This window comes from Enoplosus armatus, chromosome 2, assembly GCF_043641665.1.
Source record: "Enoplosus armatus isolate fEnoArm2 chromosome 2, fEnoArm2.hap1, whole genome shotgun sequence".
Taxonomy (NCBI): domain Eukaryota; kingdom Metazoa; phylum Chordata; class Actinopteri; order Centrarchiformes; family Enoplosidae; genus Enoplosus; species Enoplosus armatus.
In genome coordinates this window covers 9,801,217-9,873,305 of record NC_092181.1, presented here as the reverse complement: position 1 = coordinate 9,873,305, position 72,089 = coordinate 9,801,217, and positions in this window count along the sequence as shown.

Genomic DNA, 72,089 nt, shown 5'->3' with positions numbered 1-72,089 from the left:
GATTAAGCACAGCGGTCCTGCGCAACCGGCCGGGATAATTACAGGTGGTGACGGCAAGTGACTCTTATGTCCTGGATGAAAAGCGGAAGGCCGTCATTCTGAAGAACCACACATCAGGAATACGCGCTAGAGTTAAGCGTTTATGAAAAGTGCCCCTAGTTGTGGCTTCGTGAAAAGAAGAAGGTTCTCCCCTAGTTATGCAAGCATAACTTATATAGGCTGTTGGGATGAATGGGGATGAGCCATTGTTTTTTAAATTGGTAAACCAACTTTGTGTAAAACGTTGGTGTTTGAGCTGACCCTAACCCTAACCCTAACCCATAAAAAAGTAGATTCAGTAGTTCTTCCGGTTTCCTTGACTGCACCTGATGTACCTGTCCAGGTGACTCCAATTTTACCTTTCATTGAAAAAATTGAACAAGTCTTTCCTGATTGTCCTGCAAACCAGGACTCAAGGACGACGCGAATGGAAAGTTGTGTTTTGAAGTACTTCTACTTTACTTCAGTTTGTCTGTGTCGTGCTACTTTATACTTCTACTCCACTACACTTAATCAACTGAGTAAGACTGTAAATAACATATCATCCGTTCATAAAATATGATGCTGTTCTACAGATTAAAAACTACCCAGCAGCATACGAAGTAGTTAGAATTACACACTTCGACCAACTACAACATTAAAGTGCCACTTACATGTTGGTTACATTTGAATGCCTCTTGCCCCCCTACTGCATTGCACATGCCACGCATTTATTGCTGATAGTGTGGGACACACCAGTGGTTAATTCACATGGACGCACGGGAGGGAGTAAACCATAATAAACAAACATGAAGTGAAGTCCGGAAAACTGTGGCGGTGAGTGAATCCCCCTTCGTGATGTGATTGTATTTGAGTGTTTCTCCCGCGATCCTCTAGAGGACTGCAAAATGAAGGCACTACTAAGTGTTGTTCTCAGCTTTTATGATTGATTCTGATCTTGTGCTTTGCAATTACACTCGACAACATGCCGAAATGTGTCAGCGCGTGTTGCTCTTTTTGACACAACCTCTGCTTACAGTGTTGCGAATTAACAATTTTCCTCGGCTCTTACCTTTTTTTTTTGGTGATCTGACAGCTGGATTGCAGTATCTTGCCCTTCTGCAGTAGTTTATATTTAGAACAAGTTATTTTGTGGAAGTCTCTTTTTTTCCCAAAAATCATTTTCTTGTGTTTTTCTTGTCATTGTCCTCTTGTTGTTGTTTTTTTTTTTTTTTTGTATAGAGTAAAATGATATTTCTATCATGTGACATTCTTTAAGTTGATGAGACTGCCTACAGAGCAAAACAAAGGGAGCTGATTGTGGACAACAGGAAGCAACAGGGAGAAGGACACGACCCCCATCACCATCAACGGGAGAGAGCCAGCAGCTTCAGGTTCCTCTGTGTCCCACATCAGCGAGGAACCTGACCTGGACTCGACCACACTGGCACCGTCGCAAAAAACCCCCGCAAGATATTACCACCTGGTATGGCAGTTGCACCGGCCTCAACCTTAAGTCTCCACAGAGGACATCCACTAGGATGGAGCTGCCATCCATGGAGCACCTCTTCACCCAGCGGTGTAGGAAGAAGGCCAACAGGATCATCCAAGATCCCCCCCATTCTCCCCAGCCACAAACTCTTCAGGCGCACAGGATCGCAGCATCCACACCACCGTGCTCTGTGACAGCTTCATTCCTCAGGCCACAGGAATGTTCCACTCTTGAGCTTCACTTTACTTTATACGACTATCACTTAGCTACACCTCCGTTTATTTACATTTATTACTACCGTTTATACCTGTATACATCACAGTATATGTATATATTCATTTTTACAAGCTGTGTAACCATCAAAGAATGAATATACACATTACTATACACCTGCCTAGCACAGTATTTTATTTTATTGTGTTATATTTTATTCTATATACAGTATAATATATTGCATTCCTATATCTTAACTTCTGCATTATTCTATGTCTTAGAGTCTCTTTTACTTGTATGATTTTCTTGTTACACATATTGTTTGAGCATTGTTGGCGAGAGCCTGAGAATTAAGAATGACATTGCCAATGACGGCTTCACTGTAACTGCTGTGCATAGGACAATAAAGAACCCGGGATAGTTTGAAGAATGCGTAGGCTATTATAGGTCTGTGAAGTGCTTGGAAACAAGCTGCAATTGAAATGAATTAATTGAACTGTCAAAATGCTATTGAAAAAATGACTGGGATACATTTAATAACATAATAATTGCAGAGGCCCTTGATTATTTTAATCCTTAGTTAATTCTACATTAAAGGTTCAAGTTCAACTCACCTGCTATGCTGTGGTGAGGTCAGAGCTCCTATGACGGTTAAAGGATGGTTCAGGGAAACCACTAAATTTGCTAAATGTTGAGAAAGGATCGCAGTCACGGCTGTATGTGGGACGCCATTGTTTGTCAGTGCTTTGAAATTGAAATATGAAATGATGAGGTCTTCTGTTTGGTTAGATTTTAGGCACAAAAACTACTTGGTTGAGGTTGGGGCGAGATAGTGGTCATGGTTAAAAGAAACCAAGGTTCACTCTGAGAAACAGAAATCGAAAAGCAAGTGTGCTTTTTCCCCTGAGTGGCACTTAATCAGTCTCACATGACACCTGCCTGTATCTTCTGTTACTGGAGTCGTAATTCCCACTACTATTAGAGGTCCTTGTTACTAATCCAACCCAAAGGCCCTATTCTGCAAATGACGAAAGACATGCTACACGCCTGTACTGTAACTACTGTAAGTCCTTTACCTACTTTGGTTTCTCTCATATTGTCAAACTTTTAGACAAAAGTCAGATCTGTAGAGGAAAGAAAATCACATTTTCAGGGTTTTTTATATTTCCTGCGTGAACGTACTTCAATAAATGCATTTGCTTGCGGATCTTTGAAGTGTTTCTGTGTATGTGGTCCCTATCTAATGCTAAACTAGTGTTAGCTGGCCCTTAAAAACATATTAGCTCAGTAATCTGGTCATTTGGGACCAAAACTGGGTATACGTAGATTGTCACCCTGGGAGCCAGGGCTGGGAAAACTTACCAGTCATGCTGGGAGCCACTACAAACAAGCCCATGACCCATTTTTTTTTTTTTTTGGTCCTGACCCATCATTAAAGGCCTGCAGCAATGAGGACAGTGAGAAAAGGATAGAATTGCCTTGAATATTTAAGTGGAATAGAGGGCTATCCTCTGTGTGATACTGTATATTGAATCCCAAGCCAAGCCATTTGACGGTTGCAGTATTTGAAGAATCACAGGAGGGGGCTGCTTGAAAATCCCCTACTGTGGTGGCTCTTTAAACTTTCTCAGCCTGGGACAGAAATGGAATAAATTTTGCTTCTCCCATGGACTCAAGCTCATTAGGACGCTCTCTTGTTATGGTGGGAGCCACCCAAACAGGGACCATGACCCACTTTTGGGGTCTCCACTCATAATAAGACGAAACATCTTACTTTGACAAAAATTCCAATTTACTGTACACAGAGTACATCTGTTGGCTGTACGTTTTTCTACTCCTGCTTTTAAGGCAATGCATTTGATGATCAACCTTTTCAAACATGCAAAGATGGCTTTAAAGATTTTCCAGAAGTTAAAAAAAGGCACTGGAAAAGATACTGGAAACATATTATTTTAACTAATCCGTGTTAATTACTAGGCATTAAAAACATGACAAATAAATGATGAAAAAGCATCACTACTGATCACTGCCCATGTTGGTGGAAAGCTAAGTATAGTTTAAAAACTAAGCCTAAATGAACCATCATTCAATTGAGGTGGGGGTGTGATCCTGTCTGCACTCTGAGCTCACCAAAGTTAAGTTTTGTTGTCATGGCAACAAAGTTAACTTCACTCAATGCACCGCATTGTTCCCGTTGGTATGCGTGGTGGAATATTTGCTGGGCGTCATCATGCTAAATTTTCGAAATTCCCTTAAAACTGGAATAGAATCCCTTTGGTTTTGTATAAAGTCAAAGATGTCACATAATAACGCTGGTAAGGGTGAAAACGTATTTGTCCAGCATGAATAAAGGCTTGATGGTACTGTTAATTTATTTGCTTGGTTTATTTGCATATATAGATATGAAAAAGAACGGCGACGTGACATACGAGAGACTGGTTCACAGTGATTTACAATCGTATTTGGAATAACGTTGCCATCTGCAATGTTCCTATATTCTATTTGGACCAGCTAGCTTACCGTTTGCAAGAAACTTCATCGGCTAACATCACCAAGCAACCGACGTGAGATCCATGCAGCGTGGCTAAGTTACAGCTGACTGGCTAAACTTAACGAGTTGTCCGCCCCTGCCTTGCATCGTTCTTGGCTAGTAGAAAGTTAGTTCGTTCCCCCGGGCTCCCCCCATCGGTGTGTGAATGTGAGACCTGCTCCGTAAAACGCTTTGGGAACTGTTAAGGCGTTATATAAGTGAAGCCCATTTACATATGGTACTTTTAAACAAAACAACCACACCATTAACACTAATACCTCATGAAAAGGTGATGCATTCGCCATCTTTAAATCAGCTGACGAAATCCAAAATCAGAGCCCCCCCCGTAGCTCTATCCTTGCCAAAGCACAAAAGCGTAAGCGAGTATTAAGGAGTGCTGATTTGTAATATTGTCTTGATAAATCCTGAAGCGTTAAAAGCTCTTCTGTCAGCACACTGCAGGAAAACATTTATTTGGATAAAAGCGGGTGAACTTTTCCGCTTTGCCCTCCTCAGCTCGCCTTCAAGCTGAGTAAATCACAGAGCAATTTGCATTGGGATTTGCAGGTGGCATATTAGATCTGAATAAGTTGCTATGGGATTGGCAGTTAACTATGTCTGATTTATTAGAAACAGCAGTGACACCGCACATCTGACAGTCTCCAACTCCATGTGTGATTTGTGTGCGGGCTAATGCAGACTACCTGAGTCCTCTGTACTTGCTATATACTTTTATGTTGTCTCGGACACGCTGTATTTGTGCGAAAGATGGACGACGCGTCTCCACTTCCTCCCACGGTACAAAAATGAAGCCAAAATAGAGTGTCGCAGGGAAGTTAGTGTCGCCCTGGTTCCCCTCCACAAAAAAGCCAATGGGATTGCTCCATGGGATTTTGGATCATTGCAGAGAATAAGCTCTGTGGCAAAACAAGAGTTGATATGATACTCACACGTTTTGTTCAGCAAAATAATCTTCACTAATGGACACCACTTTTATGATTTTTTAAGCGTAAATGGAATTGCCAGAAGTAAAAAGCTAACGTTAGGCTATAAAGGAACTACAGCACGGTCGCATTACTTCAATGTCCCCACCGCTGAGCTTCACTTTTAAAGAGAATATAGATAGATATAGATATACAGACAGATAGATATAGAGTATAAACACAAGGAGGCTGTAAAGGCGGACTAGTGAGTAGATTACTTTCCGTGTTCGACATGAAGTTCGCAGTAGTAATTGGGGGTGGAGCCGCGGTAACAAGATACCGCCATATACCTGTCCGACCCAATAGCGAGCATAGCATCAGATAACTAATTAACTAAAATGACAGAAACCTTCTTTAATTTGTCGTGTACTTTGATTTTTCTTAGTTCGGCCCATGTGCCATCCGCTAACATGGAGGGGGCGGGGCTTATGACCAGCCACCAGGGGGCGATCGAGATGCTCTGCCTTCACTTTTGGGGGTCTGTCATGTCGTCCATCTTTATATACAGTCTTTGGTCTGTACTCCCTACACTGTGTGTGTGTGATTATGCAAGTGTAAGTCCACGTTTAGGTGTATAGGTTTATCAGGTGTGTGTGTCTTTCTGACTAACCATACGTAAGTACGTACACGTGTGTCCGTGAGTGCCAGTATGTGCACGAGTGTGTGCATTAGTGTGTATATTTGCAGACTACCTCTGTGATCAGGCAGGAGGTGGAGGAATTCTGACATATGACGCAGGGAAGGGAACATTGAGATTGACAGGCCAGACTGTATTGTGACTGCTGTGTCCTTGGGGTCCTTCAGAAAAGGCCACGTCTCCAGCACACTGGTGTGATTTCCATAGCTATTGGACCAGTCATAATATTTGAGACACTTTTGGGAACCAATTCTCTGATTAAAAGAACAGTTTGAGAGAGAAAGGGAGACGGAAAGACAGGGAAGAAGACGGCTTCTCTGTGAGTGATCGAACTGAGAAGAAGACGTCAAGCTGACCTTTTTCGGTCAACGCCAACTTTCAGACAGATTCCATAAGGCCTCTGTAAAAAATGTTTATAAGAGCTGGAGATGGAGCTATAGACTGTTTGGGTCTGCCAGTTCGCAACCTCTACTTCTTCTGCTGTGTTTGCAGGTGGATTACAGCCATGCGTAAGCGCAGACTATGCCACCAATTTATGACGAAACAAGCCTAGTTCATTCCCACCAAACCAGTTGATGGAACATTCCCATGACAATTGAATTTATGTTTCTGCACATTTAATAGCCAAGTTCCGGGGTCCAAAACCTGGTAAAGCCTTCTCCTGGTTTTGAGAAACCATACATGCTGGCTAGAGTTAGCAACCGGGATACTGTGGCTGCCGCACGGGAGGTAGTTGTGGTTTGGGGTTGGATAGCATCTACCGAATATACATCCAGTATTGAATCTGCTCATCAAATCCAAATCCTCTCAGAAAAACTCTGTTAATTTAATGTTAACTTCCTCGCTACATGAAATTGATGTTTGAAACCTAGCCGATGATGGTGATGTCATCTATATATCTTATATATATATATACATCTTCGCCATTCTGTGCAGAGGTCGCTACTGTTAGACTGAGGTTTAAAGTCAAGACGGGCTCCAAAGAGACAACAAGTCCTCCGTCAAATAGGCTTTACTGACATCACTATGCGGCACACAAACGACAACACATAATTCAAATTGTACGGCATATTATGGAGCAGCCTGAATTCAAAACTTTGGTAATTAAAATAAATAAATGAAAGGACTTGTCTTCCATGTAACGTCACAATTGCCTTCTCTTATAATTGCTCCCAAAAGCAAAGCTCTTGTTGCCTCCTCTTTTTCCGAGGGACGGAGTTAACACTTCTTTGTGGCGACATCGTTAGGACTTGCAATTTCAACCGATGCCCGCGCTTTTACTTTATATAAGTGCTTTCAAGCTCTCAGACAAATGACAGGAACAGCAATTTCCACAAATCATTCCAATTTCCCTGCAATACACGTTATAATGAAAGCACTCAACAACAAGCAATTCACCGTAACACTTCCCTTTGACTTTTGGCTTTGGTGTGTTTGAAGAAAAAAAGAATTGAGATAAAATAAAAATTGACATTGATGCCACTGTGTTTCATCAGTTTTTACACTGTGGCATCAAAGTTGGAATTTTTACTGTACATTTAAATGCTACAGGTGCTACAATTAGGTCTACAAAGCGGTGTTTGCTGATAGACATAAAATCTGACAATTTACACATCCAAGCAGGGGGAAAAAGAGGGAAATTCTATGAGATAGCACTTAGATAAGGAATGCAGAGGAACGTTTCATAAGGCTGGAATGTCGCAGGATGTCTTGGGCGCCTAGGGGATATCTCGGGAACATATTTTCAATTTGCAGCACGACCTATTCTTCCAGTGCCACTTAGCAGAGATGATGTTATATTCCCCAAGACAAAAAAAAAAACAACAACTATAACTATAATTAAGTACTTATGTATTTATGCCACTTCTGTGACCCTCCACCGGAAGCACCTTGGCCAACGGGGGCTTAACAACGCGTCTGTTGAAAACGGCAAAAACGAAATCAACTGAATTACGTAAAATAATGAACCCATTAAAACATATGACCCCATTTGTTACAGTTTCCAAGCAATTTCGCATTGGATTAAACAGATTTTACAGAGTGGATGCAGTTGCACCACTTCCCTCGTCAATGTGTAAACGATGGATTTATGCAGACAATGTGATTTACATATACAGTCGTCGTCACATGTATAGTAGTCAAAGGATTAAAAGCCCAGGTGTTACTAATAACTTTAAAGGGGACCTTATATACTAATCTCCAGACAACAACAGAGTACAAGCTGTTTGAGCTCCTCTCTCTTTAGGACCCCCCCCCCTAAAAGCCCACTTTCTTCTGATTGGCCAGCTCCTCTTGCCGGTGTGTGCTCAACCAGCATGTGACAGCGAACTGAGCTTGGAAAATAGCAACGCGAGGCACAGAATTTGATGAATTTACTGTTCCTCTGACCACGACTGAGACAAGAATTAGGTTAGAAAAAAACGACAGACCCCAGAGTGTTTCTCACTAATTACCGTACAAAAACACACACCTCTTACAAACGAATCGTGTAAATCTCTTACAGCTTGTGTTGACCACCGACCTTATTTTAGGCATTTAACGAGAAACCCATTCAAAAAAAACCATTGACTTTGCAGACGAGGGAACCGGAGGTGTAAAAATGCGAACTCATTTCCAGGTTTTAGGACTCGTTCCTGCAGCGCTCTATAGGTCCCCTTTAACAATAGCTCCATTCTAAGTGTCCCACCCAGTAAGCTGTGACATTGAGTCAGTATGCACAATAGCAGGACCCTGAAACTGGTGTGGAATTCAGCCGCCATTAACATCACTAGCTAATCGTGCGACATTTAATTCATCAATTGTTCTTTTCATTTCAAATTCTAACCATTTTTTTTTTTACAAAAAACAAAGTGATGTCTCTGAAGATATAAGTCTTTAAAAACAGGTCACAAATATATTGTTTCATTTAAAAAAAAAAGAAAAAAAAAAGAAGCTAAAAGCTAAATGTTACTCAAACAAGAGAACACTCTCAGCTTCTGGCAGCAGGGCGGTGTATGTGGGATTAGGACAAAATAAACTACAGTGTGTGTGTGTGTGTGTGTTCATGGTAATGAAGGAACATGTCACCCAGTGCAATGATGTGGCTCATAGCTGTGTTTTTAATAGTTTTTGGACAACAATGGAGCTCTATGGCACAGGGGGATAAAGATATAGCAGGCTTCGGATTCACACACACACACACACACAATACTTGTTTGGTCATTGCATGCGATTTGTTTGTAACGATAAAAATATAGAATATCTTCATCGGACATGTCCTTTAACTGACTCACCACGAAGAAAATGAAGTAAATGTGATTATTATAAAACAAAAAAAAATTTGATTATTGTGGCCCGAAGTGAATTTGGAGAGGCAGGCTCTGCAGTGCCTCCTGCAAGCTTCCTGCACACAGTGGTTGATTTTAGGCATTATAGGTCAGGGCTGTTTCTGTCGTTCAGGCCGAAAGGGAAGAAATGGCTTGCTGAGATTTTGAATTGGTGGGGCTTGCTGGGGGTGACACACAGCCTGGATGTAAGTGCTGCCTGAGATGACGACTTCTGAGGATAGACAGGCAGTAATAAATTTGGAAAGGAAGTTAATTCTGGAGGTCTGGTCTTGATTTTACCCCGGCTTCAGGCAGGAATTTGTAACTGGATTTTTTTTTTTTTATGAAAAAAACATTCAGGGTTCTACATGGAAACGTTTCAAGGTTCGGGACAGCATTGCAGTGTTTTGCAAATGATGTACAAATGTTCGCAATTCAAGGGATCATCAGTTCTTTTGGGGGGGGGGGGGGGGGGGCTTGATCATTTCATCAAAGAAAATTCAAGTTCTACTGTAAGCTATTCTCGATTAGATTGACACTGTAGCAGCAGAACCAGAAGAAAGTAACAGAAGGTCAAAGCAAGGGTTTGACATTTACAACTGTGGGGAATCCACTCATTCTCCCTCTCCGTCTTTCTTACAGCAATACAGACCTTATGAAAGTTGTGGCCCTTATCCACCAGATAATTATCTTTTAATTGCTGTTCTCTTCTTCTTCTTCTTCTTGTTTTTTCTCCCCAACATTGGCCTTTTTCTTCTTCTTTCACACTTTGTTAAATCTCTCTGTAACAAAAGGTCAGAGTGCACCGAGTGTGATGCCGCGGGGTGAGACGGACAGATCCGCAGTCGGCGCGGCTCTTGCTCTTTGTGCTGCAGTCAGACTTGCCATGGTAACTGGTAGTCAAATGGATATCGCCGTGCCGTCGGACAAAAGCCAGAAGAGGGGAGAGAGAGAGCGGAGACAGATGAAGGGAAATGGAGAGGGTGGACGGACGAAAAAAAAAAAGAAAAAAGGAGGAAAGACCAGGACAGCTGATAAATCTGTCTCCTTGTAAGGGGTCAAAGGAGGGTTGTGGAACTGGAAGAGAGAGAGAGAGAGAGAGAGAGAGAGAGAGAGAAGGTGCCTTCTTGTTTGTGTGTGTTTGTCTGTGTGCGTGCATTTGTCTGCAGCACAACAAGTGAAGCTATGCACCTTTGTGTGAGCATATCTCTCTCTCTCTCTCTCTCTCTCTCTCTCTCTCTCTCTCTCTCTCCGGGTCCAGAGTCCTCTCTCTCTTCTCTCTCAGCGTGCAGTCTCGACGCCGCGCCCCGCTCCCCATCCATAATCCGTTTCTCCCCAGGTGCCTCACTCTCCCACAACTCGCCCCCACGCTGGGATGAAGTTATCACACTACGCACACTACCACTTGCTTGTCCACCCCTGTGTGTGTGTGTGTGTGTCAGTGTGAGGTGGCGTGTTTTTTTTTTTTCTTCAAAAAAACCTCACCCATTATTACTTGCTCTCCCCTTTCTGTGCAGAGGTTCTGCAATCGGACACGCCTGTTTAGTGCATATTGAGGCAAAGCTGCCACAAACACCGGCCTATTCACAGGAACTTATAGGAAATGTGAGTCTGTGAGCACTCTCTCTGTTTCGAACAGGGTTGGTGTGAAAGTGTTCATCCTCTGGGGAAATTGCACGCTTCTTTTAAATTCCGGTCTGATGTGGCCAAGGTGAGGTCAGGGGATCATCAAGACTTTCAGGATCTATCCTCTGGGGACCGTGGATATCCATAACGGATTCAGTGGGAATCTAGCTGTGGCTGCTAACAAATCTTCGGTCCAAAGACTGTTGGCTCATCAGACCAGTGGACCGCCCGTCACTGTAGTTCTTAGTCCCCGTTGCTACATGACAATGGAACTTAATGTGGGCCAGAGAAATGGAAAATATCAAAGGTAAGATGTACAGACAAAGAAAGGTAGAACGGACGCAAATTCTTCACAAGTTCAATTCTTCAGAGGCTTGCCGGCAAGGAAGAAAGTCAGCAAGGTAGACAGAAAGAAAGCGGGGGGGGGACAAACATACCTAAGGAAACAAAGATAAGAATAGAATTTCTGAGAGGAACTCTGTGGAGATTTGCTGTGAATGCCAAATGTCACCTCCGCATCTCCAAAGCGTTGGTTTGTCCTAGTTTGGTTTGAGATGCAAAATACAGCACTTAAAAAGCTGCATCAGGCTCATTTTTATGTGATAAAAAAAACAAAACACAAAAACACCCGTCCTCTAAGACTAAACCACAAAGTAGGGCTGCAACAGTGACGAGCGGCCCATCCTGATGCCACAGATTCAATCATTCAGGTGTTGGGTATGGATACTGGTGGGCAATTTCAAAGAGACAAGTCATAACTTCAAAATAAAGAGCCAAAAAAGATGTCTCCTAAACAGCAGCGAGTGCGTGCCCCATCCAAAGACAGTTGGACTCACCAACGTCAGATCTTTATTGGCTCTCTTTTGGCCCTCTTTGGTATAAATCATCACAGACGCACCAGGCACGTGGAGCTTGTACTGCCCGAAGCTTACAGGGTAGCGATGTTCAAAAGGTTGTCCTGCTCTTAGCTTTACAATTTGGGCTGGCCAGCATGTGACGTTTGCCAAGACCAGCATTAAAGTTCAGCGGGAAATCAAGCGAGACACGATTTTAGAGATTCCAGTCTCATGAGAGCGCACATGACATTGGCTATCAGTTACAGTAATTCAATTTATACCGTATTTGTAGTTTAGCAAATTTGTTATATGACTCTTCAAACACTGTCTGGGCAGTGACACAACAGCCCAACAGTATATTGCAACAGGGCTAGGGCTACCCACATTGGCCACGTTGCAGCACACTGCGCCAAAACAGGTCACGACATACAGATAGAAGTGGTCAAGGTATTGTGGCCTGAAGTTGCCTATCCGGATCCAGATGATTGATGCCCATCAACCATGCTGTAAGGACAGGTCAGTTGCTTAGTTAGCTTTAGCAGTTTGGACGGCCTAAATGATGTAATCTGTTTTCAGATGGGATGGATGGCAGGATAGGTCTGCCCCATTTGGTACCAGTCAGTATGTGTGAGTGCAGGTTGTACTTAAACTCCTCCCCGCCAACATACAGTACACGCAATAGACCATATTCACACTGCGGCCATTTTGCTCCTACGTCACGCTCAGGGTGGGATGCTCAAATGCTGTTATCATGTCGTACTGCTGTGTTCCAGCTTGCATTCCACTGCTTTTCCATTTATCAGGATTTGAAAAGACAACAGACAGTGAAAATCCAGAGGGACACCGTCCATATTTCAACGTGAAACAACACATTTGATAACCCACTAGCTACCGCTTGACGCTAACGCTAGCTTTCAACCACTTCCTAACGTTCCTAACGTACACAATACGATAGGGAAGGCGTGTATATTAGTTCTGAAATATCAACGCAATATCTTGGACACTATATGCAAGCCTGTAATCAAGCTTGCAATGTAACGTTAACTGTCCTGCTGTCTCTTCACCCGACCTCAGAAATGTTCTGGTTAAGTCGGTGACGTTACGTGACATTATGCTCGCTGGAACACATATTTCTGTGTAATGTTTTCACAGATTACATGAAGACAGTTAACGTGACGTTTTCAAGCTCGATTGCATCCAGCGCGCAATCAAACGGCAACGTTAACGTTAGCTAGGAAGCGGTCGAACGCTAACGTTAGCTGTCAAACGGCAGCTAACGGGTTATCAAATTGTGTTGTTTTACCTTGGAATATGGCCCAATGTCCCCTCTGTCTATAGTCTTTTCATTCGCTGATCAATCAGGAAAGTGGTGAAATGATGACGATTTGTCAGATTCCTCACGTTCATACAACTTACGCAAGCCAAAACAAAAGCAGTACGACGCGATGACAGCATTTGAGCTTCCCAACCTGAGCGTGGCGTCAGAGGAAAATGGCCGCCGTGTGAATATGGTCTATGGATACATATATCTACGCTGTCGGAGAGGCCAGAAGTCAGTATCAGAGTCAGCAATAACTGTATCGGTAATCTTCAGCATCGGCTTTAACATTCAGACATGTTGCCCACCCTCATCGCCCGCCGTAAAATGTGCAAGTGAAATAGGAGCTGTTATATGTGCCGCCCACGTTTGGCGTGGAAGGAAACAAGTAGAGAAGGAAGGACAAAGAAACCCAGGACAGGATGGAAGGCACATAGAGAGTTCTTCACACCTGAGAGTTTCTGATATAACAAAGTCTTCAGAGGTTTGGAGAACAGGTGCCAAATGTCAGCAGCTCCATCTCCACATAGCTGCTGTTGGCCTAGTTTGCCTTGAGATGCAGCTGTATGCTCTGTCATAGACGTGGCAAATAAGCACCAGAGGGGGTTCTGACACACACACACACACACACACACGGAGAAAGATATATACATTCCCCCAAAACAGGTGCTGTGCACACCTACGGCGGACCTGTGTGCAGCGACACCTACAATTTTTTTCCAGGATACACGAGGAAAATGTAATTTCAAGTCAAACACAGCCATATGTGTAAGCACGCGCACGAACACACACACACACACACACACACACAAGTACGCAGTGTGATGCCGCAACCCAGAGTGAGTAGTGAAAAATAGGACAGGCAGGGTGGATCCATGCCACCCTTGGTTGTTGGTGGGGATGACTGTCAAAAACCTCTATCCTCTCTCTCTCTCTCTCTTGCTTTCTGTCTCACTTCTTATCCCCTATCTAGATTCCATGCACCTTTTTAGAACTCGTGTTGATCATTTGGAATACACAGCAGAACCCCCCCCCCCACACACACATTTATATAAAGCAAACGCGAGTTAAATAGGCTTGCTTTAAATCAATATGTACGAGTACAATATATACATATAAAAAAAACTATAAACAACATCAGAAACAAATGTAGGTCCAGATTCCAGATGTATGTGTCAGATTCTAGAGTGCGTGTATGCAGAAGTATATATGAATACTTCTACGTGTATGTGTGTGTCATGCAGGTGTGCCAGCGTCGGATTTCCGCGTTCGCATACGCTATCGGCCTTGCTTGTTCGTCGGCAGCACATGAGTTACACTGATGTCCTGACAACCTTTGGTCCCTTTTCCCCCGTGCATTAGCATTGTGGAAAAACTGCATCCCTTCTCACCCCCCAAGCACAAACCGAACAACTGAAATGTGCATCGCTCAAGTTGAGGTCGAGCCAGAGCCGACTCAAACGCCACCGTTATTCGTGTTTGCGTGTATGTCCCGGCGTTTATGTTGTTGTCCCGCTTTCAGTTTCAGTGTTTTCGAGGCGTAAACAAAGGTTTCTCTCGTAGTCCGTTGACCTTCAATTAATTGGCTAAATAATGGCATCATAGGTGGTTGCACCATTTAACTGACCAGAAACTTGCTGGATATAATAATTGTGATACATTTTACGATATTACTTCTACATATATTTAAATACACAATAATATCAGTGAACTGGAATTCTTGTTTGTTACTTCAAACTAACATTAAAGTCAAATTTTGCTTTTGTCTTTGTACTTTTTTATTAATTGAGCAAAAATTGTTCAACTATGTATTTTCAGACAGATTTACAACCAAAGAATAATTAGTTCTACAAAAGGCTGCCCCCCCCCACCTCCTGTGTATTCTGTCTCATGTGGATTTTACAGATCTTTTAAAAAAAAAAAAAAAATTACAAATAGAGTTCATTTACAAAGTAAGTGCATTTGAATGGACTTAAAAAGCTTTGCATTCCAACATGACAACTCCACACTTGCATGCACCATGAACTGTTTTTGAACCGCGTCTTCTTGAATGATTGGCCCCCTTATTTTATCTACCACGGGGGAGCCAGACCTATAATCTAATCTCTCACCCGTCAAGTGTGGTCTGTTGTCAGTAGGGTGTGAGGCGTTTTCCACTGTTCCCTGCTCTGCCATGTTAACCAGCATGCCTACCCCCCCCCACCCCCCACACCCCCGCCTGTTTAGCATAACTGCCAGTCCAGTCAGCTGAAACCAAATGTGGCTCACATGAACGCCAAAACCAAACCATTCACCGTAATCTGTTTATGGACTCTTTTTACGTGGCACACATGTGGCCATGTAAAACCCTGCATTGTGATTGGGCGAGCTATCCAAACTGCCGTAGCGTCGATTGGCTGACCTCCTTTGCAGGCAGCATTTTAATTGGCTACTCACCTAGTGTCGTTTGCGAGGAGGTCATGTGTTTTTAGCACGAGCTTCTCGAAGACAAATCCATCCAAAGCAACTGTGGGGCTTTCCCATGGCAACATTCGACAGCCAATGAACATGCATAAATGCACCGAGGTTACATTCCTGTCTACTGACATCACTTCCTATTATACGCAGAAGTGCTTGGGAGGACGAACCGAGCGTCGCCATCGCCGCACCCGGTCAAACCTCCGGTCTGGCGAGACCACCGGCCTTGCATCAGCAGCTGCAAGCGATTCACACATTTGCAGTGCGACTGACGTTTTAACAGAAGTCATGATGAAAGGACAAATGGTTTAAGTAATAGCAGGAAACTCAAGCAAAGTGACACTCAAGTCCTCAACATGTAAAGATACAGGTCAGAGCTGCCGATGACTGTAATTGTCACAATTATCCACCTCCTTTCCCTCAAGACATTACTTGTGAGTCATGACCTTTAAAGTTTTCATTGACGCTGCTTGGAGACTCCCTGTGTGTGTGTGTGTGTGTGTGCCGGGATGACGCACTGCCCTTTTTTTTAATGCCGCGTGGGAGAGTATTGTTGCTTGGTTTTACCTGTGTAATTTAATCAACCACTAGAACCGCACTGAACTCTGCCTGTGAACTCGGCTGCATGTTGTGGCTCCAGATCGACCCCTGATGCAGCTAATTGGAGGCCAAACAACTCCACGTAGTTAGAATCTGAAACATTCGTATGTATAGCTAAGAGCGAGAATCAAAGCATCCAAAAAAAAAAGTAAATCTTACCGGGAACGTTGTGACTTTGACAAGCCAGCCAGCGTCTTTGTCCGAGATGTGAATAGGTCCAAGCACCGAACACCTGGAGGACGGGGAAAAGGGACGGAGAGAGAAAGAGATTCAATCAAATTTGAGCTGAAGGATCAGAAAAGGGGCGGCGATAATAAAATCGCGACCCCCTTTAAAACAATCAGAAGACGTAATGACGGGCAAAGCCGAAGCGCTAAACAGGAAGTTCCCTTCATTTCTTTTCAAATGAGCTGGATTGGTCCGAACGATACAGGCCTTCCTAGCCGGTGAAAAACAATTTCTTTGGAGACGGAGGAGTGGAGGTGGACTGGAGAGAGGGAGAAGAAAAGCTCCCCGTCCGCGGGTTATGAAAGGATGAGTGTGTCAACAAAGGGCAGTGAGGCACGTGAAGTGTGAGGCGAAGGTAGCTCTGAAAGCAGGGCTTCATTCCACCGTCTTCTCCTCGCGTGCTTTTGTCATGTGTATTGTGCCTCGGCCTTCGTGAGCCGTCATGTTTTCCGAGCCCTTTGCAAAATGAACGGTCATGGGAAACTCAGTAGGCAGCGCACAGGCTCCGCGGGGAAACCCGGCTCAGCGAGACCCCCCATTGACGAGGTAGTGTCTCTCTGTCTGATTCTGTTCCATGGCAGAGTGTCACTGCCTACCACCCCACCCCACCCACCCACCCCCACCCTGGGGGCAGCCAGTTCATGTACCCCTGAAAGAAAGGTAGGCACTGTTAAGGTAGTGCGCAGTTTGTAACGAGCATGTTAACGTCAGATCCTCCACAACTCCCAACTCGGGGTCCCTCCGTGCAACACCGATCCACACCAGTGCCTTGTCTCGTGTTATTTAGCCATTCTTGTGCTACCAAATTCATCTTGAAGCAGTGTTTTCTTCAAGTGTTTCATCCATTCCCTGCCACACATACAGTACAGTGTCCTGCAGAAACCACCAATATGCTTGTCATACCATTTGCGCTGGGTTTCCCGTTATTTCTTTTATGTAAAAACAAGTTAATATTGTTTTTGGGCATGATGACAAATTCATTTTTTGTAGAAATAATGACATTTCTGAGACATCAGGCAGAATACACGTTGCTCAGCTCAGCCGTCAGACGATCCTCAAGGATTCGGTGTCTTTACGAGGCTGATTCCTCCCACTTCCTTATTACTTGTAGTCCATTTTGTGAAGGGCAGAAGAAACATAAATGTTTTTTTTGTTTTTTTTTTAATTTGTTTTATCTAGAACATGAATGAATGTGTTCAGCGAGAACAAAAGACATCAGACGCTGCCCGACTCGCTGGCGTTTTGACAGTTTTAATTAAGTCTGAATGTGAATACGTCCAAGTCCTTGCTTTGAACTGCGAAGATGTTCCGATGGTTATTCCCGTATCATGTGAAGGCAGCGTCGCCGTGTCATGTCACATGACATAGTCCTGACACATGTTACGTGCTTGTCAGTGGTAAAGCTAGATTCCCCTTTTTGATCTATCCACCTTAGGAGCTACGCAGTTTGACCCCTTACACAGCCAGCCAGTGTCTCCCTGACAAATGTCATTTCATGCCAGAGCCTCTCGGCGGTCAGCCATTTTGTGTCGCAGACACACCCTGGTTCAGCAGCTCTTCTCAGGTCTAGTATTATTCCACGGCCTCCACTCACTCTGCAGGGGTGGGGGGCACATTGTGTCCTAATCACTGAATGAAGTTCGAGGCATTGACCCCCTGTGGCCTTCAAATGTCCCCCTGTCCAACCCTATTCCATGCCATCTTGTCTCACGCTAGGCGGCCATTTTGCATCAAATGGAGGAGAAGCAGCTGAAGCCTCCAGCTTCATTGTCTTTTACAATATTGCTTATTCCATTTGGCCACATTGCCGAGCCATTCACAGCAAGGCGATTCACATTTGAGTGTCCACCTGTGGACCTTGAACAGGATTAGTATCTCGCTGAGTTGCTGTTGTTGTTTTTTTTCTCCCCCCTGGTACTTATTTACACTTTGTCCAAAACAAAATAGTAAATGCACATTTTTTTTCCCTTTTTTAAGAAGTTTGAAACGTTGAAAGGTTTTTTTGCTTTGTTTGTTTTGACTATACAGCATGTAAAGATGTGGATATGTTATTCCCTGCATCCTGTGGATGTTGGCAGGCATATAATCGCCCACTATATAAAATATGGAAACTTGCCCCCCCCCACCAGCCATGTTATCAGATCCCTCCATCCCATCCCTCCGTTATGAGATGTTTTGGGTCGTCCTGTATCCTCCTCGTGCTATGCACAGATCTCTAATACACAAGTACATGTGGTGTGTGTGTGTGTGAGAGTGTGTCTATCTATCTCTAGACTAAACTTGACTATGTTCATTTCTATAGTAAATTCGCATCTGTAACATCTGTTATAAAGATTTCTTGTCGTAGAATTATTCAACAAATCCAAAAAAAAAATTTGTCTTGTCATTGTAATGATGTCTGTACTCACAGCGTGTCTTAGTTCCCATGGCCTGAATTTCAGTCTTGCATCACTTGTATTTTGTGTCTGCTACTTCACTTTCACTCCACGTCAAGCCAAACAGAGGCAGAGGGCTAGCACAAAGTACAAATATTATTTTCTTTTTTGTTTTTATCTGTTCCATTTGATTCTTGACAGCTGAAGCTATTCCCTCAAGAATAAAAAAGATAAAACTCTTTCAGAGGGTGACTTTGCAAACGGGCTTTACGAGCGTACCCGTTCCTCTGAGATAACATGCAGATGACATTCCTCTAATATCCTGCTGGCCTGTTCCACAATGCTTGGCAACATCTTTCTACTCTGCGCATTTCAAGAGAGTACTGATTCAGTAAAAGTCTTCAGAAAAAAACAAAAAACAAAAAAACAAAAAACACACACATATATATATATATATATATATACAGTCATGGAAAAAATTATTAGACCACCCTTGTTTTCTTCAATTACTTGTTAATTTTAATGCCTGGTACCACTAAAGGTATATTACCTGAAGAATACAATAAACACGACAAAAAATGCAGCTGATTACATAATACTTTATGTCCTATTTGACATGCTTAAGCTTAATTGTATTCCCAGGGTATATAAGAGGCCATTTCATGTCATAAGCAGCACTGCACATGCAAAGGCCTGGGTTGGTTTCCTGCTAACATTCAAGCCGTAGCACAACTCAGAAGTTGTCAGCTCTCACATAATGCCTAAAACAAAAGAATTATGTGAAGCCACAAAGGCAGCCATCTTGGCACTGCTGGAAAATGGCATGAGTGAGAGACAGGTAGCCAAAAAACTGAAGATCTCCAAGACAGCCGTTCATTACACCAAGAAAAAACAAGACGAACATGGTACCACCAAATTGCTAGCTGGTCGAGGCAGGAAACGTCTTTCTACCCCACGAGATGACCGTGCACTCATCCGTTCCTGTGTCAGGAATCGTCGTCAGACCTCCAAGGAGCTTAAAAATGAGTGGGCACTGTCGAAAATTGTGACTTGTTCGGCAAGGACAGTTCGAAACCGACTTCTTGAAGCTGGTCTGAAGTCACACAGGGCACGGAAGAAGCCCTTCATCAACGAAAGGCAGAGGAAGGCCCGGTTACTCTTTGCTAGGGATCACAAGGATTGGACTGTTGATGATTGGGCTAAGGTTCTCTTCAGTGATGAATCCAATTTTGAGTTGATGCCCACTCCAGCCAACTTAATGGTTAGGAGGAAGCCTGGAGAAGCCTACAAACCAGACTGTCTTGCCCCTACAGTAAAACATGGGGGTGGATCAGTGATGATCTGGGGTTGTTTCAGTATGGGTGGAACAGGGCAAATGCAATTGTGTGAAGGGCGAATGAACCAGGTCATGTACAGGGCTACTCTTGAAAACAGTCTTCTTCCATCAGCTGGAAAACTCTTTCCTGCCTCGAATGACTGGATTTTCCAACAAGACAATGCCCCTTGCCACACGGCAAGGTCAGTTAAAGCCTGGATGGAGAACCAGAACATTCGAACCATGCCTTGGCCTGCTCAATCACCAGATCTAAACCCAATGGAAAACCTGTGGAAAATCATCAAACTCAAAATGGAGAACCACAAGCCCAAAAACAAAGCAAATTTGTTTGAATTTGTGCAACAGGAATGGGCTGCTGTGACAGCAGAACAATGTCAGAAGCTGGTGGAGAGCATGCCAAGACGCATGGCTGCAGTCATCAAAAACAATGGTTATGCAATCAAGTACTAACTCCTGTGTGTGTCATGTGACTAAAACAGACAGAAAAGAAAACATGGAATGCCTAAAAGCACTGTTTTTGGCAGTACAATGCCATAGCTATTGATGTAAGAACTTAAGTGATTTTGGTTATTATCAAGAAAACCATGGAAAATGGCTAGATATCAGCTCTTAAATTAAACTCTTATGAGCTATTTTTGTTGTTATCATTATATTTGTCCAAACAAATGTACCTTTAGTGGTACCAGGCATTAAAATGAACAAGAAATTGAAGAAAACAAGGGTGGTCTAATAATTTTTTCCATGACTGTATATATATATATATATATATATATATATATATATATATATATATATATATATATAATACAATGCATTTTCCTGTCTACCTGAAAAACACCCTTTTCGTCACAGGAAGTCAAGATTGCCCTGGCGCATACACAAGTGATTTATGTGCCATCGGTAATGGCGCCTCAGTACTTGTAATCATCCACTATGTCAGGATAATGGAGGATAATGTTGCCCCTCTCCTGAAATCAGCGATCACATCCTTGGTTTTACCGGTGTTTATACTTTAGTCATGATCCCGACACACTGGAAACAGCTTTGCAGCATATTCTTTATTTAAGTGAAAGTATTAACATCACAATGAAAGCCCGTATTCAAAAGATTGAATCTAGAGGTATTCATAGGTAAAAGGACCGCAGCATCAAAATGAAAACGAGCATATTTTGTTAACAATATTTTTTGACATTGTGACTTGTGTAATTGCTTTCCTTTTTAAAAGTGAAACAAAAGGGATTTAAAAAAAAAAAAGAAAAAGAAAAAAAAGGACACAATGCTCGCCCTCACTCATATTCTCACGTTGAATGAATGAGAAAGGTTTGCGTCTGTAACAGGCAGTAACAATCCAGTCTTGATGAAGCAATCGCTACAAATCGAGAGCAAGTAAGGCACAAAATAGAGACTTAATGGCATTAATGGCTTCAAGTTGAAATGACGTTTCTCTTTGAGGCAGAGCGTCTCTAAATTCGGTCTAATGTGTCTTTCAAATGCGCCATCTTGTCCTGAGCTCATCGTATCTTTGAACTATTAGCGGATGGATGTAGTAAATATAGTGCCTGAAATGGGCCGGCACTTCTGATTTTTGTCCACATGGGTACCCTTAGTCTAGGTATGCACCCTAAACACTCGCACAACGCTTGATTTTTAAATTTTAAATTTTTTCTTTTCCCCCTCCGGCATTCCGCCAAGACCCGCCCTCCTCTGCCTCTGATTGGCTAGTGTTCGTTCGGTGTGGTTGGTTAGGGTTAGGCATGAGGAGTGAGATTTAACACGTAGAAACTTTAGCAACTGACGAGGGTTCCTATGGACACAATATCGGTCTTATATGGCATTCATCATGCTTTTATCCAATTTTGAATGTAAAAAAAAATAAAAAAATAAAAAATGTCTTCAGGCCTGAGCCAATGCAACAACGTACTTAAGTGAAATGCTATTCTCAGTTGGTTTTATTCTAGCAGATATGCAACATCATATTTGTGTGCGAGCTGGAAATGCACGTCGTACGTAATGAAATGCATGCAAAAATACATTTGAAGGATATATATTACCAAGATATGCGTAGAAATAATAATAATTATATCCAAGACACATGCGATGATCATGTCATGCGACTGCTGAAGTATGGTACTGGCACCTTGTTTTGGTCCAATAAAGGCGCCGAATATAGACAACCAGAGAAGGAGGGATGGGTCCAACAAAAAACAAACAAAAAAACAAACAGGTGGGATGAGGTGCGCGTGTGTTCAGTGTATTTGTGACTCCGAGACTACCTGCGAGGACATACCAAGGGTGGTATGTTGGTGGAGGTGGTTGTGGGTGTGCGTGCGTACACGGCAAAACACGCAGACCCCCTGCCAGTACAGAGGGCGGGGGGGTGCTGAGGCAGGCTCTGTGCTTGTTGATAAGCAATAGCAACACTGCTCCCGACAGGGAACTTGTGTTACCGAAAGGGAAACACAGTCCTAATTTGTGTGTGCTGTGCCTGGACTCAGAGTCTGCACCAGTGGGGGGGGGGGGGGTGGGGGGGGCACAAATACCTGGACGCTGGGCTCAGATTCATGTGTTGAGCCCGAACTGTACTGTTATGGAGAGTTGCATGAAATCAGTGCGGTCCTGCGGGTTTCAGTGAACAAATGCATTGTTTCTTATGTGGTGCCATGCTATTATGTGCTTTCTGACTTGTGTGTCATGGCGAAAGGAATCCACACTCTTAGTCGCCGTTGAATTAATACTTTGTTCCCTTTGAATGACAAAAAAACAAAAAACAATCGAATCCATCCCCTCAAATTAGACTTTTTGCACACATCAGATCAGCTGAGTGGGCAAACAGAAGGCTGAAAGCGAAGTGGAACTTATCATCCGCTGCGCCCATAAAGTTTTGACGATTCCCATTAAAGATGTTGCTGATGATAATGGCTTTTATAGACAGATAAAAAAAAAAATGTTCACGACTGTGTTCCTGCTTGCTTCAAAATGGAATCTGCCCGTACGGATTTAGCCCAGGCTCACTGGGTCACTGACATGACTTCATCGAGCTCTAAGCAACAGAGATTCATTGTTCTATTCTCAGGACATTACTCCGAGGACAAAATTTGACTCATTAACTCTCAATATAGTTCTCAAACCAAATGAATTTGTGCGGGCCTGTTTACCGCTTTGGAATATTTATGAGACGACGTGGAATAACAAATCAGCTTTTCTTCGCTGCAAGGACTCTCGGAAACCTTCATGTATTGTCGCTTAATTTATTTTCAGTCACGGTGACTGCATTGTGTACCTTTGGCAAACAAGCCTCTTGAATTTATTTAATAAGTGAAATATCTTTTCTTTTTTTGTTTTTGCCCGAAATGTTACTTTTGATTGGCCTTTATACCCCCGAAAAACCCATAGTAGGTCTTGACAAACATGTCCATCTTTACAAGGCATTTGCTCTGATGGTTGATCTCAGCTTTTTAGTGAAGTGTAATAGTCTGCCTTTTTCCAATGCAGTTCTGACTGCACTCCATTACTCTGAAGCTTTTACTCCAGAGGTTAAACAAGTTGTATGCAGGGGTACCAACGGGCCTCGATTTGGAATGAGCATCACTTGAGAGACACATAAAGTGTTGATCCTTCCAATTGCAGATGTGAACATGGTCACGAAATATGGATTTACATAAATGAAATGAATTCAGCGTGTGTGTGTGTGTGTGTGTGTGTGTGTGTGTACATGTCTTGTTACTGTGACAACCCTGTCCAGGTGAGTAGCACCGTTAAAGGCTGGCAGGAAAATATACGGCAGTCTCTGACAGCATATTATGTTATCAGGACATTCTCGATGTCCTGTTTGCACTACAGCATTTGCGTACTCTGTTGTTGTAGTTTCAACCTGATAGGAATACCGAACGTCTGATGCCTTCTGTAAACACTATAAAACTACAAAAAACCTTTTTTGGTCGATGCAGAAATGACAATGGTTAAGGCAATCATGTAGAAAAAACATAAAATCCTTCATAAACTGCAGCAGCACACGTGGTCCCCATGCTTAAATGTCCCTGCGGTCTGGTTTATGTTGGACAAGCTTAAAGATATATCTATATATATGTATATGGCCATGCGTAAAATAGAAAGACACTGGCCAATCATGTGGACTCTGTGCAAACAAGGGCTTCTACAGAACTACCCTGATTGGCTGGTTGAGTCAGACCTGGTCCAGTTTTTTTTAAAAGGGGTGGATGGGTGCTCACAGACACACATTTTATTTTTTTAAAGGAGCCCTTCAATTAAATATTGTTACTGACATGCAATGGTCAAAATGAAATTATAATTCATTAACATTGCCTTCTGTAGCTTTAACATTAATATCCTTTAAGTTATTAGAACAATTAAGAACATGAGAGTAGTTAAATCCTTCTGAACTTATGTTGTGCAGTTCATTTTTTTTTTATTTATTACTATAAACCACCACCTAACAGTTGGCCCACAATTGATGAATGAAAGGAATAAGTAAATAATAGGCCTGCACTACAAAATATGATAGTCTGTCAATTTAGCAGTATACACCAATCTACTTAATACACTGCTCATGTACTAAATATGAAAAAAAAAAAAAAGTTGGCATATTTGGACCTGTTTGAAAGAAATCCCACTCACTTGTGGCATAAAACCAAACCGACGTCCCCACATTTAACCTCCTTCGCATACCAGACGGATACACTGATGTATTAGCTGCTAGCTGTTCCTCATCTACTCATAAGGGATTTGAGGCTAACCCGTGTTAGTGTGTCCCTGCATTTTGTTTGCTCTGGCGCGAGGCATGCCGATGGGAGGGCAGAGTTCTCGCTCACTCAGGGTATGAATTCGCAAACACACATGGATCACATTATTGGATGTCTGATAGCCAAAGCAATGGATGCTTAAGTGCATCTACTTTATTTAGGCGCACACGTTGTTATCAGACAGGTCTCGCCATTAGCTGTCCTGGTTTATAACATGTCGTAAAACTCCAAAATAAGAGCACCGACTCTCACCTGCACACACACACACACACCAGATTATATGTCGTATGGATCTGCGTAATTTAAACAAACTCCCTCCTTGACTAAATGATCCGTTCCTTGGGCAAACACGAGGTTGGACAGAAGGAATAGGAAAGTGAGAGGGCTGGACACTGGAATGGAATAAAAAAAAAAAAGAGGGGAGAAGGAATGAAAAGAAGCAAGAAACGAGAAGAAAAAAAAAAGGAAAGGAAAGGAAAGAACAGTGTGAGGGGAAGAGAAATAAATCAGGAGAGCAGATTGAAACAAATGGAGCAGAATGCGAGCTGGGAGTCTAATTCTCCCACGTCTCTGTCTCACTCACACACCTGGTAGCAATTGAAAAGTAACCTTATTACCAACTTCCCTCTCATACGCACACACACACACACACACACACACACACACAGTCACACAACTAGACGCACACATGCAGACCTACACACTGGCCTATTAGCCAGGATAACAAGACCTATCTATGACCAACATCACACTTACTCCCTTTTACTTTAATAGCTAGATGTATTCCACAGCAAATTGGTCATGTCACAGGTACACACACACACACACACACACACACAAGCTAATGCAACTGTACGCAACAACACACATACAGACGCCCACACGCAATACGAAACGTGTGGTTTAAAGCACAAAAAAGCGCACACACACACACACTTAGGAACGTGTTAAGGGAAAATTAAGGGGAGGAGGAAGACAGTGCTGAAATGCGTATGTGTCAGTCAGTGTTACTTGATATGTCTTTTTTATTTTATTTTTTTTTATAAAATAAGATCTAATTTGTAAAAAAAAAGAAGATTATTTTGAATTAGTACATAAAGTCAAAGACATGAGAAATGAAACCGAAGCAACTAAAGCATTAACTTTGACACAAACTGGAAAACACGGTGAAACCAGTACAATTTACCAACGTTAAACCTGCTAAGCAGAACTGGAAAGGTTAATAGAAGTTGCTTTGGCTCTGAATAACTTGTCTTTCCAGAGACAATGTTCTGGTTACTGCGGATAATGCACAGACCTCACTTTCAACAGTTCCCACTGGAACTGCTCTCCACTGAAGAAATAGTCCCTCTGAAGACGTACTGCTGTTGACTTGAAATGTCATTTTTCTTAAAACGACAAATGATGCACAGAATGAAATTCCATTAACCTGAATGTCTCACAGTTTTGCCTCTCAGGCCCTTTCCTGCAGCCACACTCTCTCTCTCTCTCTCTCTCTCTCCAGCCCCTGCTCACTTCTCCCAGGCCCATGTACTTTCTTCCTGCTCCCCAGACCCTGTCATCCTCGGGCTGTCCACCAGGTGCCCTCAGCCTTTTCTGCCAGGATTCCTCACCCACCCGCTCACCTCGCGCTCCCGCGTCCCTCGTCAGCCGCTCGCCGCATATACAAGCCCAGATCCTCTGTCGGTTCATAGTATGTCACTGTCTTGCCTTATGTTAAGTTCCTTTGAGCTTGTATCACCCAAACCTGGACCCGTCTACCTGCCTGCCTGCGCCTCCAACTGTAACACCTGTTTTGGCATCTTCCAGCTCATTTATTTGGTTTTGCAGCACACAACACCAGATATTTCCCTCAGAAGTTGGTGCCGACTAAAGGCTAAATTGGACTTATGATCATCAGGTGGCCAGAGACGCGAATCCAAATAAATGCTAATGTCGCTCTGTGTCTGCTACCTTTTTAAAATAATTTGTAAAACTATGACTTCCCTGTGAGATCGGGGTGCAGACACTACACCTTACACTGTATGCATACTTTGTCTGTTTAGTGTTAAGGGTATAGTTGACAGCCCTCTGCAACAACCAAACTTGGTAACGATGGAGTAGGTTCTTATTGGATTTTTTGAGAGGACAAGTGAAACAACAGTGCCTGCAGCAGAGATCATATATTATACCATATTAGTAACTCTAGAGAACACGAGCTTTTCATTCAACCAAGGACAGAATCTGACGAAACGCACCATCTGTGTTTCTGTCTATCCACTTGGATATGTGACGAGCGTCTTACACCGGAACCCCATTAAATCAGCCAGGAGGTGCAGCACAGTGGCTTGGCGTCACCCTCTGCTTCTTGCCTCTGGCAGCCAGTTTGGAGCTAGCAGCTGCAACAGTTGATTGAATAGTAGGTGAGGTGTGAACGCTTTATGGCCTACATGGAAAGATGACTTCATGGCTTCTCTTAACGCAACCAAGAGGGAATATATCCAGAGGTTTGCTTGTAGTGGTTCTATCCCAAGTGTCTTGGAGCAATAGATGAGAAATGTAGGAGTCTGAAACCCAGCCAACAGTTGGGAGTTATTTTCAAGGCTACAAGGGATTCTTCAATTTCATCCTGAAGGCTGTGTGTAATGCAAACTACAACTTTATAGTCGGGGGCATAGAAGTATATGGGCAGTACAGATGTAGAAGAACGTGGATTTAGAGGAGATCTGATAGATTTTGATGGGATGATTTGAAGCCTGGGTTTAGGTTTACGTTCTCTGTCAGCTGGAGCCAGAATGTGGTCCATAAGAGGGGAAGTCTGGTTGTTGCTCAGGTCGGACAAGGAAGAGGCAACATCTAATGGCCTCCTGAAAAAAAACACACTACATTTTACATATGCTTTTAACAGGTCAAACCTTACCGCTGAGCAGCATGAGTACACCTGTCCTGTCTCAAGGCTAAAGTAGGTCACCGAGAACACCTTTTGGCAAAGGATACTGGCTGCAAAAGCAAGAAAGGGATGGCGCGGAATGTCATCCCTTTGAGGTACATGTCGAGTTTTTATTTTTCACTTTGCATTCATGTGGTGTTTTTTGTTTAATTTTTCCTTACTCAGATATACTGCAAACACCCACTGCTGGCAAAGTGGGCATTTCACCGCTCTCAGGGAATAACCTTTTTTAATTGCAAAAATCAATGTCCCGAAAGAGCAGTTTTAAATGTTAAACGTTACTATGTAATGAACCAAAACCTACATGAAAATTATCTTGGCTGTAAGGTGAATGGCTAGTCAAACAATTTCAAGATCAACTTTTAGCTCTGATTCAATACTCGTAGTTCTTAGATAACCATTCTTGAGGGACTTCTACTTCGGAGTAGGTACTCTCCCAACACAAGATGAACCTTGAATGGCATAACACAGCACTGGCAACCACCATCTTTTAAAAGTAATGTAACGGTAGCCTTAAAAACTGTACCAAAACACGGACAAATGGACCAGCAGTGAAGTCCAGGCTTTATTGAGCATTGATGCCATGGGGGAAATAGAACGCAATTTTGACTTTGTCAAAGCAAAATATAAAATTCACTTCAGCGTTTCTATTGGCGGTGTGAATGCAAAAAAAAAAGCCCATGAGGGTACGTAGTTCTTGGGGAGCTCCCTATTGGGCAGTTCCCCTAAGGGAGTCCCCAGAACTGTTTGGTCCGAAAATGCCTATTGTAGACATTAGATCTGGGTACAATCCAATGCCTCTTCCAATTATTCCATCATCGTCATCAATTGCACTATGGTAATTTTGTTTTTGTTTTGTTTTTGAAGTGTTTTATGTCACTTGTTAAAAATGTCTTGTTAAGACATGGGGAGAGTAAAGAGTTCAACCTCTGGGAAGCATGTGAATATGCTAAGATAATGTGATGACAATATACCCATGAGATTTTTCACGACTACAAGTAGAAATAGTGGCCTTTATTGTGGCGATAGAGGAAAGGTCAGGGTGACATTACAGAAATTAATTTCATAGACACCTTGTTGGACTGGAAAATTCTGACCTAAATGTGATGCTATGTGAAAGTTAAAAGTATCACTGAAATCCTCGACCATGAACAGAAAACACTAGACGTTTTGACGCCCGGAAAAGTCAGGGCAGTAATACCAAACGTTACGGCTCGTAAATGTGGAAAGACTCTGCTTCAGATGTTTAAATGTTGTAACAATGTATGGATGGACGGGTGGATGGCTGGACTGACCAACTCCAGCATCCTTAAAATGGAGCATTCACTTGGGAAATAGCACAGAGGCAAAGATAGAAACCGACCCTTGGGACATATAAACAGACACTTGGGACATCGCAAATCTGAAGCCCTGAGTCTTCAGTAAGGTATTTGTGACTTCAATGTACTGAATTTGAATAGATACAGCTTCCCATGACACCCATTTTCATGCACTTGATACCCAAATGGAGGCTGCGTTTTTACAATTCATTTTCATAGGCTCCATAAGTAGCTATCAAGTTTATATCCCTGTTCAGCACATTTCAATTGTTACCCCTCTTGTTAGTCCAGCCTACTTTTTAACGCACGGCTCCAGTATTTATCATTTGTTTTGTTTAAATACCAAGCCGAACATAAACAGCCATAAATCTTCCACGAAGAACACAACATATATGTCCCAGGGGGGGACTCAATGTTTCGGATCCCCGTAGAGCAGCCGTTCACAGTGCCTGCCTGTAAATGGCAAATTCCTCTCTTTGTCCCATTTAACGAACCGTGCTCGGGTCTTGCTTTCACTTCAAGGCCGAGGGAATTTTTGTTGTCTATTTTTTTTTTTTTTTAAGTTTCAAAAGAGAGTAAGTTAGACACACAAACAGCAGACGCACCCCCCCCTCCCGCCTATGAGCACACAAGCACAGGCCAAGGCGCGCACATCCACACGCAAACACGGCCAGTGACCTTACAGGCAATTTGAAGGTTTTTAAGCCAAGCCACTGTTAAAAATGATTAGGCACTTGTCAAGGGCAAGGTGATTGCCAGATGGAGGGCTTTCCAGTGGTTAAGAGGTGCTTAAGGTCACAGCGCTTTCATCCTCTAATGCAGTCTGAAGAGGTCATCCAGCGAAATGGCACCCTTTATCCCACCCACGCTACAACATTCAGCGCAAGGAGAATTAAGACTGCGCCCCTTTTGTTTTGACCTCCCTCTTTCTGAACGTGGAATCGAACTAGTGCAGTACAGCACCGCAACTTGTCTCAGGTGACGTGCCCCTGGATTACTGCTCCAATAATGTAGTTTTTCAAAACAGATCCATTGCGCCGGAAGAGACGCGTTCCGCGCCATGTTTGTGTTTTAACGCATTAAAAATCACCAGAAGCCACTGGAACAACTTGGCCAGTCACTTTTGTTCAGAGGCCATTCAGGCTGAATGTCCACCATATAAACATACGACACATAGAGTCTGATGGTGTCATAAAGTGGATGCCTTTCTGTGAGAAACCACACCCCCACTACTCCTCTTTTAGTTAATACATATATCACGACCAAAGTTCAGTTCGGAACTGTTCAAGGTCACCAACCGAGCCGGCCTTGTCGTTTCCTTCTCATTAACAAAACGATAACAAATAATAAACGGTGAAAATAGAGGGGCGTTCAAGGGTATTGGGTTGCGAAAAGAGGTTCTACTGTGCCATGACGGATCGATTCTGGTATTGTTGGCTTTTTGAGAGGCGGGTGGCCCCTCTGACCCGGGGGAGCGGCGCGATCTGTCACATCGCCGCATCCGCGCTTTCCAGGGCTCAGGTGCGGACACAAAAGTGTGCTTTCAGACGTGGGACAAGGATAAATAAAAAATGAAAGCCTTTTTTAAAAGATCACACTCTTTTCTCCCACATCACCACACATATACAAACACGCCTCAACTATGGCGCCATTTAAGACATGGAAATGAACCAGAATAGTGTGAAGAAATGACTAAATATCGTGCTTATGGTAGATGCACACGCCTGTGCCCAAACATACACAAACACAGGGATGTGTGCTTTCACTCTTCCATATAGGAAAAATACACGTCTGTTGCTAATTGCTACTTGCTAAAAACGCTAAACCCGGGTCCACAAGCCCGCTGACCAGAATGTGAGCCAGTTCAGAGCGTACAGGTGAACAATGGATGGAAACAATCGGAGAGGCAGAGGAGGCGTGAGTATGTGTCACGGCCGAGTCCGCCACACCAGTTGTTTATTTTTGCCAGAAGAGTCAAGAGGTTTTGTGAATGTAAATTTGAAGACTTGGGTTTTGTGATTACACGAAAAAAAAGTGGTGGAAGCAGCTCCAGTAACACTGACGACGGCGCACACTTTGTCAAAGAGGCTTCGATGCGAATGCAGTCCATCTCATGCGGCTCGTGACTCGTAAATACACTTAAAAAACGGGAGTAGCCGCGAAAAATCCGAGCAAGACTGACATTAAGGGCCAGCGTTGTTCGAAGCCACCGTACACTCTTCCATGAGGGCTTCTTCTTGTCCCCTCCCCTGAGCCCCGATATTGGTCAAGGATGTCGGTCAGTTTGCAACACATTGGTCCAGGAAACAAAATATCTTGACAGCTGCTGGCCAGATTGTAGTATGACCAAAACTTCCCATGGACAAACGCACAACAAGGGAAAAAGGCCAAAAAAAAACAAGCCTTCTGTACTGTATGAGACCCACTAAATTAAAAGCAAAATGTTAAACCCTGATTGACAGCACACTTCAAACCAAGGCTTCCAGGTGAGTAAAATAAAGCCAAAAAAAAAAAGATGAGAAAACATCAACAAAAGCAACACCTAATGTTAAGTACTTACACAAGTCGTCCTTGTGTGTATGTGTGTGTTTGTGCCGCGGATATCCTCCTAAATAGTGCATTCAGGACTTTATTTCAGGTAGTAATACAGTTCTATGAGTGTGTTACTGCCGCTCTGTGCGTGTCATTACTCCATTTGGACTTCGGTTTTGAAACAGCAGTCCGACTGGAAACGCACACCAGAAAAAAGAAAGTAAAGACGCGTGCATTTTGAACGGGAGCGAAGTCAACAGATACAGTTAGCGGAGAGAGCGAGAGAGAGAGCCAGAAGGAAACAGAGAAGCGAGAGAGAGAGAGAGAGAGAGAGAGAGAGCAACTGGATCTATCTAAACACACCTGCTTGTAATGATTTTCGCCAAGCCCTGTGTGTGTGTGTGTGTGTGTGCACTCAAACAAATATCATCAGTTCTCTAAAGGCTGAAACGCAGACACACAGAAACACACACATACACTCCCTCAAAGTATGGTGTAGATTAGCGGAGAATGGACTGTCTAAACATACTCATGTAAACAGAGCGGATGTTCACACACACACACACACACACACACCCACACAAACGTGCCACCATGTCCACAAAGACTGTCCTCTCAATGGTTTGAGAGAGAGTTGTGAACAGAGCATCTGTGCATTAGGATATAATGTATAATAATAACAAAATAATATGCAAACAATTTGTGAAATAACGTATTAATATGAATATTATTGTTTTTTTGTTTTTTTTTAACTGTGTGCAGCCTCGTTCAGCTCAATAAACAAAAAGAGGCGTTCGTGTCTGTTCGACGATGTGAGGGGAGGGGGGCGGCGTGTGATTGGCTGAAAAGGTGAGAGGGCGGCGACAACACCACGGCCACGAAAAGGGGACTTTTTGTGAAATGAAGCAAACACGTGGGAAGCTCCGTCTGAGCTTGTGCCGCAGCAGAGCTGACGCAGCAGCACGTCCCAGACCTTTCCGTGACCTCGTCTCTCCCTATATAATATTCACTCACTCCTTCCCTTTCTGTGTCTTCTTTTACCCCCCCCCCCCACACACACACACACACACACACACACCCACCCCCTCCTTCACTCCCTCCCAACAGATCTTTCATGTTTCAGTAACTTTTAGCAAGGATCAACACTCTAAGGTTAACTTGACCTTTTATGTGTGTGTGTGTCCTTCGTGCCATCCGTGGGTGAATGGATTGTGCTACCTCACAGTATATGTCACAGAAATAAATCAGAAATGTTGCAATATACTTTTTTGTTGTTGCCATTTATTCCAAGTGTAGTCCGAATGTGATCTGAGCGATCGGATCTCAGTGCGTCCTGAAAAATGCGCCTTGGGTGCGTTCACACCCGTATTTCTGTCTGGCCGTAAAACAGGCCGGGACTTGACGTGGTCTGATCTCTAAGCTAAACTCTAAGAAACTGGAGTTCCTAGATTCTCCTGCTGGTTGTGTTGGGGTACTGCAGTTTGGGACTGGGTCTTCCCATGTTGTGTTCGATTTGTTGGACAGGAAGACACGCTGTGATCACGCCATACCCGCATCTGTCCAAGTTCAGCCCGCTTAGGTAACATAAAGGTGGAAGTCGCTGATTTGCAAGGCAGGTGCTGTCAATTTCTTTATGCCGTCTTCACGCTCAGTATCCTTTCATGAATGGAACGAAAAGCACACCGTCGGAAATAATCTTAAGACTCAAGTTCAAGTATAAATCTAAAGAAAGTGATCCAGATTGACTTTCGCTGTGCCGACTGTGTGAGGAGCTTTGAAAAGGTGAACTCGTGCAGAGAGAGACGACGTCAAGAGGGACTCCAGAAGTTCAATAAATCAGATGAAGCCATCCGGCTTTATTTGGACGACAGTGTGTTCCGTTCTCTTTAAATCACACCTGCACAAGGCCAAGTGCAGACCTGGATTCAAGCAGTACGTCTCAATATCACCGCAGGCAATTAAAAGAGAACAGTTCCACCAGTGGGCAGCGTGTCAAGGGCTGTGCTTGCGTTGACGTGTTGACGGTTTTTTTTGTTGTTGTTTCTATTTATGCGCTGACGACGACCTGACCTAAATCTCACTCTCTCTCTCCGATCGGGTCCCTGGGAGGCTCGGTACAAATGCATTCCGGGAAAATCAAACCTCTCACCAGCTGACCCTGTCACACCTTTCTGTCACTCCTCAGGAAGTGAATTTGTATGTGTGTGTGTGTGTGTGTGTGTGTGTGTGTGTGTGTGTGTCTTTCCCTAATGGTTATTCTATTTTACCTTTTTCTTTTCTTGTTTCATATCAGGTTTTTTTTTAGATTTCTAGATTCACCTTCATGGCATAAACACATGCACAAACTTAGGGCTGCAGTCCGGCAGCAGATGCAAGATGCCGCTCTTCTGTATCGCTGCATCTCACCACGCAGCGGCCCTGACGCAGCACACGCCCCCCCCCCCCCCCCCGACCTTTCCACGACCTCTTCTCTCCCCATCTAATATTCACTCACTCCTCCTGCATCTCCTTCCCCCCTCTCTTTGTGTCTGCTCGTGTTCGACGGCCTCCCTTCCTCCCACTGGGTCTTTCATATTTCAGTAGGTTTTAGCAAGGATTAACTCTCTGAGGTTAAGTTGTTCCTTTCAAAGGTCTGTGTGTATGTGTGTGTGTGTGTGTGTGTGCTCAGTAGACCAGCATGTCCCAGAGGTTAAGTTGAGTGTTTCAGAAATCAGTAGAGAGGTGTTTTACTGCTGTACAGTCAGTGCAGCATGTGTGTTTGTCTGTGTGTGTGTGTGTGTGTGTGTTTTCCCCATCAGCAAAGCTTTTTTTTAGGCTTTGGACTTAAAAGTCAGTAGAGCATTTGGAGGCCTTCCTAGCATTCAATTTCAGCTTCCTTTATGTATGTGACGCGTGAATCTGTCCCGTGTTTGCAAAAGCGAACAGACTGGAAAAATAATAATAATAATATATATATATATACAAAGGGAATACACGGCGTCATAGATGCAACGCTTCCTACGCAGAGATGAAGGGGGTGATCCTGTTCGGACAGTAGAGTTTGGTTTGTCGATGCATACTGTGGCTTCCTATTGGCCACAAAGGGGCAGATGCAGCCGAAACTGCAAGTGCATTGAATGGATGTCAGTCCCACACCTTTTACGCTCATGTCGTACCTGACCCGGTAAGGCAGAATGAACACATAGGACGCAAAACACCATCCCGGTGCTTTAATCCTGACATGACACTCAAGGTATACAGTGTATTTCAGGAGAGCCTCTGCAGTTCCCTCTCATATTTTGAGTTGAGAAAAAAAAAAAAATCAAATTATAATGTTTACTTCAGATCTAGGAAGTAGAATCGATTTGGGGGGGGATTTCAATTATCATAATCAAACCTTTCACCATCAAGCTAATGTGGTCTGGCCCAACCCCAGCGTCTAATTCAATTTGCTGGCCAATTTGCACCATGGCTTTGGGGGACATTTCCAACCAGTATGCTGTGCAGTGGTGAACCATCATCATGCTTGCTGCTTAAGAGGACGCCAAAGTGAAGACGGGGGGGGGGGGGGGGAGGGTTCTATGAGCACACTAGCACCCAGGCTGCGTTGTGAACCACCTCCTGCACCCGCAGTACGTGCTGATTTGGCCACGATGTAGCACGCGGTACGCAAACAAAATCGGCAACACCTGGATGTCGCGCTGATTCTGGGAAAAAAAGAAAATCTCCAGTCCGCATCGGACTATCGGTCTACCACGCATGCCGTGTGTCCCACAATGCAAAGCGCTGGCGGTGGATTTGCCATTAACGTTACTCAAACTGTCACTTATTTCACCTCAGCGGTTTGTTTCTGAACAAATAAGCAGCCCAGGTACTGCATCTTCACTCATATTAGGGTTATTCTTATGTATTTGTTATTGTTATTGAAAAGCGGCATGCAGTATGTACTACATAAGCTTTGCGGTACTTTTGGGCACACGGTGGTAGGGCTTTAGGGCTCTAGGGCTCTATGAGGTTAAGAGTCTTCAGAAGTTTGTTTGGCAAGAATCTCTTTTCCTTTGGTGGAGCTGTAGGTGACTTTGGCTGAGCCCTCGGCCTTGGAAGTTATATTTCAAGACTGGCTGATACGCTGGCACACCGTGCGGTTACGTCATCATGGCAACAGTGTCACGACAAGCTCAACAGACGAGTCTGTTTGAGTACCGATAATTGATTGAGTAACGTAGCCACAATGCGCCAGAGTGCCTTCCATATGGTTCCTATGCAAATGTTCTGTGGCTAATGATGCCAGCTCCGTATGCATCACAATCTAGTTATTCACAGTTCGAGGTGCATAGTTACAGGCTCTGCATGCGAGCATTTACATAATAGTCTATTACATATTTACATACAGACACACTCATTGTTTTACCCACTTCCTGCGCTGCCGCTGCACTACATAGGGAGGACTACCTGGAAGAATCTGCAGCATGTATGTTTTTCAGACTGTTATTTTGTCGGGAAAACCAATTCATGAAACAAACCATCACAGAAGCTGTAAGCTTTTTGCATTAGCATTAGCAGAGCTTTGCGCTCTACCGAGGGTCATTGAGTTTTTAAAGTATTCTCCGCTTTGGTCCTTTTTTAATTTTGTTTTTCCCTCCGTGTAGCGCACCACTTTAAGCATTTACACACTTTCCTTTATTCGTCTTATCATAATTTGTCGTAGCAGGGCGAATCTCCACCCCTCTACTCTGCTTCTCCTGTTATTTTTCAATTTCCTCGTCATTGCACGCTCATCTTTTCTCCCACTCTTTCATATTTGCAGTCTACCCCCCCCCCCCCCCATTCCCTGTCTGAGTAACCAACAGATAGAAGTGTCCATTTGGGAAAAGAGTCAGGTAGTGATTTATACTCAAGTGTCTCAAATCCCCCCCCTCTCTCTGTTCTCTCTCCCTCTCACACACACGCCCTTTCTACGTTTTAGTGACCCATAAATTTGATGGTGATGGACACAAAAACACACGTGCACGCCAAAATGCATGGATTCACACCCGCAAACGTTGTCTGTCCACGTGCTGCATCCTAACCCTTCCTGCTGTTCTCTCTATATATCACTCACTAACACACACACACATACACACACACACACACTTCTTTTGCTTGGTGACATCAGCCCCTCATCATGAATTTTAATGACCGTCAATACACCATAATACACCGAGCGTGCACGCACACACATCCGCACAGCAACAGGCGCCACAGATCCTGGAGAGCAATTATAGTCTGCACTTTGTTTATTATCTGTTACGAGAGGCAAGGGACTGTGTGTGTGTGTGTGTGTGTGTGTGTGTGTGTGTGTGTGTGTGTGGGGGGGGGGCTGAAAGACATCTAAGGGTCCTCCCTGATCACAGACCAGTATTGCTTTTAAATAGAGCTGAGCCTGCAAAGCCAGGTTGAGCAGAGAACTTTAGTTAGATAGCAAGCCACATGTGATATATTCACATACTTATTTACCATGCAGGTGTGAGCTGAAAGGGTCTAGTTAGTAAAAAAAACCCCAGAAGGAGTTCACAGGGCAACCACACCAGCAATCAGACGGGTCCACTGTTTAACCGCGTTATCTAAACCACTTGTTTGGAAGTGCAAAAAGAGAGATTACCCGAGGTTTAGATTAAAAGCATGATGATGAAGGCATCCACACTGTGTGATTGTGTTTATCAAGCTTAAAAGTTGAACAAAAAAAAGAAAAGAAAAAAGTCTGCCTTAAAAGATCCAAAATAGAACTAGTCAAACACCTCTACTGAGTATTAAATGTAGCTACAAGCGGCGTTAGACTGTTTCTCTTTTCTATTAGTTTCGTTGGGTGCAGGATCCTGTGGAGAAGACCATCTCGCCCTTACCTGCAGGTGAAGCCCAGTCACAACTCGGCGGAGAGTTTAGGAATATGGAAATGTTAGGGCTTATGTCCATATAGCGTTTCTTGGGTGATGGACTTCACTTACGTAGCGCTTTTCAACCTTAACGGTTCCCAAAGTGCTTTACAGCTCAGGTCTCATTCACCCACCGATTGGCGACTGAGCTGCCATGCAAGGATCGCGCCCCCCCCCCCAAGACCCGACCTGTTCTACCCTGCTCTACCTCCTGTGCGACAGTGCTAACCACTGCACCGCCATGCCATCCATATAGAAGAACGCTATATGGACACAAGCCCTTGCATGGTCTCGCTAACAGACGACAGCTGTCCTGGTGCCGAAAACTCTTGCGCTTTTAGACTTTATTTTGCACACGTACTAACTCATAGACCCAATTCCAGCGCTAAGCTAATTTGATTCATTTAACTCAAGGGTCTGGGACAAATACGCGTACCATTAAACCCCCAGGACCGTATAAATCCAAGAGTAGCTCTGACTATCTAGACTGCAGATGGCTGCAGAAACCTCGTGGAAAGTGGTTCCGGTCAATGACAGATGCATAAAAAGCATTCAAAAAGTAGACATAGCATATGACATCGCAATTGAATTCGCTGTAAAGCCCAGGCAAAATAAGTCCTGTCCAGACCACAGCTGCTTTCTAGGAGATTTCTTGGGAAATTCCATGCGCATTTACCAATACACGTGAAAAATAGATCCAGTAAGGGTCGCGTTTTACCTAAACATTAGCTTCTTCAACACATTTCCTCAAAAATCACAGGCCAGCTGAACCCTGCTTCAGCTCTGTGGAGGATTCCAAGGGAAATGTCACAGAAAAACAGCAACAACTGTGAACAACGATATGAGAGTGAAGGACTGAGCTGCTCTAAGCCTGAAGAAAAGTGAATCAGGGAAGGCAAAGTTTCTCTCATTTTTTATCCTGCTGAACTGGTCGCAGCGTCTTGCTGTTCTTCCTCGAAGTGCTATCTTCGCAGTTAGAGACGAGAAAAGCAGGGAAATAAATTTTTTTAAAAAAAGAAGAGAAGAAAAACAGGTATCCAGGCTACGGGAAGATAAGAAGAGCCGAGCGGAATCAGGGACTTGAAAGGACGGGATGGGTTACAAGATGCCACCGGCTGCTAATGGAGTACATAAGTGGCCGAGGGTGAAAAAGGAAGATGGGTTAACAATGGGACATACAGAAAGTGTGTGAGACATAATTAGAGACGTACAGCAAGGTAGACGGGGGGGGGGGGGGGGGGGGGGGCTGCAGGATATGGAAGAGAGTGAACGGAGGTAGCAGAAGAAATAGAGAACGATGACAACAGGAAAAAAAAAGATGATGGTGTCTTAGTTTGACATGTGGGCAGCCTGACAGATCACATTATCCGCCCATTTTTGATTATTTTCCTCCCATTTTCTCTTTCCTCATCTTCTAGTCCCCCCCCCCCCCCCGCCCCAAGACATTCCCCCGCCACTCTTTTCTTTTATTCTCTTTTTTTTTCTCTCTCTCTCTCTCTCTCTCTCTCTCTCTCTCTCAATTTCCTCCTTCAAAGCTCCCTCCTGCTCCTGTCCTGCATCACCCCCTCGCACCTCGGTGTCCACCTGCTTTCATCGCCATGGCTACAGCGCAGCCAATGTTTTATGTTGTCATGGCGACTGGGGTCGAGGCTCAAGCCACATTTAACAAGGTGGAGATGGCATAGTCCTGATAATTGTCGAGAAGACATGCTGCACAGAGGAAGCATCTTATATCTTATATAATATACATGTAGCTCTGTAGTGCCTCGATGATACCCTCTGATCTACTGATAAATAGATTTTTTTTTTTTAAATATGATGTATGTAGAAAGTATTCAAAAAGAAGTGTCAGGAGCTGATCAGAGGAATACTTGGCTGGCATTTAAGTCTTGACATGTCGCCCGCATGAGTTAATGTGCAGTCAGGATCATTAGATATGTGACTTTTCCCAGGCAGGAAACACCAGCTGACTGGATTGGCTCTTTAATGGTACAGCAAAATATCAAAATATGCTTTTATTAAAGGCTGCAGACATCATGCTTTCAATCCCAGTAGCTTCTCAAGGCAGCCTGTAGCCCCAGTATGCTGTTTGTTGACAATCCTCCATGTTAAATACGGGTTGATGCAACACATGTCTAGTTTTTAGGGGGGGGGGGGTGTCAGGGTACTTGATTTGCGTCCGCCTACGTGCACAAAAATGTACCATCAATACATTTCCACTCATGAAGAGAATATTTAGCCTGGTAAAAAAAGAGGCTTAGAGGCTTTCTGGGGAGCCCATGTGTCTTTCAGGGGGGGGGCGAGCTCCCCGTAGCCCCCACGTATTTCGAACCTAACTGGTCCTGGGCTCCAATGTGTTCTCCCTGAGCCCGCGTAGGTCTCCTCCCAGGTGCTTCAGCCCCCACCCCAGACATGCGGGCCAGACGAATCGGTGACTTCATATATTTCCCGGAGGAGTGAATGGTTTGTTTGTCTATATATGTAAGTCAACCCTGGAATACACCCGCCCACCTGCCTACAGCTCACCCTGCCTCTTGTCTAATGCGAGCTGGGATAGGCTCCAGGCCCCACACAGGATAAGGGGAGTGCGGATTACGGATGGTGGGTGATCTGTGTTCCCATTGCACAAGCAGGACATTTTCTGCTGGCTTTCTGCTCATTTAGACCCCCTCATTTTTTGTCAAAATAGGGCCCAGAGGTCAAAAATGACCCTTTAAGCTAAAGTTCATTTAGTTACCTTCTGCGGCCACGTGGGGCAGCAAACACAAGCTGCGTATCACACGTGACATATTACCTTTTTTCTTTCTAAAGTTGATATGGCAAAGCGACGATGTTTCTGGCCACCTGGCGAATGTCAATCCAATATTCTAATACTTTCTTTTTTTAGCTCAACTCCAGAGGAAAAAATACCTGGCTCTCTAGCTGCTGAATCCCACTACGTTGTCTATAATGTCACCAAAACAATGATATATATATATAAAGTAGCCGTAGACGCTCCGTAGAGCTGCAGAGTCGCGTGATAATTCACGGTGGGTTCGTGTCTCGCAACCCCATTCATTTGATCCATTGTCAATATAAAAACATATTGCAGCTTTAATAATTAGTAGTCAACCTGACACGTGAGGTCAGTCTTTCATCTGAGGTTCTGGTCCCTGGGCAGTATCATACCTTGAGTTTCAACTGCAGTGCTATATGAAACACTTTTTTTTTTTACTCTTTTGTCTCCAAATCTCCTTGAGCACTTATAAAAGAGTGTGTGTGTGTGTGTGTGTGTGTGTGTGTCGTTTACTTGCTGAATACGTTTTAAGGATGCCGCCAAAACTCTTTTGGACGTCGCGCTTGCTTGCTTTGTCAGACATTATGTGCACGAATTGTCAAGTCGTTCTTTGAGCTTTTCATGTCTCATTTCCAATCCACTTATCAAAAAGAGTACATTAAAGGGCAACCGTTGATGGCAAGGCTATGGCTCCCCTGCTACAAGGCTATGAAGAAGAAAAAAAAAAAAAGACATGCCTTTTTCTCTCAGCAAACATAAAATACTGAGATTTCAAATACTTGAATGGGTTGAGCAAAGGTCACGGTACATATATATTCTATTGTCAGCTGTATTATTTATCATATTATTGTATCATTTTGTTTGTTTGTTTTTTTTTTCAAATCCGATTCCCTTTTTTTTTTAAATACTCACAAAATGCCGCTGAGCAGAGGAAGCAACAAGTAGGACTGACGCAGAGCGGAAAGTGGATTGGATATCAAATTGGATTCGAAAGACAAGTGAACTGAGGTGGAGAGTCGTTTCAGTTACTGTTGAATCCAAAATGTAAATAATGAGGTTGCCCCCCCACCCCCCCCCGTGAGATTTTGAGTGTCAAGACACTCCACGTCCTGCATTCTGGTGAATTTTCATGCACCAATTTGTGCTCCTTATGCATACAAGTCTTCTGGTACTCTCAACGTGAAAACGGGGAAATAATGAGGCAACGAGAGTAAAACACATCACGCATCAATTATATTGAGCATTAAAACATCAGGTCATAGTCATAGTCTGCTGGAGGCCTTCACCATCATTTAAAAAAAAAATGACCCCCCCCCCTCCGGTCACAGAAAGCAGTGGAGGGGGTGGAGGCAGAGCAATTCCCCGAGCACGTTAAGCTAACACCGCATCAGCTTTATAAAGTGATATGTCAGTGTTGTGTTATTGTGTAATGTAATGTGACTAATTTCAACTTCATCGTAAAAAATAAAAAAAACCAGAGCCTTGTACCTGGCTTGTACTTTGAGCAGACCCTTGGCCACGTGGGGGCTAAACCCAGCCCCTTTAAAGATCAGCTGACAAGATTGACCTCAGTTTACTTGCACTAGGCAGCAGAGCAAAAAAAAAGTCTCCGAATGATAACTACTGTATATATATATATATATATATATATATATGGCTGTGCCTATCCAGCTACCCAGGATGCATTTCTCTCGTTTAGCCTGCTTTCTGATAAATGCTAATTAAGGATGTAACTGAGGGGGAAAGTGGAGTGTAATTGAGGCACAATTAAGACTTAATTCATTTAAAAGCCACTGCTAATGCAATCCATGGATTCTAGCGCGTGGCACGCCATATATCAGGATATGGAGGGACTTTACTTTCTGTCTCTTTTTCTTTTGATCGTCCCACAAATGTGGAAGTCACCTCTGGCCCTATACGCAATTGCCAGTCATTGCTCTACTATTTTGTGCCTGTCTTCCCCTGTCTCACTCGCTCACAGGGTGTGCACTATTGACACTAAGAGGTGTTTCCAATAGACTTCCACTAAGTGATGGCAAACCGGAGCATTGGCACAAAATATTGGCTTTGGTCAGCTTTAAAGGTCCCATATTGGGGAAAGTGAGATTTCCATGTCTTTGCGGATAATAAAGCAGGTCTGGGGGGGGGGTAGAAATACTGTGAAAGTATCAACAAAAAAAAAAGAAGCTCAGTCCACAGAGAAACGCTCACAGCGCGCATTCAGAGACTGTGCCTTTAAACGAGCCGCCAGGACTTTCTGTAAGGTTGTGATGTCACAGCTATGCAGTCACCGCACTGAGCCACGCCCCCACCCCCCAGCATCTGGTCATCTGATCCGGGCACAGCACACCAAAAAAGGGCCAGCATATGACAAATACGGACTTTTTTTTTTTTTTTTAACCGTGAATCATGCAAAGCTACTCTAGTGGAGTGTCCCAGAACAGACATATAGAGCGGAAATGAGCATCACATGGGACCTTTAATGACAATGATAATTAATAAGCGCATCAATCCTTGATTTTCCGACGGTGTGGGAGTGTTCCGTGGAAGTTGCTCGTTTAAATGCGCGATGAAATAGTAGGACACGCATTCGAAATTCTCGCCGATGGGATTCAGAGTTCTGTGGGAATGATTTGTGAATGTTTGACCTGATCTGTGTTTTTTTTTTTTTTGTGTGTGTGAGTGCGATTAAGTGGGCTGCCGCCAGTTTGTGAGTGTTTGTGCCCACTTTCAAATGCTGTTCTGCGGTGCGAGTGTGTAGGTGATAGCTGGATGTTTGATTACGGTGCTTTGAGGTAGTTTTGTGTGTTATTTAATGTTGCAGTGCCTCAGCCCCCCCCCTCCCCCACTCTTTCTCTTGAGTGACAGATTTCTATTAGCCTGTGTTTTTTTTTTTAGCTCCGTTTTCTCCAGTAAGTAGCAGCCACGGCTCCAGCACTCTGCTGAGGCCATTTTGTTATTTGCAGCTCGTACATGCTGTGCCTCAAAGAGCGGCAGTATGTGTGTGTTGGTCTGCCTACCTGCGTAGCCTCTATGTCTGTGTATGTCTGTGTGTGTGTGTGTGTGTGTGTGAGTGTGTGTGTGCAATGCACGCATCCACAGGTGGTTGCGAAATCTCCATGGCAACTAGACGCTTCCATCTGTCTGTGTTCATTCCCGTGGTCGGCTCATATCAGTCTGATTAGGAGGTTAGATTTTCCCCTCCGTCGGAAAACTCACATACTTACATACTGAAATGTACGTAATTCAAGTCTCACGAGACTTTATCTAGTGTGTCTTCACTTCCGCTATGTAACAGCTTAAGTCAGTGATGGCAAAAAAAAAAAAAAAAGTAGTTTACACCTTTTCATAAAAGTTTGTTTTGGTGAAATCTTGGGGATTAAGGATCATGGACACCAATTAGGCCCCACAAACAAAGACACATCCTGCTGCTCCCACATAATTTGATTTTTTTGTGTGTCAATAGCAGGAAGTTAGCCAATAATAATAATAATAATAAGCGAGTAAAATGACTCTAAGCTGAGACTCGGGTAAAGTTTTTTTATGTTTGTGGCCATCCATCATTGAGGTTCAACTTGAGGCGATTCTACTGGCGCCTGAGCTCCCAGGAATTTTTACACCAAGAGAGCAACATCAGCTGTCGACATTGATTTTTTCTCTCTCCCCCCCCCCCACTCGTGACAAACAAATTTGCCGTATTGAGTCATATTTCAGTTTCACTTTCAGCAGGTCGATGGCAGCGGCCTGTGGCGTGAAGCACAGGTTGTCAGGAGGACGGGACGTCGGCTAGCAACTGCGACTACTCAACGTGGCGCCGCTTTGTTTGGTATTTTCTTGGCTTTCAGATTCGGAAGAACAACTTCCGCGGCGCTATTTAAGAGGACAGAGAAGCATCTTGACAAGCCATACTTGCTGCAAATGTATACTTTGCGGTACAGAATGCTGTCAGCTGCCTTCCTGCAAATCGACTTTGTGACATGGAACGGATTTGTGTGATTATATGAGCCACCTCCCGTGCTGACGCTGGAATGAGGAGTTGTTTGTTTTTTGTTTTTTTCATCGCTCACAATGGAATTCAAATCCCATCCAAGCAAAGGGTTGTGGACGCAAAGGTATGAGGCAGAGGTCAAGATACGAGGCGGTGCTCCGGCTCCTCTGGAGGCTCTCAAAGGCGCTGGACCCTGAAACCTGAAGCGCTCTCGATTACAAATTAGGCGTTTTAAGCGACGCTCTTATCCGGTGCAACTTCACGGCACTCGGCGCGGGGAGAGCTGTCGCTATTATGCGGGAACCTGATGTAATAAATCAATTGAACCGCTGACCTCCGCGCTGAGTAGAATAAAGTCGCGTGGGGAATTTGAAAAGGTGTTCGGCTGAGCCTGGCGGCATACTTCAGTGTTAGGATTTTCTCAGCTGTCAGGCTTTTTTTTTTGTTTTGTTTTGTTCTCATTGGTTTATGGTCCGTCACGTTCGTGATCTGGCGGTAACAGAAGAGTGAATAAATCAGTCTCAGCCTCCTTAAACCTTGTCCTGACCAGAGAGAGAGAGAGATTGTAGCGTCGGAGATAGCGGAAGGCATAATCATAGCCAACGAAGGGGTCACGTCTCGAGAGGGACAAGATTAAAGGCCAAAGAAAAAAAAACGAGAGAGAAGGTGGAAGAGGAGGATGTTGAGGCGACCACAGAAATACACGTGGCTGTATATACAAGCGTGGATGATCAACTCGTTTTTTTTTATCATTACTGTGCCTCGACAGAGGTGGTTTTCGGTTCCCAAGGGCATCATTTGCACTGGAGATGAGGGAACGGCAAAAAATGCAGTTCATGTCAGAAACCCAACTTTGTACAAAATTTGTAGTTTGGGTGAATCGTTAAAATCTTCGCTTAGGTGGCGCTTTTTAACCTTAACGGTCCCCAAAGCTTTCCAGCTTGTTCTGCCAGTTTACTCACTGTAACCCCCCCCCCCCCCCCCCCATGTTTTCATGACTGCATCTCTACTGTAGACTAATGTAATAATCTGACTTTTTCTCCCACCAATACCAATGCCAACAACTGAACTGAGTACAGATCCATCCACGTACAGCTGCACTACCTCATAGCCTCACCAAGTCGAGTCGACGGCCCGCCTGACTGTGAAACAGCGAATTAATATCCAATTCATGCAGCACGGTCGGCGCCACCACCGGCACGTTTTATTCATTACGCAGGTTGGAGGATCTTTATCGGGATTATCGCTGCCTGCAGCAGAACCAAACAGAATTTTCACTGGGATTATTTCCAGAATGATGGGAACGATACTACGGTCATGAGAAACAAAACAAGAAAGATCGTTGAATCCTTCGTTCCTGTTAATCTTGATGCTGATGAGTCTTGACACTGTCGCTCACACTCCGTCCTCACCTCTGTCTCTCCGCCGGCTCCCTTCTTTTTAAAAATGCGCTCGCACAAAGAGACAAGCTAATGGCAGTCGGTGGGAACATCAGCCAGATCAACGGCTGCGTGTTCCACAAGGGCGACGGAGGCACAAAACCTGAACTCTAATGCATTTCATCAAATCCGTCACCGTGGAACCGGCCGCATGCGCACAGGCCTCGTTTGCATTTCCCCAACGCCACGTGGGATTCAGTGAGGAGCTATTCATAGCACTCGTACCTCGAATTAATAATGAAAGGACCATTGATAGGGAAATAATGGCTTGAATGTAAATAAAAAAAAGAATGACACAATTCAGCGCTCATGAATAATTAAAGGGGGCCTATTATGCTCATTTCCAGCTCTATATTTTCATTTTGTGACTCCACTAGAGCAGCTTTGCATGATTCACAGTTTTAAAAAAAAATCCTGATTTGTCTTCTCCTGGCCCTTCATGCAGCCCCCTCAGTTCCCCCCTCTGTCTGAAACAAGCCATTTGAGCTCCTGTCTCTTTAAGGGTTAAAGAAAAACAGACAAGCCAGAGCGCCACCTGTCTCCCCGTCTAGCTTTCCGGCCTCGGATTGATGATTCTGTCTGATCCCTATCCGGATAAATGTGCCTATTTTTTGACTGTTTTCCTCGTTTTGACCCTTGCCTGCTTTTGACAACAAACTTTTATGTCTTTGTCACAGCAGCTGTCTCTAGAAAACTGCACGTTCTTCCGAAACACCGGATTGTGTGAGAAACGAGTGGTTTTTGTTTACACGTCTGAATGACAGGAACTGTGAGAGTGCACAACATATACATAAAAGAGCTGTGGCATTTCCGAGTAAGCCTCAGCCGTAGTAAAGCATTTCAAATTGAAAGGAAGAAGAAGTAAGAGGTTCGGAATACTTTGTCTACCTCCTGTCAAGGACTGCATACTGCCTCCTTTCATCATGTGAAAAATAACTGTGTTTAAGGGCACTTGAGGGAAACACACACATATCTTGTTCACGTGTGCGAGTCTTAAATGGTGTTCGATCTGGACGGAGGCGGGCGCACGGAGGAAGTCTTCTATGCATGTGAGTTATGGCGGCGTATTGACTCTAGCCGCCACCTATCTCACAGCCCGTAACCTCTGTCTATTCAGCTTGTCTGAAAGAGTCTCCCTCACGTAAACACTCCGGGGCCCCCGAGCCCATCAACACTGGATGTGGAGTTTTGCAACCTCGGTTGCGTTCGCAAGCTTCGCCCCTCATGCATGGCGAGGTATTGATTGGGGCCCCGGTGTGGCCGTGAGCCAGATCTCTGCAGACACACAACCTCTGGCGGGACACATGGGAGGGGAGTCAACGGTGCGCACCGGAGCAAAGACTAGGAAAGGAAAAAAGAAAAAAAGAACTCTTAATAAATTTGTCTCCCGTCAGCACCCAACTGAAGACCACGAGATGAGTTTTAAGTCTCCGTCCATGTTGCAAAAGAAATGTATCGTCATTCATTACTTCGTAAACGTAACCCTCACATAGTTAACAGCTCTTATTTTTTTAGTTGTTATTTTTTTTGGGAGGGGGGGGATGTTCAGTCGGTATAAAGGTTCAGTCATTGCTGTAGAAACTGCCCCGCTTGCACCCACTCAGTTAGGTTTTCATACACGTAAAGCTGCATCCATTGATATTTTGGCCACTTGGGGGCAGGGGAACGAGCTGTAAACCAAGACGGTCTCGATCGCCCCCCTGGTGGCTGGCTGCAGTGTAGGTCATAAGCTCCGCCCCCCTCCATGTTAGCGGATGGATGTCGTAGTTCCCGTCACGCTGATGTTTGTTCAAGCGTTCATTCTTCTGATACGTTTGGTTTGAATCAGTTATTTGATGCTATAAAAATGGGGTGAAACGTCTTGATTGACAGCTGAGATTGACGTGTTTGCGATTGTGTGGACGGGACCTTACCCCCCCCCCCCCCATTTTGACAATAAGGTTAAAATGTCAAGAACAAACTTGACAAACCTTTGAGAATGAATCAAACTGCTAGCGTTAGCGTAAACAGATGTCTGTCTATATGACCTGAAGTCACAGGTTTCAGCAATAAGCACCTGATCCTTATTATCAGAGAAAATGGAAACCAGTTACATGGCGTATGAGTCAGTATGAAGCAGCAGCCGGAGTTCGTCGGGGACCTGGTTTTTCTCCAGACGGCCCGAGACCAGAGTTCACAGACCAGAGTTCTTTGTGCTAATGATGTGAAAGGCAGCCCGGAAACCTACCAGGCTGCGTTATTGCTCTGAGACAGAGGGGAAGCGGCTGCGCGCTGCTCTTTACGCGGAGGCGAACTGATCAGTCATAAATCTCACCTTTTGTGTGGCTTATTGTCCACAGAGATGTTCACTTCCACCACCACCTCGGATGAAGCGCAGCTCACAGCCGCTCTCCCTGAGCTTTCAACTTTTTTTTTACTTTATTCTAAAAAAACTAAAAAAACAAAACAAACTTCCTTTGTTTTTTCTCATGCCTGGCACTAATACTGAAAGTTTGACTTTATTCTCAACATTTTGACTTCATTCTCAACAATGCAAAAACAAAAATAAAAAACTTATAACCTGGCCCGAATAATCAAAAAACCAAGATAGTACTTTACAGTTTACGCCATTCAATATTCCATTGTTTTTTTTTAAATGGAGCAGATGTCACACACAAGAATGGGAGTCATTTTGCAAATCTGCCCTGTCTCCGTTTAGCTGGGTTACGGTCGTAAACTCTCTCTCTCTCTCTCTCAAAAAAATAAAAAATAAAAATGAAGGTATCAAATCTCAATGAAATGTCTATGAAAGGCCAAACTTTGAAAACACAGTGAAAGACATTATGTAGAATGTTATGTCTAAACACAAATTATAGCTCCATAATATCGACATGACAAGCTGTCACCGCGGTCTTCTCGTGGAATAATTATTTTGATAACAATGTCTGAAAAAATGAACTAATTTAATCAAGATAGTTTTGACCTGCCATTAAAAAAAAATAAAAATAAAAAATCTGTGACATTTTGACCCACATGATGCCAAATATGTAATTCCAGTGGGAAATACTGGATACCTTTAATTGCAATGTATTGAGTTTTGCCTAAAAACAGTCGAATTGAAAAGATATTTAGATAAAAAAACAATTTAGTAAGCCATAAAAAAATAAAATAAAAATTGACGTGTAATATGCGTGTAATCATATAATGTAAACTGACCTCAGTGTGTTAAGTGGTAGTAGAGCTGCATTTGTTATTAAAAGAACAGCAAATCAAGAAAAGACTACATTTTGCTTTTACACGAAAACAAAGCCCCCGATAACGAAACACCCAACGCACTTTCTCAAGGCAGCGCGTGGCACACTTCCTCCCAAGTTGGACACACTTCCGGAAACAACTCAGGCCTTTGTTCTTTGTAAACGCCGCCACAGTCATTGCTTTTCCTGCTGGAGGTCAAAAACACCCTGAAGTGACCCAAAGATCCCAAAGAAATTAAAAAGTAAAATAATGCATTCACACAAACTGCATGCGCTGCCTCCCCGCAAATCAGTATACAACGGGTCTGTGTTAATCGGTCAGCTGCCTCGTCCTTACACTCATCATATTACCATCAGTCGGGAGTAAATCTGAATCCGTTTAGACAGCCGGGAGACAGGGACACGATCCATTATTTACACAATCAACCATTCCTCTCGTCTCTGACCCAGAAAGAATGAATTTGTCACTTCTGCTCAGCGCTCAGCCCGGCTACTTATGGGGGAGGAAAGGAAGAGAGACTGAGACCCTATTATAATGAATATTTCACTTCGTTGCACAGTGCCTATCGAAGAACTCTTCCTGGAAAAAAAAAAAAAAAGTTTGAGGACTTTATATGTTACGTATTTGTATGTGCATTTATGTGTGTCTTTGCAGTCTGTGCATATATATATATATATATATATATATATATATATATATATATATATGCGAGACAATGAACCCAGTCCAAATATAACTTTTCCCACACACAAATAAATCAGAATATATACGCGGATGTCGCCGATGCCGCTGAGCAAACCTCCGAATGCAAACCAGTTATCGGGAACGCAGGCTTAATGCAATTTGTGTGCACGTTGCGCGCTCGCGTTCCTGCCACTCCAGACGCTCTGAAACTTCTTTTTTTTTGTTTGTTTGTTTGTTTGTTTGTTTTGTGTGTTTTTTTGTTTGGCTTTGTTCACACATACACACGCACGCAATCCATTTTCCCACCACACATACACCAACATGCTCTTGCACATTTATGGCCATTAAGAAGCTCACAAACCAATTCCAAAGTCCCTCTAGGACCCCCGCCCCCCACAAAAAAACAAAACAAAAAAACAACATGATTATCAAACTGAGTGAGTGAACAAACCAAAATAACACCATCATAATACCACTATTTAACTGAGGTATCACAGCACTTTCAATTACAAAGCCGCCGCATTTGTTTCCCTCTATTGTCGATGTTGAGCACAACTGAGCCCGCATCGGGCCGCCATTAAAAACACCAACTGATTAAAAACCATTTAATTTGATAGCTAAAACGGTGCTTCCCCGTTTTCAGACGAGCCATCCATCACGACGCCAGACGCACAAATGCAAAAAAACAATTTGACTCCAATCGTTGTAAGCGTTGAATCACGCTGCGAGACATGCTAAAGCTAATTTGCCAGACAAATTAGTTGGCTCGATTCAAACTTCATTGGCGAAGTTATAAAATCTCGCATGGAGAGGAAAAGTGCTGCCGCCGTACATTTATAGTAATTGTTTCAACGGAACCCCGCTGTCAGGGGCATTTCAGACGCCCACCCCACATGCCATTTTTTAAGCTCTGCGACTGTCAAATGGCTTGGCTCGGGGTCCCAAACGTTACAAAGGCAGCTCCTCCATTCCTTTTCACGACTGGAGTCCAATCTTCCCTGCAATGCCAACACATGCCGAACTGGTTGCGGTCCAGTATTTTTGGGCTCAAAGCGCTCCATTAAGTCGCGCTGCAACACGAGGTAAAAGTTGGTTTCACATCAGGAGTAGTTCTATTCAAAGATCTGTGGACAACTTCAGACAGCTGGTGTGAAACGGACACGTTTTTGAGGCAAACTAAGCAAACACAGAGATATAACCCTGTTTTGACATTGGAAAAGTTCCAGTAAATGAGTGGCTCTTCAATATGGGTTCTTAAGCAGCATTCGGCTGATATTTCACTGACATATTTGAGTCGGATTGGCTTTCTTTTTTTTTTTTTTTCTTCTGCAAACCCACTGAGATGGTTAAGATTTGACTGTGAGTGTTTGTAGGATTTCCAATATAACTCGACGGAGCAATCGGTGCCTATTCTACGCAAACGTATTCAAACTTAATAGCCAGGGCTCGTTCTGAATGAAAGTAAACAGTCATCTGAGGGCTTGATTTTCACTTTGTCGCCAGAAATATTTCCGGAAAATTCGCCTTGCGCACCAAGACAAGGCGTTGTGATAAGCTGCAGTGTCTTCCCCCCGCGCCCAAATGCATTATAGCAGAACTGCATCGGTGGTGGAGGCGACGATGTTGAGCTGCTGCCGGTGCCTCTGGTACCAATTGCGGTGAATGAAGTGTCACAATTTGTTCCGAAGCGAAAGGCGAAAATTCTCCCTGAAGACCAATCAGTTTGAGAAGTTCACGTTGTTACTTGTGCCCCCAGGAACACGTCTAATGGGATGCATGGAGCAACCTGGGAGAGCTTTCTCTCGTGATGTTAAGGCTTTTTCTTTTACAGGTTCCCAGCGCTCGGAGAACAGCTCGGCCCAAAACCGCCTCCATTATACAACATCACTCTAAGTTTGCAAAGCATCTGCTCCTGCTGGACAGATGTGTCCCTTCTTTTTTTTTTTTCTTAATTGTTTAGTCACACTGTCACTGTGATGGCTGCTACCATGGTAACCAATCAGATCCGCTTAAAATCCGTGACTTCGATTCACACACACACACACACACACACACACACACACTTGCATACTTATATACCAAACATACACTTTTTTCTTTTCCCACCAAAGTAAAGAAAAGATGTTGCTGTCATGCTGCTAAAGGTTTCCATGTTAGTGTTCCAAGGCTAGTGTAAGCATGTTTTCTGTGGCGTGTGTGTTCGCTAAACAGCCATATCACTGAAGTAGTCCAAAGCCTGAAGCAACGCTGTTGTATCGGCTATTGGATTAACCGAGCGCATGCTAATAGACATACTCAGACCCTTGCCAGGGTCTTACACTGACAGACGCACACTCTCTCCCACTTTCATGACACACGCACACACACACACACACACACACACACAAAAAAACACACTGCCAAAATGCCTGATTTCAAGGCTGTGTGCTTGGCTAATTGTGTGCAGCCTGCTCTCTGATTATGAAATGCTATTTTGTGCTCAAGGGCACATTTCTTTACATCAAAAGAGTGTTGTTCTCCCATAACAAAGATCGCACAATCCACATGTTTCGTCTCGATGAATTTGCGTCCAAATGACGACAGGATGCACACTTTTAACACAATGTAGTTAGCGTTATTATTTTCATCTTGTAACCATAAATACACGGCAAATCCTAACAGCGATCATGGATCTCCACGGTAGGTTTTCACCTTCCATCAAATGAGGTTTTGGGACTGCTAAAAGCTGAGCATTGGTACTGAGTTTTTGGTAAATTCTTGTATTGCAATTATCAGTCGGCTGCATTGACAAGTCATGAAAATTAAACTTATTTCAATACAAAAAAAAACCTTACAAAATGTATTAAGAGATCCCCGAAAATTTCAATTAAGGGAATGCTGTAAATAATGAATATTATTATTATTATTATTATTGGTGGTAGAAGTAGTAGTAATATTATAATATTTATTATTTCTGATGAAAGGTGTGTCTGGCTGAAAGTAAGCCATCATGCAAGTGTAGTTTGAAGATGTTCAGAGCTGCTTCTTGTATACTTATTTGATATATCGAATTATTATGAGGAATGATATTGATATGTCATTACCATCTTTTTCGTCATGAACACACTTCCTGACAGGAGTTGGATCAGCCAATCAGCACATCTGCTAGCTATATATATATTGTACTTTTTTCCTTCTTCTTTGGTTTGATCACTCTTAAATTAAGAGTCTCCTGGCTGACATGAAGCTTAGCGGAATCAGCTGACATTCACGCTTTCGGTTAAACCAACCAGAATTTTCTGTTCCTTGCCTGATCTGTTTGCCTGTTTGGACTGCTTTCCTGGTTTCACTGGATTCAAGACTTCAGGTCTGGCAGACACTGACTGAGGACTCACAGCTGTTGCTGTTCGCTGCGGTGATGTGTTGTTCCACTACATGCCTGATGCCGACAAGGAGAAGGACTCTGTCTCATGCATTGTTTCATCATTACTAATGCTCTGTAGCAGACGTGTAATCCCAGCGGGGAATGTGAGGATGGACCACCCCCCCATCCCACCACAAGAGTTGAAAGAAAGCTAACTTGTTCCCCTTAAAAACCTTCACCTTGTCATGCTTTCCTTGCCTACCATGTCAAATGTAGCAATGACAATTATATGTATTGTCAACACATCAAGACATACACAAATGAACCCCCTGCCCCCATCATCCTCGTCCCACCCCATATCCCTCTCCTTCCTGGCAACCATCTTCACACGGTTACCCAAAAGCAAAGCAAATAGTGACAACAACAATAACAAAATAACAGAAATGATTTAGTAAAAAAATACATAAATAAAGGAAAATCCAATGAAATGGATGTACGAGTCACGTCTTTCATACTAACTCATCAAGGTCAGACCTGGTTAGATCATCCAAAATAACGTAGGTAGTGTCCCCCATATTTTATTATTAAAGGCATCTTCCTTTTCGATAGCAAAGGTTCAATGCAGCGATTTGGATAAGACAGACAAACACACAAAAGTTGACAAGTGTATATATAGTCATTTGACAAGTCAGCGGCAGTGCTGCCTGCCAGCCTTACTATTTCTTTGTGTTGTCATTTAAAAACATTGCAATAGTCGCAATAACTAGGAGACACAAGCAGTTGTAGCGTCGACTCAGGTATGAAGTTCACAAGGAGCTTGAAATATGTAGCAGGCGTTACCTGTGTGGCTAATTAACCTAACATCGGGTCAAGCTGCAGAGCTGGTGCAAGACTGTGGGGGTTGTGGGGGGGGGTGGCGAGCCAATTAAGGGAAGCAGGAGGACCTTCAGACACCAACACATCAGCCCTCCTGTGAATGCAGAGATGTGGGTGTGAGTTGTTTTACTTTGTTTCACTCACTCAACATTCCGCCACCCCCTGCCGATATCCACAAGTCAGAGCCTTGAAGAACCGCACTTGGCTCTCTGTTCTCGCGTACCCCCCCCTTTTTTTTAACTGATGTTGTGTGTCTGTTCAATGGCCCTCAAGAAATTAGAGCTCTGGAGAAGGTAGAATGAGACAAGCGCGCGTGGCAAGACAAGATACGACTGAAGAGAAAGAAAGAAAGAAGAATCCCTGCTGGGTATTTGTCTGTGCGATTCCCTTCGAGACCGCGGCTCTGAAGTCACACCAGTACAAAAAAAAAGTTTCAAACACTTTTGGCTTCTGTCTTTCAAAGCCCAGATATGAAATATGCTGCAGTGTCATCATCAGGAATCAGAAATGTGTGTACGTTTGTTGGTCAGTGCCTCAACCTTTTTTTAATACCGCGCAATTACATAATTCTTTTTCCCTCTCCGACTGACCTATTCTCTCCCGGTCCTGGTTCGTTCACAGCTCATGAACTCCGGCCCTAACGCAGCGGAAACTAATTTCCTGTCTCCACATGCTGCCTGCGCCTCTTGAGTCCCCTCACCGCTCTCCGACAACACACAACAACCCCTGTGATTGACAATGGCGGTCCGGGCTTGTACTGAGCAGCACCTTTTTTTATTTGCCATTGTGCCTGGCGAGAAGGGTACATCATATTCCACTGCTGGCCAACACTGATGTTGTGTTCTGGCCCCAGAAGGCCAAACATGGCAACACAAAGTCTCTCAACAAACAGTCGACATAGGTTTCTTTGGCCCACGAGGGCGATCATTTTCTGACCTGGTCCTGGTTGGTTTGGTGACACCCGTGGTTGCTGGTTATCTTGCCGATGTGTGCGGTCTGTCTTCTGGTTGATCTGGTTGATCTTCATCTAACTTGTTCTCTGACAAACAAATGCTGAAAAAGGAACACTGTCTCGTTTCGTAGGCGTATTTTAAAATTTTTTTTTAATGAAGATGCTGTCGGCGCGAAACACATCGCATTTCCTGTTTTGTGCTTCACAGTGAAAATGTGTCGTGAGCCGACCGCTTTTCGTGGGAAGCGGCGGCGGCGGGATGTTGAGTTTCCATTAGCAGTGACTTAATGCAGCCCTGGTATGGTGAATGGGTGAGGTTGATAAGCTGAGGGGACCAGGCACCTTAATTTGATCAAGACAGTCCTGGTCTAAAGACCGGTAGGTAGTACCTAATGCTTGTGTTTCTTATTCATTGCCATTTCTGATCATTGTCAAATATAAATACAGACATGTATACATGCATATAATGCACATAACCACCCACTGTCGTATGTATTACCCATATGGGAAGGTGAATGGGAATTAAACAGTGATTTCAGTGAATGACAGGGATTTCTAGGAGTGTCACTCATTCAATTACGACAGTAATAAAGAATGAGAGGTGCCATATCTATCTTTTTTTTTTTTGGGTTTTTCACCACCAATCCTGATCCAATCTGTGCAGCTGCAGGTGGTGTGGTATACAGCTTCTAAATGTTGCTAGAATAAGGGCAAAGGAAAATGTTGACGATCCTTATTCGGTACAGTCAGTAATGCACAATTAAAATGGGCCTTATTAGTAGTAGTAGTAGTTTAAAGGTTTTTACTACAGTGCATAGCGTAGGAAACAGAAAATCTAAAAGTAAGTGTTGGGTGGTTAAAATTTGTGTCAGTAAACATTATGTAAGTTTGGGCACACATACTAAAATTGTGTCCTGCTCCAGGTTCAACATCAAGTTTAGCCAAGGTGCATAATTATGTCTTTTTTTATTTATTTTTTTACACTTTGTAGGCTGTGTAACATAAACTTCAGGTCAACATCCTCCGTTTTCTGAATGGTCTGCTGTCAAACAAGTAAGCAACAATCTCCCATTCTCTCATGGCTTATCGTTTTTGTTGTTTTTCCATTTTATCATCTTTGTATCAGGATAGCCAGCTACTAATTAGATTGCTTGCCAGATGTAAAATGCTACAGCACTCCCTGCATGTGCCCCACCTACGTCCTTTTTATTTCTATCGCCTCAGGATCGCAAGTGTTAAATTGTCGCGCAAATTTGAGCATATTTTCCTTTCCGTTTTTGTAAAAAAAAACAAAAAACGAGATTTTGACATCCCAAGGTTGACAAACTCTTTGGTGCTGTCCGTTACTAGCATCTGTCAAAGCTTTGTGTTAGAAAAAAAATGATAAAATAAACGGCCTGAAGAAGGAAGCCAAGAATGTTGCGGCAATTTTGGCTTCCCATATAAGCTGATTAGAGGTCAACAGGTCTGTTGAAGTGAGCTTGACACTCCATTGAGGTCCCATTGCCTTGCACCTTTTATGTTTTCTTTAGATGATGATACAAGGGGCATACACACACACACACACACACACACACACACAAGTCCTCTGTTGCAACCCCCGTGGAGAGGTTAGTGACTCCTCACACATGCATGCAGTGGAGCATAGTAGTATCCTGCAGAGTGGTCATTCACCTCAGGCATACACACACTCCTGTTGTGCCCGGATTCATGACCTGGACTGCATCTGCCACATTAGAGCTACATCATTTACACACATGCAGGCCCACACGCACACACACACACACACACACACACACATACACACTACAGATGAAGAAGAATATGGTTGACACACACACAAGCAGTAATTACAGACTCTCTTTTTTTCTTTTTTCTTTTTTCTCCACATTTTGTTATGTCGCAGCCTTATGCTAAAATCACCAAGACCAAGAAACCGATGGTCACTGTGGCTGAGCTCCAGAGATCCTGTGTGGAGACGGGAGAAACTTCCAGAAGGACAACCGTCGCTGAAACCCTCCACCGATCTGGGCTTTATGGCCGAGTGGCCAGATGGAAGCCCCACGTCAGGGAAAGACGCGCGACTCCCAGACTGTGAGAAACAAGACTCTCTTGTCCGACGAAACCCGAGATTGAACAGTTTGGACTCTTGAGCGTTATGTCTGGAGGAAACCAGGCACGCTCGTCACCAATACCATCTCAACAGTGAGCCTGGTCATGCCCTGGGGGTGATGTTCGACGGCCGGGACTGTGGGACTGGTCAGGGTTGAGGGGGAAAACTGAAAATCCTCTGTGAAAACCTGGTCCAGATCACTCAGGACCTCGGATTAAGCCGAAGGTTCACCTTTTATAGAAGAAAATGTATCACCTACAGTTTAATGTAGTCTTTTCCTGCTTCCCTGCTTTTCCGTGGGACGTTAAAGTCGAGATGAAATGAAAAAATGCCCTTGTGAGTCTTTTAGATCACATCCCCGGTCATATTGTGCACCTATCTAACAAAAATAAATTACACTATTAAACTATTACTTTGTATTCTTCCATCAGAATCCAACATGTTTTCTTCCCGTGTGCTTACATAAGCTTGAACCAACCAATGTCAACCAATAGTACCATGACATCCGCCCATCGAGATTCACTAGTTAGCAAGCTAGCAACAGCGTTGGTGATGACACGCCCACTTTTCGACGTTCAATGAGTGACTCTCCGAGATGTGCCATCTATAAGGAGCCCGCCATCAACCGGGCAATTACATCTCGAGAGGATAAGGTCCATACATCACCTGGGGAGCTGGTCCATCAGGTCTTCCGCAAGAAATACACCAACAACAAGAAAACAGAACATCTACGGATGTTCTCTATTGTAAGTGTGCAGCGAATGCCAGCAGATCGTCAGACCAGCGAAACTTGGGCCGAGAAACGAAACTGGGTCAACCACAAGACACAGAAAAACCGTTCTAGAAGTTGTGAACTACCTCGAATAATCGATGAATGACCTTGTTAGCCGGATGGAAGACGATTTCTCCAAGGCTAAGAACTTCAACCAAATGGCTATACACACACACACACACAAAGTCAAAACTGAAGGGACATCGAAAACCAACATTAATAATGGGAAGCCAAATGTGGTTACCTCCAGGAGCAAAGCCAAAGCAATCCTTCAGGACTTTTCATGCTCAAGGGAGAGGCTGATCCCAAAACAGAGAAGAAAAGAATAATTGAAACTGCTGCCAGCAAATAAAAAAAGTTGTTTTAAATTTTTGTCCATCAATGCCAACACTTATATGGATTAGTGCTTTTCATACAAGTATACTAATATAGTGATGTTGCTGAAGTTATTTTAGAAAGCAAAAAAGTGGTACCAGGGTATGATGAAGAAACACTTGGTATATGTTTAATAAACATTTGTCAGATTTTCTGTTGCAATTTATGCGAGCCCCCCCCCCCCCCCCCCCCCCCCCCTTTTTTTTTTTTTCTCACAAAATGCCAGCACTATGAGTGGGTCCCAGCCGGAGCCCAGTCTTGAGCCCGATCGAACGTCTCTGGAGAGACCCAGAAACGGCTATCCACAGATGACCTGATGTCCCATCGAGGTTGTAATCGAGGTTGTTATCGCCGCCCAAGGTGTTTCAACTAAGTACTGAGTTGAGGGTCTGAATGGGAACTGTTGGGTCTGTCTAGACCAGTCCTGTCTAGACCTGCTCTATTTGTAAAGTGACATGAGATGACTTTGGTTGTGATGTGGCGCACCCCAGCTCCGAACGGCGCACCTTAACTTGAATGATATGGCCTCTTCATCATATGAATTCAAAAACACAGTCCATCTTGATCTCGTCTACTTTGGGCCGGCAAACAACGTTTATGATACTACGTAGCTACGTAGCTCGCCATTCCCTCGCTGCTGTCTCGCCGAGCGCTTCCGTGAGAGACGGCGTTCGAGTAGGTGGACAGCGGCAACCTGTAGCTCATTGGTAGAATCTGAGGTCAGGCAGATGCAGCAGCAACAGCTTGTTGTCTGAAATCACTTTTCGGGAGCACCCTGACCCTCAAGCTGACCCTCACGTCTGGATTCTAAACCACAAAGTTATGACAGAGCCCTTGCAAGCCGTTGGCGTGGCGTCGCCTTCAAAGAAAACACCTGGAGTGAATACAAAGAAATGAGAGCAGCGAGAGAAGGACTCGTACGAAGACAAAGGAAAGGGAGATTAGAGGTGGCGAGCAGAGACAGAGAGAGAGAGGATATCCTCGTCTTTGCTCGGCAAACAGGTGAGAGAGAGTGAGCGATTACAGAATGAGGAGAAATAAAGGAGTCAGAGAGGAGTACTGCCATCCTTGCCTTTGCTGAGTGAACAAAGAATCGGCAGCTCAGGGGGGCTTTTGGAAGAGACGGAGAAAAGGAGAGATGAATGGGGGGGGGGACAATGAAGTGCAAGTGAATGGGAAAAGTGAGACGTTTGAGGACAGAACGAGGAATCAGTGTGCGAGGGGGGGAGACAGCCAGTGACAGTGCCGAGGGCTTGTTAAACAGGCTCCTTTTGTGCAGAGAGCTCTGATTTTCAGCATTAACACACACACACACACACACACACACACACACACACACACACACACACACACCAACTAGTGATAGCGTGTATTACATATTACAAGCTGTTAAATCTGCAGTCAGAACAGATGTTTATTCATGACAAGCGCAGGAGGAGAATGTCAGGGCATACCTGCTGCTTAGCGCGTGCACACACACACACACACACACACACACACACACGCAGGTCGCTATGTACACGTGCAAGTATCGGGGTTCTAGTGGGAGGCAGAGGGGGGAGTCCATGCTTTTGCTCAAGGGCACACTAGGAATAGGTAATAGCATTTCCTGAAAGAATAATTCCGGTTTATCCCATTTTCATAGGTTTGGCCATCTTTGCTTTCTCATGTAATGAGGCGACAACGTGCTCGCCAGGTCAAATCCTGAGATCTGGGAATGCAGCCACATTGCAAAGGAAGACGTATGACAGTTTATTACCCAAACCAACCCCAAACTAAAACCTGCTCGCCATGCGATAGCTGTGCGCGCACAGTTTTCCTTGAGCAAACGTGGGATTATAGCCAGCACTGCCAGCGCTCACTTTCAGTTTTGCCTCCAAATAAAGTGGTTTAGATCAGTGGTTCCCGACCACGTGGGGTTCCTGACCCCCAAAGCTCTATGGGGGGGGGTCATGAAGCCCTCTTGATTTTAAGGGGTTAAAAATTTGTATACCCATATAAAATAAACATGCATTTAATTCATTTCTGTGAAGGAGACAACAAAATTTAAGGGGCTACGGTCAGCCAGTGTTCTGCTATTTGTAATTTTTTCTTTGGGTGGAGAGATTTCGGCTGAACCAAGCTTTCAAATCCAAACACATGAAGCTAAGTTTGTCGCCTGTATTAACGCTTAATCTAGTGTGGTAGTCCTCTTTAAAAGCGGCAATCATGAACCGAGTCTAGGCCTGCTCTATATGTAAAGCGTCATGAGATGACTTTTTTGTTTTGGTGCTATACAAATAAAATTGAACTGACAACTACTTCCAGTCTTTTTGGTCTAGTCAACTGTAGAAGAAGAGGGGTGTTTGGTTTCGGCATGCAAAGGCGCTCACAGCATGTACCCCCACGTACATGTGCACGTAATCCCACTCGTTCATTCCCATTCAAGAAAAAACTAACAGAAACGGGAATGCAGAACGGGGAAAAACACTACACACTACATACGTTATGATGGATTCGGATTTGCAGTAGTGCATCATTTTTTGGGGGGGATTTGGATGAATTTGGATGAAGCCGTTGCCGCTTTAAGCAAACTGGGTTAACATTTACTCAAAAAACGTGGCGGCGTTTGGCTTATAATGGTTCCTGAGTTGGTCTATTCCGTTCTGTTCAATCCTGTCGTGTTGTATTCTGTGGTTGACAGGCACCTTGTTTGGTGACCTGTCAGTGGTACTCGCTAATGGAGTCTCTCTCTGAGTGTCGCCACACACACACACACACACACACACACACAAAGTGCTGCGGAGAGGACAAGACTTTTGATTGCACTTCAGTGCTCTGCTGGTATTGCCAAATTGCCACCTCTACCCCCCCCCCCCCTCCCGCCTCGTCTCTGCCTCTCCCTGTCTCCTCCTTCTCTGTTTGTGTCACCCAAAACAAAACACGGGCGAAGGACAGACAAGGACACGGCGGGCAAAACACAAAGGGTCAAAACACGACAGCATTTCAGGACCTGACAATTACTTAGTGCTAAAGCCCACCGGAAAAAACAAACAAACAAACAAACCAACAAAAAAACAAAAACATGCCAAGAGAATGCATTTGTTACGTCTAGGCTGGATTATTGCAATTCCTTATTATCAGGCTGTCCCAATAAGTCCCTGAGGACTCTCCAGCTGATCCAGAATGCTGCGGCACGTGTACTGACAGGAACCAGGAAAAGAGATCTTATTTCTCCTGTATTAGCTCCTCTGCACGGGCTCCCTGTAAAATCTAGAATTTAGAGTTAGAATTTCTTCTCCTGACCTACGAAGCTCTTACTGGTCAGGCAACATCACATCTTAAAGAGCTCATAGGACCCTATTACCCCACTAGAGCACTGCGCTCCCAGAATGCAGGGTTAGCTTGTGGTTCCTAGAGTCTCCAAAAGCCCGGTTTGGGTCCGGGAGGCAGACGCACTAGAGTGGCTCAGGCCTGCCTGGACTATAGGCCTAGACTGCTGGGGGGGACTTCCCATGATGCACCGAGCTTTCCTACTCTTCCTCTCCATCTCCATCACGCAAATAATGCAAGTAACTGTCTTTTGGACTGGAAACAGCATTACCGGGGAGCCTTACTCGTGGTGACAAACACACAGGGAATTATTACCTCTACGGCGCACTTCAGTATCTTTCGGGGCATTGTTTGGGATTTGGATTCACGGTACCAGAGGGGGAGGTTTGTTTTCACAGCCAGCACAACACAGCAACACACACAGAGAGGCAGTTTGTTTGGGGCCAGCCATGGCAGAAAGGACAAAACTCCCGCTTCTCTATTTTGAAAGGCCTATATTTCCCGGCCAGATGGTGGTAATGTGATGTGTCGATTGAGGGGGTGATAGGTGTCATTTGCTGTTGTGTGTGTGTGTGTGTGGTTTGTGTCTATGAGATATTGGGTGTGTTAAGGCAGGTGATTATTGGAGGCGGTATGCGTGATGCCGGTGAGTTTGTTTTTGTCGGAGACGGTGCAGCAGGATGGGCTGAATTATGCTTGCTGGAAAGTAACCACAGGAGGTGAGAGGTGGGGGGGGGGGGGGGGGGGGGGGGGGGACACAATAGTCTCAGTTTACGGATGACATGGAGTCTTTGCTGGGATCGTTAATGGATGGAAGTGATGCGTTTATCGTCTATAATGAGTCCAAGATAGGGATGTTAATAGTTTACTGTTAGCCCACGATGTTGCTCCTGGGGGACGACTACAGCCCCCCTCATCAAGCTAGTGACCCAGAGGCGGAGGGGGACGCCTGGGACTATTTGAGGTCTGACAAATGCGACTGCAAGTTTCTGTTTTGTTAAGCTTGTTCGTTAGCCTATCACAAAAGTCCGGCTACTGTTTTTTCAGCGCTGGAGGATTCAATGTGTGTCTTGCCATGGATGGACATGGGGGGAGGCTCAGTCCAGCGCCCCGGGTGGCGTGCGCATGTTGGTTGCGTGCGAGGTGTGTCGCATTGTTGTCATATTACAAGGAGCAACGCGCCTCCGCACACGTTAAAGCCGACTTTCCCTGTCAAAGCGATAACACATCTTCCACCAAGAGAAAGTCAGCTTCTCAAAGTCGGACATAATTCAATATTTGTCAGTCAGAATTGAAATTCAACGCTCTGCTGTACAACTTTCAAATAAAAAAGAAAAAAAATATGCTCTTCAACCGGTAGTATCTGATTACCTTTACAATGATGGAACCCCTTTTGGCGTTTTGTTGAGCTGTTTAAATCTATTGCATTTCTTTTCTTTTTTTTTTTGGGGGGGGGGTACAGATTTGCTCCGAGTCCTCAAACGGAAGCGTGGAGTCAGCGAAACCCCTCTTATTACATCAGCAGCAGAAAGTATGGAATAAAGAGCTTGGAAATGATGGAGATGGAGAAAGGATAGACAAGATACGGCAAGAGGGAATAGGATATTGCAGGAGGAGGGGGGCGGGAGGACGGAGCAGGGGAAGAGTGAGTGAGAGGTATGGATTATAGATTTCCAAAAGAGGGGGGAAAAAAATGAAATATTACTGAAACCCAGCTGTGCTGCGACTGCAACTCGCTGAGTTGACACATACAGAATCTGAAATTCATCTATCATCACCATCTCAGTAGTCAGTGGATTCCAGTCCCATACCATACATCATCTACAACCCCCCGCCCCCCCACCCCCACCCCCCCCCCCCTTTTCCCATCTCTCTGGATTTGTCCGAACTGTGTCTAATTTGTCATATTACATGAATGCAAGGAATGTCTGCCTTTATTTCTCGTCCGGACGTCGGAGAGAAGCGTTGTCAACGCGTGCCTCACTGTGAATGTGTGCATACCTGTACACCAGGTGTGTGTGTGTGTGTGTGTGTTTAAACTAAGCCCCATTGAGATCAGCATTTGCTGAATCAGCTCTGAGCCAGCAGAACAACACGCAACGACAGACACACACACACACACGCAGACACACTTAAATAATAGAATGATGTCGCTGTGTCGATGTTGTGGCCTCTGCATTTGTTCACACAATGCTAATATTCTTAAGGTCTTTACACACTGGGGGGGGGGGGGGGGGGGGGCGTTTTTTTTTCCTTCAACATGTTTTTTTCCCAAGCTGTTGTTTTTACCTTTTTTTTTTCCCTGAAATTTTAAATTAAAATGCATCAACCAATCATGTCGTGCGGAGCGGACGTCACAACTCCCAATGACCTCTGGCGGGTTGGGGGTTCGTTCCCCCCGTCATGTCTAAGTGTCCTCCTGTATAAGACCACGTACCATTTACCTGTTGAATGTTTGTGCTTCTCATCACTGGCTAGCTTCATTCATAATGCTCAGTTCTCCAGTGGTGCTGACGTACCTACGAACGCATGTTGAACATATTAGATATATATAATGTGCCGGGGGCTACACTGCCAGTTGAAGAGGCTCGGTACCTGGCGATCTGCAGCTCCAGCAGTTTGAATTGCCTCCCGTAGGTGAGTATTTTTGCCCAGGTTGCGTCAGAAGTCCACTGTACATCTGATAATGCACGTCCAACTGTTGACACATGTTGATCAGTGTCAGAGTGAATCCAGATTTGAGGCCTCTTTTATTATTAGTCCAAAATAGAAGTACTAGCTTTCATGACTAAAAATGCTGTCATGGCGTGCGTCAATGTGAAATGTGATTTCACTGCATTTTTGTACGCTATGTATGTTCTGCGACGGCCATCACGTGACTTAAAATGATTTAACAGCAGCCCTGTTAAACCTTGTCCAATACTTCAGCTGTTCAGGATGATATTCTCCCACTAAATATTTGGTCTGTCTGTCTGGTTATTGGCTGTCTCACACTGTGGCCTTTACTTAGCTCATCACAGTGTGTGTCGACATATCTTTAGACAAACACACTTCTAATAACTCTCTCTTATCGCCTCTCTGTTTAAGTCTTGCCCCCCCCCCCCGCTCTCCACTCCCTTCTAGCTGGAGAGCCGGCCACAGTGGATTTCTGCGTGCCGCGCTGTTCAAACAAAGCACCGAAAAGAAGCCGAGCACTACGGGGGGAAGGCTTGATATTAAAACCAGTTTCAAAGGAACGCTGATGTGCAAGCGTGCGCACACACACACACACACACACATGAATACACTCAGAGACTTGAATCCAACGCTAAGGAGGAGTCTTTTGTAATAAAAAAACGACCACAAACCACACAGTCCACAATGCTGACTGATAATACATGTCCCGAAACCGGCTCATTGTCCACTGCAGACCACGTGTTGCAGAGCCGTAAAGACATTTAAATGTCCTCTCTCTCTCTCTCAATTGACTGTTCTTTAAAGGTGTAACACGTAATATCTCTGCATTGTTCTTTAAAGGCGTGCTTCCGCATTTAACCTCACAAAATCGAGATTGGCCACAGTTTTTAGAGCCAGGCAACAAGAATCCCCCCTACCACCACCACCACCACCACCACCACAAGCCCCGCCCCCTCCATGTTAGCGGATGGGACAAGCATGGCCAAGCTATCTCATCAGCTCTGACAAGACTGGTCTTAATTGGTTATTTGACGCTGTGAAAAGGGGGTGGAGCGTCATGATTGACAGCTGTGATTGACTGTGATGTGCTCGCGATTGGGACAGGCGCGTGTATGGGCGGGGGGGGGGGGGCCTCGGTCGCTACTGCGCAGCCTCTGAACGAACAGGATGTCAATATTTCTGCGACCTCCTGTCCGCTGCTCGACCTGTGTCGGAAGCCTCTCGCTTTCTCGTACTCATTCTCCTCTCAACCCCCCCGCCCCGTCATCCCCCCCCCTCCATTTATCGCCACCGGTCTGATTGACGTGACTGACCCTCAACAATACCAGCACAGCGGTCCGCGACGCGTAGCAGCTACAGACGCAACGGGTGATAAAGTCTGACGTTATTCTTTAGTGTATGTTAGTGGTATACACCATAGTACGATGTAGGTTATATGAGGAGAAACAAAAGGTGCTATTTTTTTTTTTTTTTTATGTACTAATTGCTGTATGATTAGCTCTTGGTTACTGACTACAATATGCCATGACAAAAAAAAAAAGGGAAAGAAAAAATAAATCAAACCAAAAGGCAGGACTGAAAGGAACGTGAATTACCAGTTCTCTGCAGGTCTGACAATGTCCACCAAAACCCAAACACAAACGTACAAAAATACACTCAACGTCGGAAGAACAAACAATCCAAACGCCAAACAATCCCCAAACGCTATTCACATCGGCTTCAAAGGCACAGTGCGTTTTGGGAACTCATTCCAAAAAGGTTGGCGGACGGAATGGGTGCATTCGGTTCATGCGCGCAGTTTAGCGGACTGGGACTCGAACCGCCAACCTTGAAATCAGACAGACACACTAAGGCGGTCAGCGGTCACTTAAGGCACAGGACAGAGGAAAGAGGTCTTGGCGGTGTGAACTTGCCCACATTGTGAGCTTTTGTTTCAGTTTGTCTCAGTGGCTATAACAAAAATGTATATATACTATTTACAACATGACTGATCAATGTATTGCAGTAAGTAATCTGAGTGATTACGGTATTCATTTTTATTTGTAAGGTGCTTTCAACTATCAAAGGTTTGGGGATTACAGAAAAAGCAATGTATATATATATATATATATATATATTTTAATTTACCTTTGGTTCAGGGGGCGAGATCTAGAAGAATTAACAAAATATTGGTAATACATTTGCTTATATAAGTACAAGAAAAGAGCGCTTCAGCTTGTAGTCGACAAGTGAGGACGTTTTCTCCAAAATAACCGACGGCAGCTCTGTTGGAAGTCTGCTTTTTCGCAACATATTTTCTGTCTGTGGAGCTGTTTTTTTTTTTTTTTTTTTTGTCGGTTCATGAAGAGAAAAAGGGGCCAGAAGATGGTGAGAGGTGAGAGCAACAGAACGTGTAAGTGATTTCTTTTTTTTATTGCCCACATTTCACCTTGAAATTGCACTCGGACTGTCCTCCAACGTGGCCTCATCCCTTCTGAAACATCATGCGTCGCCCCCCCCCCCCCGAAGACAAAGAAGCCTGTGGCAAAGGGTGGATGGAGTATTTTTCTAAATGGACACCCCTAGAAAATCCCTTTTGATGGGGAGAGTTTCTCCAAAAAAACCCAGGTTAATAGCGCCACAACACACTCAGCCTTGAAAATAAACACCCTCCGTGAAGGCCAACTCATACCTCCCAGCAACTTGGTCGGAATCTAAAACCACCAGTGTGAAGCTCAATCAAAGCCTGTATATTATGAATTGAAATATCAGAATCATTTCATATTTATTCCATACATAACAGGACAAAAAAAAACAACTACAAACTACATAATACATTCGCCCGTGCATTCTTTTCTTTCATCACCCTGATTAACTCGCCAGGCGGAGACAATGCGACCTCGTGTCCGGATCTTTTCTTTTGTACCCGTATTCAGCGTTTATACAGGGAGGAAATGCAAAAAGAGACGTAGATGTCAGTTTTTAGCCCCTGACGCAATACAGGCACTATCACCATTGCTTTGCCTCCTACAATTAAATGGAATGAAGTAAAATGCGCTGTGGGCCACCTCCGTGGATAGGGTTAGCTTTTATGCAGCTAGCGCTACTTGCTTAAGGATTAGGGGAAGGTGGTAGGTACGATTTGAAAAGCAACAGCGACAAAGTGAAAATCCAGAGGCCTCGAACTGCAGAAGGTAGACTGACTCAACACTTTTCGGATAGAAATAAGGCCGGGATGTATGAAATTAAAAACTCCCGTCACGTCTCTCTCTCTCATGAACCACGAAGACAAAAGGTGCGATGGAACTTTTTTTTTAAAAAAATTTATGAGAAGCCATTACGGTGGGAGTCTTAGGAATTTCTATATTGATTGTTAAAAAAAAAAAAAAATTAAAATTAAAATTATAACCAACTAACCCAAAAACCAACCTTCGTCTATGCTGCCCTGTCTCGGCAAACGTGGACATCTGACAGCGAGCAACTGTGGCGTTTGCGCCCTGTCAACACTGGCGACGCTGCCTGTATTTACTCCTTGTGTTTGACAACCACTCCTTTAAACAAGCGTAAGTAATAATCAAGCATCACTTTATTTTCCCCGTCGCGCGATGTTGTTTCTCAAACACAAACAACAGCAGGCCCGTTATCGCACTTTGGCCAAAAGCAATTGAGACTTTCTCAGTCGCGGAGGGAAGCTGGTTTGGAAAATAGTAGTAGCTTTATGGGGTGGGGGGGGGGTTGGATAACAATAACACGAACACCTGTGCAGTATAATGCGATCTATGTTTTGTCCCATGCAATCTAATCTAACGCAATAAATACTGCCTTTACAACAATGTAGTATTGCAGTAAGAAGAAAAGAAAGAGAAAGAACTAGTTTCATGGGGGGTGGGGGGCTCTTGATTTTAAGGGTGTAAGAATGTTTATCTATATATATATATACAATATAATATACATGCATTGAATTCATCTCTGTGACGAAGACGACCAAATTTAAGGGTTATATTAGAAGTGTGTGTGTCTTTATTTATGTGTGGAAGTAAAAGAAAATCATAAAAAAAAATATATATATCTATATATATCTATATATAGATATATATAAGGAAACATCGAAAATATCCACAGGAATTAGTCTGTCCATAATTTTATCCAAATTTCTCGTTTAACACATCAAGTTAACTATTTCGGTTCATTGTACAGTTAATTGTTGTGTTTACGCAATGAATATAATGAAATGAATATATTTACAAATAAGTAGGCTACTTTTTATACAATGGTAAAATAGGGGGGGTGTGTCCCTTAAGGAAAAAGGTTGGGAACCACTGAACTAGAGAGTTCAAGAGGAGGGGACAGAGGAGAGAAGGGATTGATAAAAAAAAAAAAAAGAAGAAGAAGACAAAAGAAGAAGAAAAAAAGATTTGGGATACGAGAGACGAGGATGAATAAACGATGGAAGATGAAAAAGTCGGGTGAAGAGGAAGGGGCTTAAGGTGGGGGTGAGAGAAGAGGCAAAGCAAAACAAGGTAAGTATATAAGAAAGGAAAGGGAATGGTAACGTGAGAAGGGGGGGAAACGGGATGAAAACAGAAGGAAAGATGACGAGAAGCGACGCGGAGAAGACGCGTGGGGAGAGGGGAGAGGACGACGTCAGGTAATGGAAGGAGGCGAGAGTAAGCAAATGCGACGGGAGAGAGGCGGTGATGAGCGAAGGCAAACCGGGGGTGGGGGGGGGGGTTCAGTGGAGCATGGGTAATGTGTTGGCAGCAGAGGGATGGAGAGAGAGAGAGAGAGAGAGAGAGAGGCTTGTAAATGTTGGATGAGAGAAGTATACATGGCACTCTGACTCACTGGAGCTGCCCCAGCACTTGTGAGGGCAAGTGCTTTACACACACGCTCTCCCTCTCTCTCTGTCACACACACACACACACACACACACACACACATGCAATATTAATATTACCCCATCTTGTGAGGACTCCACATCGCATATTCACTCCCCAACGCCTGACCCGAAGTAGCGGCTCTAATCCTAAAATTTAAGCAACCCCCGTTGTGTTGCCCCTTCAAACGCACAAACACGCACAGTGTACGAATAGACGTCGCTGAAGTGTACGGAAGCCCAAATTGGTCGATATTAAACAAACAAACATATGAACAGACCGTGTTAAGTACATACTGTTAATGAACTGAAGAAATTATTCAAACTCAACTCATTATTATGAAATGTCATTTCATAATAGTTTCATTGGATATCTCTCTTTTTTTTTTATAGAAGTACCTTTACTCATTTTCATTTTAAAAAAGTGGCATTTTTCCTGACGACACACTTGATTTCTTAAAAAGTCGCTTTTTCACCGCCCTCTCACCTTTTCGGCCAATCACGTGCCCTCGTTGCCTCTTAGCATTAGCTTAACATTACATATATATATAACAGAGCGTGACAGCATGGCATAAAAGCATAATAGGTCCTCTTTAAACTTGCTTGAGCAAAGTAATCCATTGGATTCTATTTTTGACAAAGTTACATAACCTTTGTGCGTCAATGCAGGAAGAAGTAAGAAGTGACTTACAGTATGATGTGTACATGTGATGGTTATGAGATTGAAATCTCAAAATCAAAAAATCCAAAAAAAATCATTATAATTTGAACAGATTGAACATTGTTATTACAACCTCACCTCGCCTGTAACAAAAATGGTGTATATTCATCTATATAGCCAGGTACATATTCATATACACAGACAAAAAAAAAAAATACAGCAGCTGCTACAGCGAGTCATTTTAGGTGAAGGCAGAGTATTTTATAATGATGGATTATGATCATCAAGGCAGCAGTGTGTTTCTGCAGCTGTTTTTAAATGAATGCTTTTCCAGGAGCAAAAGGTAAACCTGCAGCAGGGCACGCAGTTCTAACACAGGGTCAGTGTGGAATATATCCACAGCAGTAATGTCAATGGAGGGGAAAAAAGAAGTCTTTGCTTGTATCCTTGAAGTGATATTCCACCTTAAATGCACGCTTAAGAGTGCCAAACATTCACCTCCTGCAGGCTCGTAGCTGTACAAAACGTGTGTTTTCCTTCTTCTTCTTCTTCTTCTTCGGAGGGAGGAGGATGGATTTAATCCACAGCGCTTACAATTCATTCCATTTGTGAGCAGTTTTCACAGTGGAGGGTAAGCATCAACATGTCTGTAGGAGCTCCTCGGCTCGACTCTCTCCGTCCATCTGATCCAGACAGGACTCAAATACGCCGCTTCGGCCTCAGTCCGTTCACGGCCTCGTTGCAGAGGCTGTGGGTGTTTGATGGTCAGAAGATTGAGATTTAGAAAATAAAACAAATGACACACACTTTGCCCGCCAGGTTATATTACCTTCACATTTCCTTACGTTGTAATCTAAGACTTCAGTATAGCTGAGCAGAGCTAGGTTACCCAATAGCCTGTAGTCTGCAACACATTGTACTGACAGTGTCGTACTACACATGTAAAGTGGGCTTTCTGGGGACTGTGGGCAAGTTATTATTTTTTTTACAATGAATATTCTCTTGCAGATTGATAGAAAACAAGAAAAAGTAACAAACAATGGCAACATCGGGCATAGGGGTGAACTTTGCTATATGCAGAGGACAGCATTTTCTATCCATACGGTGGAATGCACCTATTTTAAGTTGCTTGAGACAAAAAAATACCCCCCCCCCCCCTCCCCCATCACTATCCAAAAACAAAACAACACTGATAATACTGGAAAATGGATATTAGTGATTTGTCTGTTTTTTAGTTATTAATGATGAAACGAGACTGAGTACTTTCATAGTTTGGATCCTGGGGGGGTTTCAAGTCCCCACCACAAATCATTTCCATTTCCATTCAGCCCCTAGGAATAAGAACTGTGCAAATACATGAATGAAAAATATTCCCAAATTGTACTCATCAAGGTCAGTTCACGAGTCACGCAAAACTCACGAATTCACTCTTTCGGCTTTTGCTTTTTTGAGTTTTTAATCTCCCGATTTTGTGAAAGCGCGTCACTAAAGTGCGTCCTTCTTTCTGCCCTCAACGTTTCTTGTGAACACAGCAGTGGATTTATTTATTTATTTTTCTTTTTTCTTTTGCTTCCCCTTGGTCGGGCAGGTAAAATATTTATGAGTGTTTTAACCTCTGGCTGACCCTGGTACAGCATTACCAGGGGCTTCTTGGCAAGTTCCCATGGGGGTGGGAAGACACTGACTAATATGCTGCAGAGACAGAGAGAGAGACTGATTACAATGTCTGACGTGTCCTTCCAAGTTTTGAATGATAACTGTATATGTTGAATATGTGGGAGGGATGCCCGCGTCCGCATGGTCGCGCATTACACGAGTGCCATCTCGTGCATGCGCCCATCCATCATCGTCTGCGCCCTGCATGTGTGCCTGCCTTCATTTTCAGCCAGCCAAGCAAGCATAGCTGTCAACCCGCTAAGTACCGCTTAGTTTTTGCTGCTATTTTCTGTCTTTGTTGTCCTCCCCGTTTTTTTTTTTTTTTTCATTCCCTTGTCAGTATCTCTTATGACTCCGCCCGCTGATGTTACTGTTCTATTGACAGGTCATAATTTTACACCCTGGCAGTTGTTTATCTGCTACTTACATGACTGAGTAATAGCCGGGAAAGCGAAAAGGTCCCCTAACGGCTTAATTACGTCCTCCGTCACATTGTTTAAGGAAAATAAACCAAACTGTGTCTCCCTCCTCGCTTGATTTTTTTTCTTCTTTTTCTCTTTTCCTTTGCTCTGCGGTCCCTCTCTACTTTTTCAGGATAAGTTATATGTTCGAAATATAAAAGCACCACGGTCCTCGGGTTGATGAGTGGTTGTGTAGGTTTGGCTTGGCAGTTTTAAGTCGCGTTCGCATCGGAACCCCTTGTTTAAACTGATGTGGCAAGTGATGCGTGGCGCGGTTTGGGAGCATGTTTCTAGGCAACATGAAGGGACAAAAATAGCCCCTAGCATTTTACTCTATGTGGACACCGGACACAAAATGGCCATGGATAAGTGGGCCATTATTAACATTACGTCGATATTTTTCTTTGCTTTTTTACGCTTCAGCTCCCCCCCACCACCATTGCGTGCATGCGCTTTCTCTCGTTATTACAGCCATCCTTTTTTTTTTTTTTTACTGTGAGCCACTAGGAGCTGCCCAGTATGGTGAGAGAG